The sequence below is a fragment of the Acomys minous genome (assembly GCF_964271855.1).
Source record: "Acomys minous genome assembly, chromosome: 6".
Taxonomy (NCBI): Eukaryota; Metazoa; Chordata; class Mammalia; order Rodentia; family Muridae; genus Acomys; species Acomys minous.
Window position 1 is genome coordinate 105,677,210 of NC_140487.1, and position 71,190 is coordinate 105,748,399.

The 71,190-nt window shown below is 44.9% G+C and overlaps 1 protein-coding gene across 3 annotated transcripts; it reads left to right on the plus strand.

The window, feature by feature from the left end:
- The first annotated feature begins 1,244 nt into the window (after positions 1 to 1,244).
- On the plus strand, positions 1,245 to 40,773 carry PTP4A2 (protein tyrosine phosphatase 4A2). Of its 3 annotated transcripts, none has more exons than XM_084787190.1 (6): positions 1,245 to 1,391; positions 29,203 to 29,895; positions 31,466 to 31,558; positions 36,267 to 36,397; positions 37,631 to 37,705; positions 38,478 to 40,773. In XM_084787190.1, the coding sequence occupies exons 2-6, from the start codon at positions 29,800 to 29,802 to the stop codon at positions 38,584 to 38,586; spliced, it is 504 nt and encodes a 167-aa protein (XP_084643316.1). In that variant the 5' UTR covers positions 1,245 to 1,391; positions 29,203 to 29,799; the 3' UTR covers positions 38,587 to 40,773. The 3 variants fall into 3 exon arrangements, with proteins under 3 accessions (XP_084643316.1, XP_084643315.1, XP_084643317.1); XM_084787189.1 differs by lacking the exon at positions 1,245 to 1,391 and adding an exon at positions 11,263 to 11,659; XM_084787191.1 differs by lacking the exon at positions 1,245 to 1,391 and adding an exon at positions 11,805 to 11,860.
- The last annotated feature ends 30,417 nt before the right edge of the window (positions 40,774 to 71,190 follow it).

Genomic DNA, 71,190 nt, shown 5'->3' on the forward strand with positions numbered 1-71,190 from the left:
ACCTGTTCACTACAGCTCAGCCATGTTATGTAGGCAGCGTTTACAAAGCACAAAGTAGACCCGGACACACTCATGTGGAAAACTGCTAGAGACATATTGTTAAGGAAAATGGTTCTATTTCTGTTACACTTCTGTGCGCAGGCAAACACACACACACACACACACACACACACACACACACACACACACACGAGAAGGGGCAGGAAGGAACTCTTTTTTTTTTTTTTTTTTTTTTTTTTTTGGTTTTTCGAGACAGGGTTTCTCTATGTAGCCTTGACTGTCCTGGACTCGCTTTGTAGACCAGGCTGGCCTCGAACTCACAGCGATCCGCCTGCCTCTGCCTCCCGAGTGCTGGGATTAAAGGCGTGCACCACCACCGCCTGGCTTCAGGAAGGAACTCTGGAGGGGTAATATAATCCAAACTGTTGATAGTGCATCTTTCTCCAGGACAGAACAGATTTCCAGGGCTCTTTTCCATTATCAAACATTCATCTCTTGGTAATGATATTATTTTTTGTTTGGTTTGGTTTGGTTTTTCTTTTCTTTCTTTCTTTCTTTTTTTTTTCCCCCTTTGGTTTTTCGAGATAGGGTCTCTGTGTGTAGCCTTGGCTGTCCTGGACTGGCTTTCTAGACCAGGCTGGCCTTGAACTCACAGTGATCCACTTGCCTCTGCCTCCTGAGTGCTGGGATTAAAGGTGTGCACCACCACGCCTGGTGGTAATGATAGTGATTTTACAAAAAATTGAAACAAGTCTCATCAGTGGGGCACATCTGTAGTCCTAAAAGACTGAGGCAGGAGGATCAACATTGGAGGCTAGCCCGAGTGACAGTGAGATCCTACCTCAACAAACACCCCCAAAAACATCAGTAGAAGAAGGGCTTTCCAACACTGGGACTAACTGCACCCCTTCCCTACCATGTGTTTCTTTCCTGTTAACCTTGTGTCAGGCCCTCAACACCTCTTGGTGATCGAGAGACCTCTTTTCTAGATCTGTGCCAAAAAAAAAAAGATTTTGTTGCTGTTGTTGTTTGCTGTCAAGTCAGTGCTGGGAAATGAACCCAGGTTCTCTGAAAGAGCAGCAAGCGATCTTAACTACTAATTCATCTTTGCAGCCTTGTTGTTATTTTTAATTATGAGTGCAACCCCTCCCCACAAAAAAAAAAAAAAAAAAGAAAGAAAGAAAAGAAAATGCAGCTGGGTGTGGTGGGGCACACCTTTAATCCCAGCAAGCAGGAGGCAGAGGCAGGCAGATTGCTGTGAGTTTGAGGCCAGCTTGGTCTACAAAGCAAGTCCAGGACAGCCAAGGATACACAGTGAAACCTTGTCTCAGGAAAAAAACGAAGAGAAAGAAAGAAAGGAAGAAAGAAAGAAAGAAAGAAAGAGAGAGAAGGTAAGTGGTTGGGGAGACCCAGCTTTTCTCTCTCATGGTGTTTGCGTTAGAAGAAAACATGGCTTGCCAGCTTTGGCTTTAAACCAAGAAAGAATGCTACAATTGTGCAGTTACCATGCGTATAAACTGAGGACTGGGGAGAGGACACGTTGGGGGTGGAGGGAGGGATGGACGGACAGCTTTATGATAGCATCTTAGGAAAAACAACAGGAGCTAAGCAGGACAGCTGACGTGGCCAGCAGTGGGCTCTGGAGAGTAAAGCTGGGCCCTGTGGGGGAGGGGATCTTCTCAGTTGCGCAGTCTGACCTTGATTGCCTTGTTTAACCTGGTGCTTTGAGGTCTCAGGGTGTAAGAACAGGAACATGATCCGGACAGGGAGCACCTATTAAAGATTTACGTGAGCACCGATAATCCCCCAAGCACTGTGGGAGAGGCCGCTCTAGTGAGGACAGTTTCCTCGGTTCAAGCTGAAGTCCAGACAGAGCCATAGGTAGATCCTAACTCCACAGTGGCTGAGGTGTGGGGCTGTGGAAAAATACGCACTGTGCTTGACTTCCCTTGGAAAAATACTTGTGGAGTTCAAATTCTCCTGTCGATTTCATGTATTAGTTGACTAAAAGGTAAGAATCAGGGGTGGGGAGGGACACCCCAAGATTGCTCACTAGTAATGGCACTTAGCTGCCTGGTGACCTGAGTTTGATCTGGGGCGGGGGGGGGGGGGGGCCCACATGTTGGAAGGGGAGAATCAACTTCTGCTGGTTGCCCTCTGACCTCTGCCACGCACTGGGTAGCGCTTGACCTATCCCCAACAAAAGAAATGCCAACTTTGGAAAAGTAAGAGTAAGATAAAGGGCTGGAGACATAGCTCAGTGGTCAAGAGCGCCTGCTGTTCTTCCAAAGGATCTGAGTTCGAGTCCCAGCACCTAGGGTCAGGAGGCTAACAACGGCCTGAAACTTCAACTCCAGGAGCATCTGAGCCTGAGGCTTTCTAGAGCACACACAAATTCTTTAAGGGAGAATAGGAATAATAGAATTAATACATCTATAAGGCCAGGTGTGCTGTTGGCACATGCCTTTCATTTCTGCACTTGGGAGACAGAAGCAGGTGGTTCTTTGTGATTTATAATCCAGACAAGGCTACGTAATGGGAACCCTGTTCCCTAACAAAAACAAACAAACAAAAAGCAAGCCAAGCATGGAAGAGTGGCGCACATCTTTAATCCCAAACATTCAAGAGGCAGAGGAAGGCAGATCTCTCTTGTAGGTTCAAATCCAGCCTGTTCTACATAGTGAGTTTTAGGACAGCCAGAGCTACATACTGAGACCCTGTCTCAAAAACAACAAACAAACAAACAAACAAACAAACAAAAAATCCCCCAATTAATGCATCCATCGAATGTTTAGAGTAACAGGGCCTTGGCACTCAGTTAAGTACTTAATAAGGCTCAGCTGTGAACTACTACTTCGGAATCCGTTGTGGGCGTAGGGTGTTGCTGATGCCAACAGTTCTCGCTCCAGTTATTAATAAATCTTTGACATTTTCCTGTTGCCGTACAGGGAAAGCGAGTCACGAAGCATCAATGAATGCTGTGTGTTGAACCCAAAGCGGGGAGACTACAGTTGGTTGTCGGGACCTTCTTGGGTAGATCAGGCCCTCTCTAGGCCTCAGTTGCCCCACCTGTAAGACGAAACGGAGCCTGAGCCTCACTTCTCAGGTTTCCCCCTCTCCTGTCAGTTCTTAAAGCCATTTTCTTCTCCAGCGGAAATCCAGTTACATCTGACCGCGGAGAGAGGTCGCGGTCTGCCCCATCGGGTGCAAAGCGGATTCCCTCAGAAGCTTTCATGCTCCTACTGGTCACCAAGACCGCCAATTCTGTCTCCCAGAATCCACAGCTTGTCTTTCCCCGGGGCTCCCCCAAACCCAAGCGTGCAGGGGTGGATGCTGCGAGCACGCCACCGGCTGTGCGTCTGACACCCGGGCCCCTAAGCTTCCTGTACCCGCGCATCTGCAGGGCGGGGGTGGGGGTGGGGGAGCCGGTTCCGCGGAGGACTGGAACCGCCGCCCTCCCCACTCCTTTTCACCCTAGTGAAGGAGGGTTGTAAAATTCCGGAAGAGAGATTAGAGGCAGGGGATGGGTGGGGCGGTGAATCAGTACATTTTTTTCCTCCCCCTGCCTCCTCCTCTTGGGTTATCGCTCTTGGGGAGGATTGGGCCATTTCTCATATAGCCTTTCTCTCTTAACTGCCTCTCTGGCAAGGTCCGGACGTATTGAGGCGGGAATTTCCCATGTCATCTGAACTTTACAGATCTAGCCTGGTTGGCTTAATTTGCAGCTCATGACCTATTTGGTTTCGGGCCGAAGAGTTTTAGCTGTGGTTTGCAACTTGGCCCTTCCTGTAAGTCTGTGTGTGTATTCACCAGTAACCCTAGCACGGTGTCAATTGCTCGTAGGTTCTTACAACCATACATTCAGTATTAGAGGCAGGGAAAATCTGGCCTCAGAAAGGATAGGTAACTTCCGACTGGTCACACAGTGGCTAAGCCTGGAATAACTTCAGCTTTGCTGGTTGCACGTATTTTCCACCACACCCTGTTACTTCCTTTACTTGAGGTCACAGAAAGGCAAAGCCTGTTTGTAAAAGAAGTGAAAAGGATGGACCACCCCCACAGTGCCAGATACTTTACGCTGTCCTTAGTTTCTAGGTTTTCCACAACTACAACGGAATTGACGTGACCACCATGCTCCAGTATAGACAAGGAAGCTTTAGCCGTTAAAATTTTTAAGATTCAAGAGCTAAAAATCTCTGTATATAGAGTTATAGTATGGAGTCTCTGCTCCTTTTGAAAGTGTAGGGGGTGCCTGGGCGTGGTGGCGCACGCCTTTAATCCCAGCACTCGGAAGGCAGAGGCAGGTGGATCGCTGTGAGTTTGAGGCCAGCCTGGTCTACAAAGTGAGTCTAGGACAGCCAAGGCTACACAGAGAAACCCTGTCTCAAAAAACCAAAAGAAAGAAAGAAAGAAACTGTAGGTGTAAGACAAGGTCTCAGACGGTAGCCCAGGCTGCCTTAGAACTCACTGTGTAGCCTGGGCTAGCTTCAAAGTTGTGGCAATTTGTAAAAAGACATTTTAAAAAACTTTTTTCTATGGTTTTGGAAACTGAACCCAGGGCCTTATGCATGCTAGGCAAGTGTTTTACTGTTGAGCTACATCCCCAATCCTGTTTAATATTTTTGAGTGATGGGAGTGTCACTATGTCTGGTCTCAAGGACTCTTCCAGAGTCAGTCACCAAATAGGTGAAACTACAGGCCCATAGTCGCTGACTGATAGAGCCCGTGACGTGTGTGTGTGTGTGTGTGTGTGTGTGTGTGTGTGTGTGTGTGTGTGTGTGTACGTTGGAAGTCACTATTGGATGTCTTCCCCCATTGCTCTTCATCTTATTTTTTGAGATAGGATCTCTCACCAAATCTGGAGCCCACTGATTTGGCTAGAGAAGTTGGCCAACAAGTCTAAGCAATTCTGTCTGTCCTTGAAGTGCTGGGATTTTACGTCTTTTAGCTGCCACCCCGTGGTGAGAGTACTTCTGATCCTGGAACTTGGTATGTAAACCACAATAGCCTCAAACTTGTGGTAATCCTTGTAAACCTGGTGCTCTGTGAGCCTGCCCTTCAGTAACTAAAAGGCAGCAGCTTATGTCATCACCTGATGATGCCATGTATGGCAGATTTCCACTGTTGCTACAAGTTGTGTATTGATACCCACCGGGCGTGGTGGCACACGCCTTTAATCCCAGCACTCGGGAGGCAGAGGCGGGCGGATCGCTGTGAGTTCGAGGCCAGCCTGGTCTACAAAGTGAGTCTAGGACAGCCAAGGCTACACAGAGAAACCCTGTCTCGAAAAACCAAAAAAAAAAAAAAAAAAAAAAAAAGGCCTCAGGTATGCCAGGTTTATCGTCTTGTTCATTGGCTCTGACTCCCAGTCTCTTTATCCATCTGTATGTCTCTCTCATGTCCCCACTCCTAGACAGCTTTTTGTTCTTTCCCGCTCCCTCTAATAAACCTCTTGTGCTAGGTCTGTTGTGCGGCGTGATCTCTTAGTGGTACACCTTGCCTCCAACTCACTGAGGTACCTCCCCCCCCCTCCGCCGCTTTATCCTAATAATCCTCTGGTGTGTTTTGAGTGCTAAGACTGCAAGTGAATGAAAAAAAGAAGAAATAGGCGGGCCATGGTTACACACACCTTTAATCCCAGCACTCGGAAGGCAGAGGCAGGGGAGGCAGAGGCAGGTGGATCGCTGTGAGTTTGAGGCCAGCCCGGACTACAAAGTGAGTCTAGGACAGCCAAGGCTACACAGAGAAACCCTGTCTCAAACCCACCAACCAACTAAACAAACAAACAAAAAAACAAAACACAAAAGAAAAAAAAAGGGAAAGGACATGACTGCCCCTGGTTTCAGCACTAGATGGTTTTTGTTTGTTTGTTTGTTTGTTTTGAGTCAGGGTTTCTCTGTGTAGCCTTGGCTGTCCTGGACTCGATTTGTAGACCAGGCTGGCCTCGAACTCACAGCGATCCTCCTGCCTCTGCCTCCCAAGTGCTGGGATTAAAGGGGTGTGCCACCACCATCTGGCATCAGCATAGATGAACGGAAAAAAAGCAAAGAGCCTGGTGTGGTGGTGCATGCCTTTAATCCCAGCACTTGGGAGGTAGAGGCAGGCGGATTGATATAAATTCAAGACCAGCCTGGTCTACAAAGCGAGTCCAGGACAGCCAAGGTTACACAGAGAAACCCTGTCTAGAAAAACCAAAAGAAAAGGAACAAAGGACAAGACATGACTGCTCTTAGGTGTGGTGGAGAAGAAAGTTTATAGTCAGAGGCAGAGACCTGTGGGAGAGTCCAAGTGAACAGGACCCTGAGCCAGGCTATGTGGGGAGAAAGGGCAGGGGAAGAACAGGCAACCAAGAACGGGGCCCTGGGCCAGGAGACTGGGCAAAGGTAGAAAAGGGTACTGGAGAGAAGGATAGACCAAAAAGCCAAAAAGGACCAGCATAGCAAAATGGTTGGATTATACAGGAGGGACAGCCCAGCCCTTGGGCTAGAGAAGTTTAGGTTAAGGGGGCAGCCAAGAGGGCTCTGTAACAGGTAGGGACTGAGGAATGCTGGGAGAACCTGGAGGCCAAAGTTCACTTTGATATGTTAATAGACACCACAGTTAGCCCTAACAACAGGCATGTGTCACCATACCTAGCTTGAGAGCCTATAATTTTGCTTTCTTTTCTTTTCTTTTCTTTCTTTTTTTTTTTTTTTTGAGACAAGGTTTCTCTGTGTAACAGTTCTGGCTGTCCTGGAACTTGCTCTGTAGACCAGGCTGGCCTCAAACTCACAGAGATCGGCCTGCCTCTGCCTCCCAAGTGCTGGGATTAAAGGCTGCCGCCGCCGCCGCCGCCGCCGCCGCCGCCGCCGCCGCCGCCGCCGCCGCCGCCTGGCCCTACCCTTTCATTTTATATGTGTCCTGGTGAGCATGGAGGCCAAAGGACAACCTTGAATGCCAATCCTTAAGAGTCACCCACCTTGTCGTGTGTGTGTGTGTGTGTGTGTGTGTGTGTGTGTGTGTGTGTGTGTTTAAGACAGGCTCTCTCTATGTAGCTTTGCCTGTCCTGGAACTCACTCCGTAGACCAGACTGGCCTCAACCTGGCCTGCTATTGTGATAAACATGGAGACCAAAGGGAACCCGGGGAGAAAAGTATTTCACCTTACAATTTATAATCCACCCTGAAGGAAAGTCAGGACAGGGACTCAAGACAAGAACCTAGAGGCAGGAGCTGAAGCAGAGGCCACGGAGGATGCTGCTGCGTGCTGGCTTCCGTGAAGAGACTCTGGCCTGCCAGAGCATGGCAAACCTGGCTCGGGCTGGCCTTGCCCTTCTCCCCCGTTCCCTCTGCCTTGCTAAAAAACTGTTAGCTTACATTCCTAAAGCTAGACACCAAGGTCTATGCCCTTAGTTGGCCACTTCCTCCTCCTGAGGCTGACTATCAAGGTCCAGCTATCCAGTAGTGAAGTCCAGATATCGAAAGTCCCCACTGGGTCAACTAGTTAAGATGCTCAATTACAATTAAACACCTCATCCTAATGCTGGGTTTCTCTTTTTACCTTTACAAACTGCCATTCACTGGTCACATGTGTCTCCTCTCTGTCCAGAGGCAGTCTTTGTGGTTGTCTCACTTCTCCCTCCCCCCACAAATATCCCTGACTTCTCTTCCTTGTTTTTGTTTTTGTTTGTTTTTGTTTTTTGAGATAGGGTTTCTCTGTGTATACTTGGCTGTCCTGGACTCACTTTGTAGACCAGGCTGGCCTTGAACTCACAGTGATCCGCCTGCGCTTCTCTCTCTCTCTCTCTCTCTCTCTCTCTCTTTCCCTCTCTCTCTGTTACCGTCCCATCCATGGTGTTGTCCCCCCCCACAAAGGTGTGCGTCAACACGCCTGGCTCTTCCTTGCTCCTTTTCCCTTCTCCTGCATCTTCTGTCTCCTGTCTTTGTCTCTTACTCCCCGCCCTTTGTCCCACTGGGGCAAATACATCTCCCCTGTGCTGAGAACTTGGCCTTGAGATGTCTTGAGCCCATACCAATGCCTTTCATTGCCCTCGTTGGCTCGCTTAGCTTGTTATGTCATACATCCTAGGACCATCCGTTCAGGGGCCGACACCACCCTTAGTGGTCCAGGTTCTCCCACAGCAATCACTAAACAAGAAAATGCCCCTAGAGACCTGCCTATGGGCCATGCTCACGGTGGCATCTTCTCAACCGATGTTCTGTCTTCCTAAATGACTCTGGCTTGTCTCAAGTCGACAAAACAGAAACAAAAATCAACCTCCCCCAAAACAACTACAAAAACAAAACAACAAAAACCCCAAACCACCACCACCAACAGAAAACAACAACAACAACAAAAAAAAACCTAACCAGGACACAAGGTTACATAGCAACGTTGTGGCCATCCAACTATGCCAAGTAAAAGACAACAGCCTCACAGAAGGGGCTGTATCCCAAGCTTAGCACCTCAGTTTCTCTGTCATATCTCTGTTACTTTGGTACTGCTGGGTAAGGCAGGCCCACACAAGCTTCTGCTTCCAAGGAGATCGGGCTCTGTAAAATGAGCCAGGAATACCGCCAGCTCTGCCTCACAGGGGTGTTGGGAGGATTAATAAGCTAATGGCACTTGGACTGCTTCAGCAATGGCCCTGGATAAACTCTGGGTACTTACGTGCGAAACTCGGCTGCCAAGGGTGGTTTGTGCTTAATAAGGCACCTGCAGCCCAGTTCCTGATCTGTTTATTTTTATGCTGAGGAGGAAGTAAAGCCACATTACTACAACCTTCTCTGGAAAAACAACTAGATTTGAGAGGCCAGTACACCTCTTTACTGGCCTATGGGGAAGGCAAAGTGCTGGTGACTCTGTGGTCTCTTAGAGGTGGGTGCCCAAGGTCTCCAAAGGCTCTCTCCAGCTTACTCTGAGGGACACCAGTTATTGACAGAAGTCAGAGACTAACAAGATTATTTGGGCCCCAGAGGCAGATAAACCTGGGCCAAGTTCCGCTTCTGCCATTTCATTTCTCCAAGCCTCTATTCTCTTTTAAAACGAGTTAATAATACCTTCTTCTTAGGGTTATTTAGAAACATAAATTTGGTAATTTATTCAAAAGCACCTTGCCCAGGGCTTGGAATAGAGTAGATGCTTTTAAAAATGGCTATTAGTGTAGTTTTATTGTTATCCTTATGTTGTTATGTTACTTACTGTTATTTTAGGGCCAGGCGGAGAGCCAGATGGAGGAAAGATACATCTGATCAGCTATCTACTAGTTTGCCCTAAGTAGAGCCGACAAGCAGAGACCAATCATGAGAACAGGCATTTTATAGTATGTTGCGTTGCCTTGATAGAGTGTGCACAGTAAGACCATAAAGGAAGCACCAGTAACCAGGAAATGCAGCAAAAGTTCTGCCAGGGAGTTACTTCTTCCTCTTCAGTCTGTCCTTCGAGAAAACACTGCCTGACGAGGCTGGTAGAACCACGTAGGCAGCCTTTGAGCTTTCACAGCCTCAGCCAGGGGCCTTGATTTTAATCTGCAGTCTCTTGTGCTCCCCAAGGCCTTTTAAACTCCTACGCCAGCAAGACTACACAGCCTTGCCCTAAAATACCCGGTCCGAGGCCACCTGCTGGCAGTAAACAACCTGAGTTCTGTGCTGTGGCTCCATGAGGCTGAATCATTAGATTTTTCTAATGGAAGGCTTCTGGTCAGGAGCAGTGCTCCTGGTCTGCCCTGTGGGGAAGGGCTAATGGCCACTGACCACTGTATTTCCTCACAGGGCAAGGGCAGGATGAACCGGCTGGGGAGAGACAGCTCAAGGGGCATTTTCATTGCCTTGTAAATGGATTCTGGGTGGGTGAGACTTCCAGAACGGATAGTGCGGAAGCTCTTTTCTCCTCACTCCCATCTTTGGGGAGTCTACCCACTTCCTAAGGCAGACTCCGGGAGAGGTGGGGGGGGGGGGGGGGAAGGGCTTTTTTCTGCTCCCTCTGGCAACAGCCCAAACCAGTCTCCCAACTCACTTCACTGATAATCACAATTTCCAAAACTCAGGATGCATGGGCTGGCGAACAACTTCTGGCCAGGTTCCAAAGGCAAAAGGCAAGTCTTTCCATTGGAGAATCTCTAACATAATCTTCAACATCGTTAAAGGGGGGCGGCGGCATACGATTGGCAATCTTTTTTTGTTTTGTTGTTTTGAGACAGTGTTTCTCTGTGTAGCAGAGCCCTGGCTGTGCTGGACTTGCTTTGCAGGCCAGGCTCACCTGGAACTCACAGAGATCCGCCTGCTGCTGCCTCCCAAGAGCTGGGATTAAAAGTGTGTGCCACCACTGCCAGGCAAGATTGGCAATCTTGACATCTACTCCACCCCCTCCCCCTTCTTTTTTGAGGTGCCAAGAATTGAAATTAGGACCTCACAAAGCAAGCGCTTTTACTACTGAGCTATATTCCCAGTTCCAGAGTTGCGTTTTTATTCCCTTGAACTCAGAGACCTGCCTGCCTCTGCCTCGCCCAAGTGCTCCGATTAAAGGCATATGTCACGACCGCCGGGCTTTTTTTTTCTTTAATCACACTCATTCTTCACACTTTATATTGGTACTAAAAAGAATCTGTGAAGTTGGTATTATTTCCGTTTAATAGTTGAGAATACTTAAGGAAGAAACTTGTTTCTTAATTCTGCATTAAGAATTCTGTCAAGGGAGAGGTTTGAGTATTGCTAGCCCACAAGGGGGCTGGGAGCAGGGCAGTAAGACCCTTCCCGGAGATGTGCACTACATCCGAGGCTTTCAGAAAGGACAGCCAAGTGCTAAGGTAATCGGTTACCCACTTCTTAGCTGGAAATCCCCGAGCTCAGCTCAGGTCTCGGTGCCGCCTAGTCCCAGTCCCAGCGGGATCTGGCTCGAGGCCGCGCCTCCTAGGATCGGGAATCCGCCCGCGACCTTGCGGGTCACTGGGCGGCCAGAGGCGCTAACTTAGACCCAGGTGCGGATGGGCGGGTCGTGGCATGGGTGGGCCCTTCCCTCGGCCACGTCGGTCACCCCACTACCCCCACCCCGCCCCGGTCACATGTATGCGCCTTCCGTCGCCCCCAGTGCCGAGCCGAGCAAACCACGCGGAGGCGGAGCGCGGGAGGCGCCCAGGGCAGTGGGTCAGCGCCCCGTAGGCAGTGGGCGGGGCCAACCGCCGCGAGCCGCCGGCAGCCAATCACCAGAACCGAGGGCGTGGCCACACCGCGCGCGCCGCGCCCCGCAGCGCCCCCTGAGGGGCGGCGGCGGGAGCTGGTCCGGCTGCGCGCGCAGCGGTGGTGGTGGCGGCGGCGCGATCAGCTAGGCTGTAACCGTCGTCCGTCCGGGAGCGGCTGTAGCGGCAGCGGCGGCCGGGCACGGCGCGAGGCGACGCCAGCAGGCAGCGGCGGTAGCGGGGGCAGCGGCGGCAGCGGGGGGACGCAGCGGCAGCGGCAGCAGCAGTAGCGGCAGCAGCAGCAGCAAGACGGACTCGTGGACACGCGCCGCCGCCGCCGCCGCCGCCGGGCCGGGCCGGGTGTCGCGCGCCGAGGCTGGGGGGGAGTCGTCGCCGCCGCCGCCGCCGCTCCCGCCGCCGCCGCCGCCGCCGAGGTGACTGAGGAGAGAGGCGCCTCCTCGCTCCCGCCTCCGCCGGCCTTCAATGCCCAGTCCTCAGCTCGCCAGCGTGAGTGCGCCCCTCCCGGGCGGCCCCGCGCGGCTTCCCGGGCCTCGGGCAGGGGAGGGCGGGAGGCGCCGCTGCCATTAGAGCAGGCCCGAGACACGTCCCCGGAAGGAGGGCCGGGCCGGGCCAGGGGCGGGGAGCGGGGAGCGGGGCTCGAGGTGGGGGAGCGAGCGAGCGAGCGAGCGTGGAAGAATGCGGGAGAAGGTGCGTGTGCGGGCAGCATGTGTCCTTGTGGGGGCGAAGGTGTGGCGAGAGCGAGTGGGGGTGAGGAGGAGCGTGGCGGGCGAGGAGGTGTGCAGGGGTGCGCCTGCGTTTGTCCGGCGCGTGAGCACAGGCATCCCGGAGGCCCCTTGGTCTTTGTGTTGGTAGTGAGAAGCGTGCGATCGGTGAGTTACGGTCAAGTAAGAGAAAAGGGTCTGAGTCTCCCGTGACGCCGCTCTCTGGCGCTTCTTTCCCCTTTCGCAAAAAAATGTATGTAAAATTTACGAATTTCCAGAGATGTCTTTGCCATTCTCCCCACCCCCATTTCCCAGAGCTAAGTATCCGAGCTTGACTCTTGCCCAGGATCCTGTTTTTTGTTTTTTGTTTTTTGCCGGTAAAGTATTCGGAAGTAAACTTTTTTTTTGGTGGGTAAATGCTTACTGTTCAGGTTAAGGGTATTTAATGAGGTAAAACCGCAGTATCTTTTTTTTTTTTTAAATCTGTGACTCTCTCTTACCCTTCTGCAGGAAAGCCCCTAAGGCACACAGTATAAATATCGATAAAAAAAAAAAGTGGCATAGTTGAGTTTCTGCCCTAGGCTTTGTCTCGGAGTGTAAAGTGACTAATCTAGGGTCGTTGTAGGCATTCAGAAGTGCTTCCTTTTGGAGTCGCTATTACTGGATTAATATATGGTATTTACTTGTTTCCGTGCTCTGTTACTGAGCAGTTTCAGACAGGAAGTGAGAGAAGTTAAGCCTCGTTAGTGTGCAAAAGGAAACTAAAGCTATAGGAGAACTCACAACGATCAGGGCTTTGTTTTCTGAGCCTGACATTTTTAGTTTCGGATTGAATGATCCGAAATAATTGTTAATGGACTTTTTCTATCTTGGGTTGGAGAAGTAATTCTCTTGTTTCATTTGTTTGTTTGTTTGTTTTTAACTAGTTTTTAGAAATTCCAGTAGATTCTTGTAGTTCTTGTATGCTCTCAAACTCTTTGTAACAGGTTGGCTTTGAACTCTTGATTCTCCTGTCTCAGTCGTCCAAGTGTTAAAATTGTAAGTGTGTAAGTAGGCTCAGTTGGGGATTCGAGATGAAGAATTGTTGATACAGATTTTATATTTAGTGATGTAATTGGAGAAGGTACTTGGAAATAAGCAAAGCTGAGCCTGGTGGCACAGGCTTGTGATCTCAGGTCCTTGGGGGTCAGAAGCCAGAGGGCGGGCGATTTCAAGGGCAGTTTATGAAACTTTGTGAGACCTTATCTTAAAATGATAAAAGGGGTCTGGGGATGCAGCTCAGTAATAGAGCACTTGCCTTGTATAGAGAAGCCTTAGGTTAAATACCCAGTGCTACTGCTACCAAAAAATATTGGGAATAAGGAAAGTTTTTTTTTTTTAAATAAAGAAGGTTCTTTTTGATAGTGGTTATAGAATTACAAAAAAAAAGTCAGTATGTTACTTGAAGTTTAGAAATTTTACATATATGTAATGCCTGATAAAGTATTTGTTAAAAGTGGAAAGAAAGCTTTGCTTTTTTGAGACAGGGCCTTACAGGGCCCAGAACTTACTCCTGGCATTTGTGCTATTACTCTTGCTACAGTTTCCCACGTGCTGGGAGGGCAGGAAGGCCGGCCTGCTAAGCTTAGGTGTTAGGTGGAAATTGATGGTTTGCTTAGTGTCCTTTTCCCTAGAAAGTATCACTTGAGGAGTGTGGTCATTCCCTGGAGGTGGGAGTAATTTGTAATGAGGGCCACTGTGCTACAGGTGGTTTTTAATACTCATTTACTTCTCACAGCCGCAATAAAGGTGGGAGATATCCCTTTGGCATTTTTTTGGCACATTGTTTGAGATGCTTCTGCTTGCCAGGCATAGGGATTTGGTGCTGTGCCCCTGGACTTCACAGCAAGATGAAGAGAACATGAGCAGCAGGCACTTTGTTCAGTAACCGTGTCCCAGGTCACACAGATACTAACAATTGGATTAAAAATTAAGGTCATCTAAAGCACCTGACTTTTCCAGGACACCAAACCATTCTCTCAGTCTGTCTTTGAAATTTCTCATTCTTACAGTGATCTAGCAGTTTCCACATGAGAGCTGTGGAAACTAATGGAAAAGACAAATGTCTTTGAGGCAAGAGGATGGTTGTAGGAGATGCTGACTTGAGGCTTTGGGGGGGGGGCACAGCTAAGCTAGGCTTTTATGTGGGAGGAGATTCTACCTTGAAACTGTCTTGGGGCCCCAGGGTGTGTGCTTTGAGACAGTTTTTATGAGGCACCTGGCATATGTCTGGGAGGAAAGTCTGATTAAAGAAATGTAGCAGACTTTTATGTTTGGGGATTTTGTGTGTGTTATGGGGGAGCATTTATTGGAGTTGAGGAGTCAACTGAAGTTGCCACTTTGTGAAGGTTTTTCTCTTGGGATGTGCAGATAATTAAGCGATTGCAAATCACATGTAAGAAAATTCACTTGAAAGTACTCTGTTATTTATAAGTTTGAACTCCAGACAGCAGTTTGTTACATTAGCATCCAAAAGCTGGCATTTCAGAACACCTTTACCAATGAAAACTAGTTCAGAACTGCTGAACTGAGTATTTTTTGACTCACCAGAAGGCAGACCACTCCTTCCATGAGTCAGTCAAGTAATGTTTAATTTGATTGAACCAAGCTTATGGGCAGAAGCCATTTACAATATCACTGAACTTTGGTGGCACCAGGGAAGGAAGAGTAAAGGAATGCTTCTGTTTTTGCACATGCTTTTGAATGTAAAAGTTCTATATATGTATTTAGATACTTTTTAGAAGTTGTGAACAGATTAGGTTGTAATTTTTTTTTTTTTAAGTTTGGTGCATCCCCCCCCCCCCCCCCATTGAACCCAGGGCCTCCTGTCACTCTACTGCAGAGCTGCACTCTCAGCCCTTTTACTACAGTTTGGACACAGTGTTAAAAGTCAGTAGGGATATACATTACAGTTCAACCTTTTATTGGAATTAGAGGTTGGAGACCAGTAAAGCCTCTGGAAGAAAACACTGATAAGGAAAGCCCCAGGGGAATAACACAGGTTCTCAACATTCACTCTGGAGATGGAAATTTAAGTTAGAGAAAATCCTAAGTTACACCTGGGTAGAAGTTCGGGGTTGTTAAGTAAGATTTGAGTGTGTAGATATCTGGACCCAGTTTAACGTGGTAAGGAGGTAGTGGCAGGGGTGTGGCCTGGGTGTCATTAAATACCTTAGATGTCAGTGCTCTTGCTTATAGCATTCCCTTGGGGGGGGGGCTTGTTTTAGAGACAGGGTTTCTCTGTGTAGCCCTGGCTGTCCTGGACTCCCTCGTAGACCAGGCTGGCCTCAAACTCACAGAGATCCATCTGCCTCTGCCTCTGCCTCCCCAAGTGCTGGGATTGCATCACCGGGCCCAGTTGATTACTTGTTTCTTGTTTATATGCTGTTGTTTTTTAAGATTTTATTTATTTATTGTATATGAGTGCTCTATCTGCATGTACTCCTGCAGGCCAGAAGAGGACACCAGATCTCCTTATAGATGGTTGTGAGCCACCAAGTGATTGCTGGGAATTGAACTCAGGACCTCTGGAAGAGTAGTCAGTTCTCTTAACTGCTGAGCCATCTCTTCAGCCAGTATGCTGTTTTTTTGCACTTAGGTTCAGTCTAGAGACTTAGTATTTTTTATTTTCTTGGCTTCTTTTTTTTTCCTTCAAGACAAGCTTTCTCTGTGTAAAGCCCTGGCTGTCCTAGAACTCAACTTTTTAGACAGGCTAGCCTCAAACTCACAGAGATCTGCCTATCTCATGCTGAGATTAAAGACATTCACCACCATGGACCAGTTTAGAAATTTAATTTTTAATCACAAGGCTGAGGATGTAAGTTCAAGGTTACTTTGAATTTTGAGGTTACCTTGAGCTACAATGAGGCTAAATCTCAACATTTTTTTTTCTAACTGTAAGTTTATTAGGGAATTTAAAGATGAGGCTTTAGTGTGCTTTTTTCTTTGCTAGTTGAGCCTGCTCTGAAACAGCACATTAGAGCGGTCTCCTTTAGAGAAGTGGTGTTTAATTCCTTTCATAGTATTTTTGGGTTGAAATTTCATTCTTCTCAGAGAATGTTAATTCTTTTGGCATAAGATGTACCTTTGACATATTTATTTTAGCAGTTCTGATAAAGTATATTTTTATTTCTGCGATGGTAAAAAATGTTGGCTCTAAGTAATGTGTCATTTGACAGAATTCAGAATCAGATCTGCTTTCTACTAGTTGTCTTGCAGTTTTAGGTAAGATGTGGAAATCCTTTTCCCTTCCTCGTTGTTTTACAGGAAGCTTGTGCCATCATTATATTTGTGTATTTAATTATGTACATGTTTGATATTTACTGCTTTTAGTAGTAGGATGAGTTGATGGGTTTTCTACTTTGCATTATGGTGAAAAGCCTATTACACGGGAACAGAGTAGCGGGTGAGCACAGAAGGATGTGAGTCATCAGCAAGACTTGTCAGCAGGTTGAGAAGGATGTGATAGAGGAACAATAGATTCTCAGCCTCACATGTGTGGCTACAAACATGGTTTTGTTCGGGGATTGGTTTAAGCTATGAAAATATGAGAAGCACTTCAAGTGTGAGTCACGTAAGTGCGTTGTACATATATGTGTTCTATGGTCTGTGGGACGCGAAGCCAATGCCTTAGTTATGTAAGGTAAGCTGTATCCTCAGCCCTGACTGCTTTTGGCAGGATCTTGCTACATGGCCCAGGACCCAAACTGTTTCAGTGCTCCTGTGACAGTTTCTGAGACCTGGAATTCATGTTCCACTGCGCCTGGCTAAGCTGCGTTCTGTGTTGTATTTCTAGTGAGATGGGATCTTTAGTTAAACTCCTTTCTGTTTCTGGGGAAAAAACAATTCAGTTGTGGGGTTAGTGATTATTTTTACTGTGGAATTTTTGTTTGTGTCAGACAGTTTCTACTGGATTCATTTTGTAGACCAGGCTGGCCTTGAACTGACAGATCTGTCTGCCTCTGCCTCCCAAGTGCTGGGATTAAAGGCGTGCGCCACCACGCCCAGCCATCTGCTCCGTTCTTTTTTTTCCCCCCCCTTTTTTCTTTTTTTTTAGTTTTTCAAGACAGGGTTTCTCTGTGCAGCCTTGGCTGTCCTGGACTCACTTTGTAGTCCAGGCTGGCCTCGAACTCACAGAGATCCGTCTGCCTCTGCCTCCCGAGTGCTGGGATTAAAGGCGTGCGCCACCACGCCCGGCCATCTGCTCCATCTTAAGACCACTATTCCACTTCAGAATTTCTGAGACTCTTCAGTGTGGTTTGCACTGGCCTGAAGCTCTCCATATGGTCAAGCTTGTCTCCAGTGTTAATCTGGTTAACCAAAGGCTAATCTTTCTCAAGTCACATTATCCTGTCCTTCCAGTTCCTGTCAGTTTCATACTTTTCCTCAAAGGTTTTTAGTTTTTATTATGTGTGTGCACCTGTGTACACGTGTGTTGTGTCAGTCAGAGGACAGTTTAATGAGACTTGCTTCTATCGGACTCTGTGGATCCCTAGCTCTGTGCTTGGCAGCTGGTACTTTTACTAGCTGAACCATTTTGCTGGCTCTCTTTTGAAGCCTTGATCTTTTCTTCTTTACACTCTTTCTCTAAAATATGTAGTGTTAACATGAAAACGTAATTCCCATCAAGTGTTTTTACCCAGATTGTTTTTGTGGGTAAGAGCTCTATCCTGAGTAGGGTATGTATGGTGCGCACAGATGCCTGGCCACAGATGGGGATCGGAGGGCTGCGTCTTAGTGCCGTTTGGAGGTGGCGGGCTATTACACATAGAGGACGCGTTTGGAAGAAGAGGACAAGAAAGATTTGGTTTTATGTTCTTAAATTATGGCTCATGTCAGACCAAGTTAGCGGCAACAGAAGACTCTTGGCATGACACCAGTGATTTCCTTAGCTTTACTTCACATTCATACAGTATACACCATTTATTTTCATTGTGAGTTTTTAAAAATTGGAAATATTTCTGTGTTTAGTGAAAATAAACTTCATGCCATTATTGGACAGTTAGTGATTAGATAATGTGTTTAAGAGACCTACACACACATATGACTAGGAAATGTGATTCATTAAAAACAAGCATGGTGTAACTTAACCAGTTTTCATTGAAACAGACAAAAATGTAACAGCAGAATGTTTTTTTGGCTCAAACAAAGGACTTACATGCTGAGAAGATGGGTTTGGAATGTTTTATCTTGTATCCTGAGCATAGAGAACACCCCCCTCTCTCCCTCTTAGGAGTGGACACTAGACAAAGTGGGTTGTGTCTGGTCTCTACCCCCCCCCCCCCCAAGTATATTTGACAGGAAAGGAAAGTGTTCAGTTGACCTATGCATAGCGGGGAAGTTCTGAAACACTGTATTATAGATGCTAAAAGGGGCCTTTGGGTTTTTGCTTTGCATGCTGCTCCTGTGCTGTGGGTTATTTTGAAAGGTGATTCAAATAACCTTTTCCAAATGTCTGTTTTGCAACCTCAGGGAACTTGCAGCTGCCACCGTCATTTCAACTGTCCTGATGCACCCTAGGAAACATTTCAAAGTGGTGTTGACAAGCAGTAGCCAGGTGTCGTTTGGGGTTTTGCTTCTGGATTTGCTTTATTAAAACTATTACAGTTGAAAGTTGGAGTTTTGGTGGGTTGGTTAGTTGGTTTGGTTTAGACTTTTGTTTCTGGGAATTGAACCCAAGGCCTTGAGCACACTGGAAAGCACTCTACCATAGAATAATACCCTAAGCTCTCAAGTGTTCTGTTGATGATATAAGCAATTCAGTAAGCAGGTTTTGGATTAATATGTGTGTGGTGAAGTTGGAAACTGAGTTAAAATAATTAAGATTTAAATTGTTTTTCAAGAAAACTGCTTAGTCTAGTGAGATTAAAGAAAGAAAGATAGAACAAGAAAAACAAATGCTATGACTTAATATTTTGGCAAAGTAACTTAATAGGAACAGTTCTTACTGCATAAGAAGGTACCACAGTTGTTTAGAGGAAGGACAGTACTTTATAATAAAAGAGGCTTGCATATCTTCAAGTGCTATTAACTAGTCTTTAGCATAAAGCCCAAATGAAATGAAAAGTATGGACCAGTAGAATCAATTTAACAGCTGTTTTGTTTGTTTTATTCTTTTGTTTTGTTTTGTTTTTTGAGACAGAGTTTCTCTGTAACTGTAGATGTCCTAGAACTCACTGGGTAGATCAAGCTGGCTTTGAACTCAGAGCTCTGCCTGCTTCTGCTTTCCTTCTGTGCACCACTGCCTGGCCCAGGTGTTTATTTATTTATTTTTTGTTTTTTCGAGACAGGGTTTCTCTGTGTAGCTTTGGTTATCCTGGACTTGCTTTGTAGACCAAGCTAGCTTTGAACTCACAGTGATCCACCTGCTTCTGCCTCTCAAGTGCTGGGATTAAAGGTGTGTGCCACTACACCCGCCTGGGTGTTTCCTTTTTAAGATTAACTGAAAACAATTAGATCAGCACTCAATGTTAGGATTACACCATTAGGCCCTTTTATGTTATTAGCCAACATAATAATAATTATTTTTCTAGAAAAAAAATGCAAATTGACCACAATACTAGGAATTCTGTTGCTTTTCTTGTTGCTTTCTTTAAAAATGCTGATTATTATTTTAAATTGTTTGTGTGGACCGGGCATGGTGGCACACGCCTTTAATCCCAGCACTCAGGAGGCAGAGGCAGGCCAATCGCTGAGTTCAAGGCCAACTTGGTCTACAAAGCGAGTCTAGGACAGCCAAGGCTACACAGAGAAACCTTGTCTCAAAATAAAAAATTGTTTGTGTGTGTGTTCATGCTCGTGCATGAGTGCAGGTGGCTGCAAAGACCACAGATGTGGTTTCCCTGAAGCTGGTGGAATCACAGGTGGCTGTGAACTACCTGGTTTGTGTACTGGGAGCTGGACTTCAAGAGCAGTAAAAGCTCTTAACCACTGAGCCCACCCATCTGTCTTTCCAGCCCGTTTTGTGTTTTGAGAGTCTGTAGTACAGGCTGGCCTGGAACTAGCTGTAACCCAGGCTGGCTTTCCAGTTTATGAGGGCCCTACTGCCTTTGCTTGCTGAGTGTTGGGATTACAGGCATGTGTCACCAGGCCCAGATAAATTTGATTATTTATGAAAGGAAAAATGACATTTTAGGACAAGAGCTTCATCTAGAGAAAGTGTTAATCTTTAGGGGAAAAATACAATGTGTTGTTGAAAAGTGGCTTGAAAGTACCTACAACACATGTCTTAAAAGCTATTTGTAGAGGAAGATTACTAAAAAAGGGAAATCTCTAATCAACAGGATACAAGTTTGAAAACCATTTCCTTTGATTTGGGTGGAAACAGGGACCACTGGGTGTGAGTGAGCAGCTGTCAGTGTCTCAGAAGCAGGTGTGCTTGTTGCCTAATTGCTTTCCTTTCCTTTTTGAGTGGCAGGCCATGTGTCTTTGCTGATTCTGAAATGTTAAGACATTTCCTACCATCAAGGTCATAGCTTCTTTTTATAGAACGGATTATTGATTTCTGTACTGGAACTTCATTCTCAAGTTCCCTTCTAAAAGGAGGAAGTTCAGGAGTGGGAATAACCAAGGAGCAATGCTGAAGCTCTTGAGACTTGTTTTCTCTAGCCGGGTAAAGAAACTAGCCTGCTTTTTATTTGATTTACAGATATTTTAGCACATAGTTTATTAAAATGCAGTGAATACTTTACTGTCTAGGATCAGAGTCCGTGGAAGGAGGGAAAATAATATGGGTCTTTTAAGTTTCAGAAAGCTAGTGTACCCAGTTTTTGTTTGATACATGTGGCCTTAGAGGATAACATAAGGTAGATGACCCCAGGCTAGACAGTGTAGGGTCTCAGCAGTGCTCAGATAGGCTCATGTCAGGGGAACGAACAAGTTCAGCTTGAGACTAGTTAACTAAATGAGAAATGTTTAATTGGTAAAAATGAGCTCTCTTCAGGGCACATGCCTTCCAAAGCTTTCTCAAGTGCTCAAAGAACAGTACAGTTCTTCACTTGGTGGTCTCCCTGTTTTGATGATGTTAGGATGATTTATTTCAGTCTCCAGTCTGAGTAAATGCCTATGAATTTTACAGTTACTCCTGGCCTTGACTTCTACCTGCAATGTCCAGTCTGGACACAGCCTTCTGGGTTCTACTTCAGAATATCTGAAAACTGACCTTTTTTTAAATCTTCTGGATTGTTACTGTCTTGGTCTCAGCCACCTTATCTCCTAAATTATACCAACAGGCCCCCTCACCCATCTTTTTGCTTCCACCCATATCAGTTTTTTCCAGTCTATCTTTATAAAGCAGCTGCAGTGATCTCCTTGAAACATAAATTGTCATTCTTGAGTGAAACGCTCACTGGCTTCATGTGAGAGTCGGCAGCTCTCTAAGTGAACGCCAAAACCTTATGAAGCCTGTATGGTTCTAACTTCTGACTCTGCATTACTTTGTCCTCTAGTCCAGTAGCATTGGCCCTCCTGCTTTTCCTGGAACACCCAAAGCACGTCCTTAGTTTATAATTGTAATTACAGCTTATCTGCCTGTCTAAAATGTTCTTTGAGTATCTATTTGGTTCACACCCTCTGGGCTTGGTTAAAACATCACTTTTCTAGCAAGTTCTTTCTGATGGGCTTCCTCTCCCCCCAACCCCCCTTTGGTTTTTTGAGACAAGGTTTCTCTGTGTTAGCCTTGGCTGTCCTGGACTCATTGTAGACCAGGCTGGCCTTGAACTCACAGAGGTCCACCTGCCTCTGCCTCCCTAGTGCTGGGATTGAAGGTGTGCGCCACACGCCCGGTTTCTGATGGACCTTTTTTTAAAAAATTAGAATCCTGGTGTCTTCTGGAATTGCACATTGTTTTGCTTTGCATTTTTCTCCAAGATGTGGCGTTTATTTATCTTTTGTTTTTTCCCAATAAAATATAACATTCATCCCAACCGGAAATTTTTGCCTTAAGGATATATGACATGTAGTATATGTCCAATAGATATTTAAAGTAATATTCTTTTGTTTTGTTTTTGTTTTTTTGAGACAGAGTCTCTCTGTGTTAGCCTTGGCTGTCCTGGACTCGCTTTGTAGACCAGGCTGGCCTCGAACTCAGTGATCCACCTGCCTCTGCCTCCCGAGTGCTGGGATTAAAGGTGTGCGCCACCATGCCCGGCCTTTAATGTAATATTCTTAAGTAGACATATACAAAGAAATTTTGGCTCATTTGGGTAAATTCAGATTAGGCCAGTTGTATTTATTTTAAGGGGGAATGCAGATGTATTTGTTCTGGGAAAATGTTGCAAGGTTTGGCTGTGTATACAGTGTATGTATATTTGGCTTTATGTTGCCTGATCACAGAGACTAATCAGATTCAGAGTTGCATGGCTTCCTGTAGAATATCTGTGAGTATTCTAATGTACTGTTTTAATTTTCTGAATATTGGCATAGGTCATCACATTAGAAGGCTTATATGACTTAATTTGGAGCTGAAAGAGATAGGAAGCTTGACTCATCAAGTGGATTGATATTCGTAAGATTGGATCAGATTAAATAGGACCAATCTCTCATGTCTTTGAATTGCTGTAGTCACATTTGAACAGCACTAGTTCCTGAGGCATGACATGAAGTTTGCTGAGTCTTTAACAAATATGAAAACTGTCTTTCTGGAACTGTTGCAGGCTTGCCCGGGACAGAGGGACTCGCCCTCTGGAGGCCTTTTCTAATAGCGTTGTTTGGAACGTAAATTTAAGTCATTACAGGTTTTTTTTTATCACCCTAGAATTAAAAAAAAAAAAAAAGATACTATATATAACATTACGTGGAATAGTGAATACTATTCAAAAGGTGTATGGTAAAGTAAGGAAATTATGCTTCTGTTCTTCAGTGCTACAGCCCACTTGTCTGCCTCTGGAAAACCTTACCCTCTTTGTAACATTTCAGATAATCCATGGGTGTGAAAGCACTCACTTTCCGCCCCCTATTTTTTTTTTCCCCCCCTGAGACAAGATTTCTCTATATAGCCTTGGCTGTCTTGGATTCACTTTGTAGACCAGGCTGGTCTTGAACTCATAGGCACCATCATTTATCCTGCCGTGCAGCTTTCAAAGTTTCTTTGCTCAACAGTGTCTTTCATCCATCTTTACCTATTTGTTTATTATATAGATTGGTTTTTTTGTTTTTGTTTTTCGAGGCAGGGTTTCTCTGTGTAGCCTTTGCTGTCCTGGGCTTGTTTATAGACCAGGCTGGCCTCAAACTCCCAGAGATCCACCTGCCTCTGCCTCCTTGAGTGCTGGGATTACAGTCATGTGCCATTGTGCCTGGCTATAATTTCTTAAAAATGTATGTATTTGTCTGTGGAGGTATATGCTGAGTAAGAGGGTGCCCTTGGAGGCTAGCTGTAATGTGAGCTGCCTGTCACACTTGGAACTGAGTGGTAGTCTTCTGAAAGAGAAACAAATGCTCTTAACCACTCAAATGTAACCTTAAAAAAAACAAAATAAAACTCTGAGCTGGGCGTGGTGGCGCAAGCCTTTAATTCCAGCATTTGGGAGGTGGAGGCAGGCAGATCTCTTGAGTTCGAGGCCAGCCTGCTCTACAAAGTCCAGGACAGCCAGGGCTGCAAGAGAAACCCTGTCTCCAGGGGGGAAAAAGACTCTGTTGCTGGATGGTGACAGTGGTGGTGTACACCTTTGATCCCGGCACTCAGGAGGCAGAAACGGGCGGATCTCTGTGAGTTTGAGGCCAGCCTGGTTTACAGAGTGAGTTCCAGGGCAGCCAGGGCTACACAGAGAAATCCCGACTCAAAAAGCCAAAAAGAAAAAGAAGGGAAGCCGGGCGTGGTGGCGCACGCCTTTAATCCCAGCACTCGGGAGGCAGAGACAGGCGGATCGCTGTGAATTCGAGGCCAGCCTGGTCTACAAAGGGAGTCCAGGACAGCCAAGGCTACACAGAGAAACCCTGTCTTAAAATCCACCCCCTCCCCCCAAAAAAAAGAAGGGAAAAAAAAAGTTAGGTTCCATAAAAGGTAGAATATTAGCCGGATGTGGTTTCACATACCTTTAATCCCAGCATTTGGGAGGCAGAGGCAGGTGGATGGCTGTGCTTTCAAGGCCAGCCCGATCTACAAAGTAAGTGGACAGCCAAGGCTACACAGAGAGACCCTGTTTGGGAAAAACAAAACAAAAGATAGAATATTTTGTGCATAATCATTTGCTGTTGTTTGTCAAATATAATGTATTATGTTGCTGGTAAGTTTTTTGACAGAGTCTTAAACTCCCTCAGCAAGTAGCCTTGAGGCCTTCTGCCTCCACCTCCTGAGCCGCCAAACGCAACTCCGCTTTTAAAAGTCAAATGTTGGGTTTTGGGTGTGCTGAGAATGTGTTCTGCCACTGACCCTACTTTCCCAGACCAATAATGTTTTCTTTCTTTTTTAAGTAGGCAGAGCAGAATTAATGCTAGACAGAGGGAAGTTTAGAAAAGTATTTCCCCCTGTTTGGGAAATAAATGCAGTATTTATGCTACAATACAGGACTCTGCAACGTTTGAACATTCTAGTGGTGGTAGGTTATAGCGGAGATTCTGATTTTGTTTTTAAAACAGGTTTGCTTTGCATTCAATGTCACCTGCAGTTAATAATAGTTTAGCTGAAATGACAGGCACAAACTTCTGCTGTTGATGTGTAGTTGGGCTCTTGGGAGAAGGGTGGGACAGAGGCTCGCTTTTATCATGCATCTGTTAATTTTGATAGAACGTACTGTTTCTTTTGGCAGAAATTCTGTTGGAGCTCTTCAGTATTAAGAATTGAAAATCTAATAAGAAGTTATCATTATCCCTGGAAATGGGCCTTCTAGAATGAAGTGGGATAAAGCTTGTTTTGTTTGCTTAGCAGACAAGCACTGGAGACTAGGTAGAAAATTTAATGCTAGGACTGTAAGCTTTTAAGTCTGGCTGCTACTACAATGCAGGCCTTTTAGTGCTTCTACTCATCTGATACGCTTTAGCTGTGATAGCATTGAACGAAAAGATCCAGGTACAGGGTAGAATTGCCTTGTGTTTTGCTGTGCATCTATGCAAACCATTGTTTTGAATAGTTTCTTTTTCTTTCTTTCTTTCTCTCCTTTTTTTTTTTGAGACAGGGTTTCTCTGTGTAGCCTTAGTTGGCCTGACTATCTTTGTAGACCAGGCTGGCCTTGAACTCACAGAGATCCACCTGCCTCTGCCTCTGGAGTGCTGGGATTAAAGTTGTGTGCTACCATGCCTGGCTTGAATAGTTTCTTTAATTCTCTTTTCCTCATAGAAGTCATCCGTTGCAGATACTTGAAAAGTTAGACATGCACACAAAAAGAATGGACTTGAAGAATATAAGGGTACATCTAAAATTGAAAGAAAAAAAGCAACCAAGGAACCAGGAGATGTAGTCTTTTATGTGTGATTTGTTCCTAAATAATAGCATTGGTCTTAACACATTTTAAACTACTTGAACACGATCTTTTAGGTTTTTGCTTTTTGTTTTTTTGAGACAGGGTTTCTTTTTTTCTTTTTTCTTTTGTTTTGTTTTTCGAGACGGGGGTTTTCTGTGTAGCCTTGGCTGTCCTGGAACTCTTTGTAGACCAGGCTTTCCTCGAACTCACAGTGATCCACCTGCTTCTTGCTCCTGAATGCTGGGATTAAAGGCTAAAGGGGTGGGTCACCACACCCAGCGACCTTTTAATTTTAAAAAGGTCAGAATAGTTTAATCTCTGCATTTTCCCTAGCTCTGAAGCTCCTTGACTACACAAGGAGTGTTCTGTAAAATGTCTTGTGTAACCTCAGGTACCTGTGCTTGAGGTTACAGTTACAATTGAGAATTATAAGAGTAGTCATAATTTGAGACAGGTCTCCAGCCCTGATTGTCCTGGAACTCCTTCTGTAGAACAGGCTGCTTTTGAATTCACAGAGATCTGCCTACCTTTGCCTCCCAAGGCATAGGCCACCACCAGTTCAGCTCTTTAACTTTTTTGGCTTTTTGAGACAGGGTTTCTCTGTGTAGCTTTGGCTGTCCTGGACTAACTTTGTAGACCAGGCTGGCCTCGAACTCACAGCGATCCCCCTGCCTCTGCCTCCCGAGTGCTGGGATTAAAGGCGTGCGCCACCACGCCTGGCTCTCTTTAACTTTTTTTTGAGATAGAGTTTCACTCGGTAGCCCTAGCTAGCCAGGAATTTGCTTTGTAGAGCAGGCTGGCCTTGAACTCTTAATGATTTGGTGCCTCTGCCTCCTGTGCTACGCTTTTAAAGATGGGCACCACCAGGATTGGGCCATATTTTAGGAATGTTTTTGTGTCCGTGGTAATATCATATTCCATTTATAAGTTTTTTAGTTTGTGTTTTGAGATAGTTTGTGTTATCTTTGTAACCTTTGCTGCCCTGGACCCTGTGTAGACCAGGCTGGACTCAAATTCACAGCAATTCATCTGCCTCTGTCTCCCTGAGTGCTGGGATTAAAGGTATGCACCACCATGCCTTGCATATTCCATTATAAAATGAGAAAGTTTGAAAGTTTGTAGGTCCAGGTTTTCTGTATTTCGTTTTCTTCCCTAGATGATTTACCACCGATATATCTTTCATATTCATTCCTACCTGGTCACATACAGCCTTCATAGTTATTCTTCCTTTCAGTGCTGGGGATGGAACCTGAGGCCTTGTGGATGCTGGATGGGCCTTATATAACTAAAGTACACCTAGCACAAATATTCCTATTGTTACAATTTAACATGTTTTTTGAGACAAGGTCTAACAATGTAGCCCTAGCTGGCCTAGAACTTGGATTCTTATGCTTCTTCTGCTTCCCAAGTGCTGGGGTTCATAGCACTTGGGAAACAGAAGCAGAAAGGTCGTGTGCTGCTGTATCCAGCCTTTTAAATTATTATTATTATTTTTAATTTTTGCAGTGTTGGGCTATCAGACTCAAGGTTTTATGTCTGTTAGGCAAGCATGGGCTATATTTTCAGCCCTGAAACTTCAAGTAAGTTTTTAGTTATTGGTGACTTAATAGAAGAGGCAAGAAAAAGAACTTTTAGACCATGTCCCTCTTTCCAGAGACACTTAGGGTTTTATTGACACAGTCTGACTGAACAAGTTTGTAACAACATTTTAAATTGTTTCAAAGCACCAGGCTTAAAATAATATTATAGATGCTGCCACTTCTGATTTACCTTGTGAATAGTAATATTTGGAGAGGAGGATGCTGTGGGAATCTCTGACCTTCAGATAGCTCTTACTTTTTTGTTTTGTTTTTTCTCCTTGGCTGTCCTGGAACTCACTCTGTAGACCATGTTAGCCTCAAACTCAGAGATCCACTTGCCTCTGCTTCTGGAGTGCTGGAATTAAAGATGTGTGCTACCGCACCGCCGTGGCCACCACCCCCACCCTCACCCCCACCTGGTTTTTTTTTTAATGGGTTGTGCTTAACATGTATGTATGCAAGAGCCTTTGAAGGCCAGAAAAGGGAGTTGGATTCTGTGGAACTGGAGCCACTCTGTGTATGTGATGTGACGTTATCCATTCAGGCAAAAATAACCTGCATACCTAAAAATTAATAAATTAAAAAATATTTTTAAAGGTTTACTTTTATTATTACTTTTAGTCTAACTTGTGTATATGTGTGCTGGCTATGCACACCTGAGCTCAGGTGCCCTTAGAAGCCACAGGTTTTAGATCTCTCTGGAGCTGGAGTCACAGAATTGTGAGCTACCTAATGTGGATGTTCAAGTTGGGTCCTTTGCAAGAGCAGATTATCCTTTCAACCACTGAGCCATCTCTTCAAACCTAAACTTGTTATGCTTCTTAGATAGAGTCTTAGAATGAGGCCCTGGATGACCTGGGACTCTGTAGACTAAGCTGGGCTCAAATGTACAGAAATCACCTGCCTTTGCTTCCTAAGAAGTGGAATTAAAGGCTTAATGCCACCAAATCCAAATTTCTGGGAAAAATTATTTTCCTTAAATTATTTTTGATAGAGGATCTCACTATGTAGCTGTAACTAAGCTTGGCCTAAAAATTGGCATTCCTCTGTCTCTGCATCCTGAGTGATGAGATTACAGCCATTCCTTGCTGATTTGTACTCTTGGGGCAGTGATATGAAAAATAGTAAAAAGAATAAACTGGACTAGAGTTTGTACGAGTTGAGTCAGTAGACAATTGTGATACATTAAAAAACAAAAACCACATGGCCAACAGAGGACTTTAGACTGAAGGCCAATTAATTCACTATGTGACTTGAGGCAAATATAAATAACATTTATTCACCCTGTGTGTGTGTGCGTGTGGGTGGGTGGGTGTGGGTGGGTGAGTGTGGGTGTATGTGTAGGTGTAGACCAGACTTGCCTTGAACTTGCTGTGTAGCCAGGAACGATCTCAAATACCTGATCTTCCTGCTTCTACCTTTCAGGTGCTAGGAGTACTGGATATGTGCCACACCCCCATTTATGAGCTGCTGCCAATCAAACTAAGCTTACAAATGTTAGGCAAGCACTCTGCCAACCGAGCTATATTTCCAGCCCTGAAATTAACAATTTATTATATGTACAGTATTCTGCCTGCACACCAGAAGAGGACACCAGATCTCATTAGAGATGGTTATAAGCCACCATGTAGTTGCTGGGAATTGAACTCATGTCCTTTGGAAGAACAGTCAGTGCTCTTAACCTCTGAGCCATCTCTCCAGCTCCCAGTTTATAAAATTGTAAATAAATCAAATCTTTGAAGTAGAATTTTGTTACTTGTCCTCAGTCTGTTTACAGATAGAAACCCTATTTTAAACAAAGACTATATGTGAAAGATTGAACTATTGAAAGCTGAACGGTTAAAACAGTCCGTGGAAGGAATTTTCTTCAAGTACCCTTACTTTTTGATTCAAGACAGTCTCAAGACACTGATGGAAGAGTTAGAGATAATTGTAAGACTGGTGTTTAAGATCTTGTTATGAGGGGACTGGAGAGATGGTTCAGTGGATAAAAGCACTGTCTATTCTTCCAGAGGTCCTGAGTTCAATTCCCAGCAACCACATGCTCACAATTATCTGTACTGGGATCTGATGCCCTCTTATGGCATACTGGTGTACATGCAGATAGAGCACTCATACATTTAAAAAAAAAAAAAAAAAAAAAAAAAAAGATCTTGTTATGTATGCCCCCTTAGCCTAATCTTACCAGGTGTTAGTCATTTAGCATTTGTGACATTTGACCAAGCTTAGGCGGTCAGAGAACACATTCTTTCTTTAGGCTTGATATCTACTCTGTTCTTAATCTCACTTCATTTTACCTATCTTTTTCTCCCCAGGTTTTTCGTTGGAATATACGTTGCACATTTATGGCGATTCTGAGCGTGAGGGCAGACTTCTGCCAGGCTCAGCACAGCGTTTTCGCTGACAAGTGAGCTTGTGGGTTACATGTGCCATAATTAACATTGCCTTGAAGACTCTGGACACCGAAACTGGCCTGAGAAGTAGTAGGCTTTTTTTTTTAATTGCAAGCATATTTCTTTTAATGACTCCAGTAAAATTAAGCATCAAGTAAACAAAAGTGGAAAATAACCTACACTTTTAACTTGTCTCACTAGTGCCTAAATGTAGTTTAAAGGCTGCTTAAGTTCGTGTGTAGTTGGAATTTTTTGGAAGCTGAAGGTATCCATCTGCAGACATTGAGGCCCAAGTTGAATTTGGGTTCCAGTGGATTCTTAATACTCTGCCTGTGTTGAAGAGAGAAGCTTCATAAGGAACAAACAAGTTGGATAGAGAAAATAGTGATCAATAATAGGCATTTTAGTGGTCTTTTTAATGTTTTCTGCTGCGAAACATTTCAAGATTTATTGATTTCCCTCTCCCCCCATTTCCCCACCACATTCACACACGCACGCTCACACTTTTTATTTGCCATAATGAACCGTCCAGCCCCTGTAGAGATCTCTTATGAGAACATGCGTTTCCTGATAACTCACAACCCCACCAATGCTACTCTCAACAAGTTCACAGAGGTAAGATTGTAGCACAGTCTACTTTTGGGATTCATTTATAGCTAAAATCCTATTAAAATTAACAAATGCTTTTATAATCTAACTATGAATGTTTCTTTTCAGTTTACATTGGATTGAATTGTTACAGTTGAATTTTTAAAAGAATATTTATGGAATTTGGGGATACTATAGGTTATCTAGTACCTTTAATCTATATATTCTATGTTATAAGCAGTACTTTTGTCATTTGCAGTAATAAAGATCAACATTTATTGACCACAGTATGTACTCATCCTTGCAGTAGGCACTGAGCACTATTTGTGGTTTTTGTTTGTTTGTTTTGTTGTTGTTTTGAGACAGGGTTTCTCTGTGTAGCCTTGGCTGTCCTAGACTGACTTTGTAGACCAGGCTGGCCTCGAACTTACAGCATTCTGTCTGCCTCTGCCTCTCCAGTGCTGGGATTAAAGGTGTGTGCCACCAGGGTCTGGCTGTGTACTAGCTTTTTAAAAATGACTTTCTTTCTAATTTCAAAATTAAACTTAGTTTTTTAAAAAAGCAATAGATTTTTATTAACACAAAAATTAAAATAGGCAGCCAGTGGTGGTAAACACTTTTAATCCCAGCTTTCAGGAGGCAGAGGCAGGCATATCTCTGAATTTGAGCCCAGCCTTGTCTACAGAGCTAGCTAGTTCTAGGACAGCCAGGGCTACCCAAAGAAATCCTGTCTTTAAAAAAATAAATAAATCAAACCAAATCAACATACAGAAAAGTAAAACAAGAGACAGGCATTAATCCAACAATTGGCAGTTAGAGACAGGCAGGCAGATTCTGTAAAATAAAGGCAAGTCTGGTCTACAAAAATAGTTTCAGGACAGCCAGTGCTGTTGCACATTGAAACCCTGTCTTAAAGCTGGGCATGGTGGTGCACTCCTTTAATCCCAGCACTCTGGAGGAAGAGGCAGGTATCTGAAAAGCGAGTCCAGGACAGCCAAAGCTACAAAGAGAAACCAACCCCGTCTCCAAAAAAAAGAAGAATTCCTGTCATGAAAAACAAGCAACAAAAGCAAAATAAAACATTGATTTAAATACCTTAGGCTCCTAGATTTCTTCCCTGTGTATATTTATAAATATGCACATGTACGATTATAGTGCATATTTAATGTCTTTAGTGTTGCTTTCGTAGCTGTCATAGTATTCACTGTGTAGGTATGCCATCACTCCTTTAATCATCTTTTTTTGGGAGGGGGGATACTGATAAACATTTCTACCTTTTACTGTTCTGTCTATGGTGTGTAAGATGCTGTGTAAGCTGTCCTGTCTGTCTTTAATTACCTCTTTCTATGAAGTCCCAAGAATAGAATTTCTATATATGAACTTTTTAAAAAAAAGTTTTTGTCCTATGCTACTAAATTGCCCTTTGGAAAGATGGGTCTTTATTCCCACAAGGAGTGTGTGTCTTATGTTTTTGCAGTGAGATTGGTTTTGAGCTTTGCCTAAGAATGATACTGCATAGTTTAATTGTAATGGTATATTTCTCATCCAGGTTTCAGATTCCAAAAGCAAGTTCCCTGATAACCTTTTGTCTTTACAGGAACTTAAGAAGTACGGAGTGACAACTTTGGTTCGCGTTTGTGATGCTACATATGATAAAGCTCCTGTTGAAAAAGAAGGGATCCACGTTCTAGTGAGTGTCAAGGGTTTTTATTTGTTTCTAAGAATACACTGACACTTTCAAACACATATTTATGAAGCTTGGTTCTCAACTGTCAAGTTAGTAGGCAATTTTAATAGCAATCTTCTAGAATTTCTTTGGATTAATATGGGAGGAGCATTATTTATTGTGTCCTTGGAGTCTACAGTTGCAGTGTGGTTTCAACAGATGATGAAAGGCAAAATTGAGTGCATACTTATTTCTAAAACATGGAAATTGGGGGTTAGAGGGAATGAATGTCTCAGACAGTGGCGTGCTTGCTGTCAAGGCATGAGTACCTGAGGTAGACCCCAGCACACTGCAGGGTGGAGGCAGGCAGAGCGCTGTGAGTTCAAGGCCAGCCTGATCTACAAAGAGAGTCCAGGACAGCCAAGGCTACACAGAGAAACCCTATCTCAAAAAACAAAAAAAAGAGATTCTGTTTCAAAAATTTTTTTGAAAACCGGGGGATGGGGTGGGGTGGGGTTGGGCATTGCAGTGCTCAAGAAAGAGGAGGCTCTATGATTTCAGGGTCATTTCTGTCTACATAGTGAGTTCCAGGCTGGCCAAGGCTACAACAGTGAGGCCCTATTTCAAGACTCCCCTTCAGAAATAAAGTGGACAGTAGCTGAATAGGGACAACACCTGAGGTTGTTCTCAGACCCCCACATACTTGTAAACACAATGGGAAAATGTCAGTTTTGGTTTTGGTTTTTGTTTTTTTTTGAGACAGGGTTTCTCTGTTTAGCCTTGGCTGTCCTGCACTCACTGTGTAGACCAGGCTAGCCTCGAACTTAAGAGCGGTCCGCCTGCCTCTGCCTCCTGAGTGCTGGGATTACAGTTTTACACCACTGTGCCCAGCAAAAAATGTCATTTTTATGTTTGGGAGATTAATGCAATATTAGCTTTTGTTTCTATGCTACTAATTTGAATATAATAAGTTTCCGTTAGAAATATCTTCTGCAATTTTGTAAATACTAATCTATAAGTTACTTCATATTTTGTGGATAATTTGTGGAGGACAAAAAAAACCTAAGGGCTGAGAGAAGACGTCTTGGTACAGAGTAGTTGTAACACTGTGTAGATTTCTGAAGAGTTCTAGTAGGGCTAGCTCTAGTTCAGTTCAGTTTGAATACAAAGCCAGCATGCTAATTGCTTTCTTTACAGAAGAGACTGAGTTAAAACTCCACCCCTAGCCCCACTCCAAATCTAATCATTTAGCTCACAAAGAGCAGCTCTTAGAAATGAAACAACTTTTAAGTCTTTTGTGCTTTAAGGTCTTATGTGGCTTTGTGAGGGTAGTGTAGTAGGAAGAGCACTGGAGACTGTAAGTAACTGTGAGTTCAGGCCAGCCTGCTCTACAAAGTGAGTCCAGTGTAGTCAAGGCTACACAGAGAAACCCTGTCTAAAAACAAAACAAACAAAAAGTTTGTCTTTCTGTTTTGTTTTAAATAGCAGTGTCCAGATAAAATTAAGTGGCTAACTTAAACTTGAAGAAAATGAGACAGTTAACCTTTCTCACACAGATTTACACAGTAAAGAGGTTTGGAAAGTGTTATTCTGAGAGGATATTCCTCAGATAAAGACCTTTCCATACTTTAATGCTCTTGCAAGTCACGGGTGCATTGAGACAGGCCAGCTGATGGTGATGTCAGCAACATTAGTGTAGGTTCTGATAGTTCTAAATTATTTAATGCTTCTTTTTAAGACTGTTGCTGCATTGGTTTATGGCTACAATCTCAGCATTTGGGAAACTGAGGCAGGAAGAGAGGGAGCCAACTTGAGTTATATTTAAAAAACAAAAGAGCTGGGTCCTTGGGAGCAGAAGTAGCCAACCTGGTCTACATAAGGAGGGAATTCCAGACCAGCCAGGGCTATATATTGAGATTCTGCCAACAAAACAAAACAAACAACACAGAAAAAAACTGCTTATCAGTAAGGGTGATATGTTAACTACACTGTTTCATCCTTGTCAGTTTAAGGAAGTGTGAGAGGAAGTAAGCTCTCTACTAGGGTGCTTGTTTACAGTTCAGCTGTAGTGACAGGTGTTAGTAACATTGGCAAGCCCTTTAATTATGACAATTCAAACATAATTGGCTGTTGTGGCCAATGGGTTACTTAGAGTGTTCCACCGGTGCCAATAAGGGTTGCAGATCACTTCAGCACTCTGTTGCTTTTCTAGTATTTTTTTTTTTTTTAAGATTTATTTATTATGTATACAGTATGCATCAGATCACATTATAGATGGTTGTGAGCCACCATGTGGTTGCTGGGAATTGAACTCAGGACCTCCGGAAGAGCAGTCAGTACTCTTAACCACTGGGCCATCTCTCCAGCCCCGCTTTTCTAGTATTCTTAACCAGCCTCAGTACAATAATCTCTCAAGCTTTAGAAAAATTTCTCATTTAAGAGTGTGAGAGAGTGCATAGACTGACGACTTCCTGTTTGTGTCAGGTTATTAGGAAGTCTTGCCTAGATAGCAAGGAAGATTAGAAACAGTGATGTGCTGTAGAGTAAATGCAAATAGAGCTGAAAGAAAACTAAGATTGATCTAGAAGAGAAAGGGAGGCTGGATGTGTTAGTGGGTAGTGGTGCATACTTTTAATCCCAGCAGTGGGGAGGCAGGGAGAATCTCTTGATCTCAGTGAGACCCTGTCAAGTCACTAAAAAAAGGGGAGGGGGGCTTAGCAGATATTTCAGCACAAGCCTGTAATCCGAGAACTTGGGAGGTGGAAGCAGAGATTCAGAAGTTCAAGATCACCTTCAACTTCAAGGCCAGCCTAGGCCGCATGAAACCATAAAAAAGAAAAGAGGCTACTTAACAGTCTCAGGAGCCTGTCATCGATACTGTCCTTACTAAATGAGATATGTGTAATTTGGGCAGAGGTTAAATTCCCCCCTTCTAATTTCATGCAGGCAAAGAGGATAACATTTTTTTTATTTTTGGATGATTTCAGAAAGCTCTTTTTTATTATTTATTTATTTATTTATTTTGAGACAGGATTTCTCTTATGTAGCAGCCCTGGTTGTTGTGGAACACACTTTATAGACCAGGCTGGCCTTGAACTCAAAAAGATTGACGGCCTCTGCCTCCCAAATGCTGAGGTTAAAGGTGTATACCACCACTCCCTGATAGAAAGCATTTAAGATATAATGCTGTCACCAGGCGTGGTTGCACACGCCTTTAATCCCAGCACTCGGGAGGCAGAGGCAGGTGGATCGCTGTGAGTTCGAGGCCAGCCTGGTCTACAAAAGGAGTCCAGGGCAGCCAAGGCTACACAGAGAAACTCTGTCGGGGGGGGGGGGGGGAGGGGGGGTATATGCTGTTGTCTTAGGGTTTTTATTGCTGTAAAGAGACATCATGGCTGTGGCAACTTTAATAAAGAAAAGCATTTAATTGGGTCTATCTTAGTTTCAGAAGTTTAGTCTGTTGTCATGGTGGGAGCATGCATGGCAGCATGCAGGCAGACATGGTGCTGCTGGAGGAGCTGAGAGCTCTACAGCTTGATCCACATGAAGCAGAAGGAGATTGTGTCACAGTGGCCAGACTTGAGTTTATAAAAACCTCAAAGCCAGAGCTGGGTGTGGTGGTACACACCTTTAATCCTAGCACTTTGGAGGCACAGGCAGAGGATCTCTGTGAGTTCGAGGCCAGCCTGGTCTACAGAGCGAGTCCGGGATAGCCGAGATAACACAGAAGAAACTCTGTTTTGAAAAGCTTAAAAAATAAAAATAAAAAGACTTCAAAGCCTGCCTCCACAGTGACACACTTCTTCCTAAGCCACACACCTGAACAAGGGCACACCTCCTAGTAGTGCCACTGCCTGTGGCCAAGTATTCAAACACGTGACTCTGTGGGGGCAATGCCTATTCAAATCACCACAATAGCCAGGGGAAAGAGTTCTTACTGTGCTTATGACGAGACCATGAGACTCTGTCTGGCACATGTTACCAGGTGGACGTAAAGCATGTTAGCAGAGGTTGTCCTCTCACTCGGTCTCAGCGTTAATAGTTGTCTCTATTCTATCTAGTTGCTACTCTAACCATACAATGTCTGGATCTGTGACACAAAGATTGTGGGTTAAGATAGGGCTAGGAGTGTGTGGTCAGTGGTAGAATGCTTGCTCAGTGTTCATAAATCCCTAGGTTCAGTTCAAAATATTTGTGTGCGTATGTGTCTTTCTGTCTTTAGATGTGTGTGACATTTATTATATTTCATTTGAGAAGACTTATTTGACAATTCAGATTTTGGTATTGGATACTTTTTCAGCAGTGATCAGGATTGTGTTAGTATAGGTGTGTGAACTGGGCAGTGGTAGTGCACGCCTTTAATCCAAGTGTTTGGGAAGCAGAGTCAGGAGAATCTCTGAGTTCGAGGCCAGCCTGCTCTCCAGAGTGAGTTCCAGGATGGCCAGGGCTACACAGAGAGACCCTGCCTGGGTGGTGGTGGGGAGATGGGGGAGGAGAGAATAGCTGGGAGTAGTTGCTTGGTGGTAGCTGACGCCTCTAATCCCAGCACGTGGGCGTCAGAGGCAGGCAAATCTTTCTGTCTTTTGGGATAAAACAAAAAAGGAATAGGTGTAAGTGATGTAGTTAATTCAGTTAAGCTTGCCTACCCTGGCTACTATTTTCAGCTCCTTTGTATTAGGAAGTTAGTCCCTGAGAACATACCAGTTTAATGTAAGAAGTCATTTCTTTTCAGGATTGGCCATTTGATGATGGAGCTCCGCCCCCTAATCAGATAGTAGATGATTGGCTAAATCTGTTAAAAACCAAATTTCGTGAAGAGCCAGGTTGCTGTGTTGCAGTGCATTGTGTTGCAGGATTGGGAAGGTAAGAAGTCTTTTTCTGATTTCATTGTTATATCTAAGTAAGCCAACTAAAAATTTCACCAAGTAAAAATGATACTAAGTCACTGGAAAGGAAATGAGGAAATGCCAGTATAATAAGCTCTCGTAAGAGCCGTTTGTATTGGGGTTGTTTCTGATTCTAATGCCATACTGCATGTAGTGAGGGTCCCTGCCCCCGTTTCAAGAAATAGAGATTGAGGTCATTAAGTGGGCAACAAAATTAAAATCATTTCAGAGATTAAATTACCTGTATGTGGTTGGGTTTGGATTCAAAGGGAAGTTAATAGGTAGAAGATTACTTTAAACTCTTAGAGGCGTGTGGGCAGTAAGACTTGACTGATTTAAAAGCTGTTTTCACTGAGCATTGCTTATGATAGTGTTTTTATGCTTTGATCAACAGCAGGTTAAATGCCAATTTATGGTGTGCACTGTAACTCAGAATATTACTGTGAGATGCCATTGCGTCAAGGTGGTGGTGACGAGCCATTACCTCTACTTAGTACTTTAGTATAGCAAGGTTTCTTCATGAGGTTGGAAGTTTCACTTCTTCTCTAGAAGGCTAGTGGTGGTATGAGGCCTGCTGGGCTGCTTCATTTCTAGTACCTGTCTCAGTTAAGTAGTCAGAGGTAGTGCTCTATTAATAAGTTTTTAAACACTTTCTCTTGCTAGGTGGTGGCGCACACCTTTAATCCCAGCACTGGGAAGGCAGAGGCAGGCGGATCTCTGTGAGTTCCAGACCAGCCTGGTCTACAGAGTGAGTTCCAGGCCAGCCAGGGCTACACAGAGAAACCCTGCCTTGAAAAAACAAAACACAAGAATAGAGAAGCCAAGTATAGTGTGCGTGAGGCAGAGGCAAGGACTGCTAGTAAGTATGAGGCAGCTTGCTCTATCTAGTGAGACCTTGTCTCAGAAGAAAACATTAGCTACCGAGTTGGAGGGGGAACGCTTGAGAACATTCTCTCCATTCATTCATTAGTTTGTTTATTTATTTTGGAGCCAGGGTCTCTCCATTTTGTAGTCTTCATTGTCCTAGAACTATGTAGACCAGGCTGACTTTCAACTCACAGAAATTCACCTGCATCCAAATGCTGGGATTAAAGGCTTGTGCTACCACACCCACCACAAGCTCAAGTTTTAGTGTGTAAGCTTTCAGTTAAAAAATGTCTTTCGATTCTAAAGGCTTGTGGGTACTTAGATGGATGGCCTCTCTCTGCAGGGCTCCTGTGCTGGTTGCACTTGCACTGATTGAATGCGGAATGAAGTACGAAGATGCTGTTCAGTTTATAAGACAGTGAGTATGAAGTTGTGTGTTCAGAAACTCCAAGTGGGGCTGTTCATGAGGAGGAGGTTGTAGAAAGGCATCATTTGGGATCTGCAAGAACTGGCTGGTTTGGGCTTAAAATACTGTTTGAAGATAGAAAGATTAAGGCAAGTGACAAAGACTTAATACCATGGGTTTGTGGATTGTTCTTCTAATTGAGATATCAAATTTAGGCATGACAGTACATGGCTGGATGTCCTCTTGCCAGTCCTCTCTGTGTATTCTTGGCTGTCCGAGACTCACTTTGTAGGCCAGGCTGGCCTCGAAGTCGCAGCAATCCCCCTGCCTCTGCCTCCTGGATGCTGGGATTAAAGGTGTGTGCCACCACACCTGGCTTTATTTTTATTTTTTAAAGCATCCTAAATACTTGTTTCTCATTCTGATCTGATGACTCTGTTAATCTAATAGGGTTAGATTAGTAGGTGTTCAAAACTCTGCTGCTCTCTGATAAATTACATTGACAGGCAGAGGCAGGCGGACCTCTGCATTTGAGGACAACCTGGCTTATACAGGGATTTCCAGTATAGCAAGGTGACACAAAGAAACTCTGTCCTGAGGACCCCCCTTCAAAATCACAGATGTGGGCCATAGCACCTAGCTTTGTTTCAACGTGTTAAAACAGTGTGGGGAGCGTGCAGGTTCCCAGCTGGGAGAGCCCGCAGGAAGGCATTGTGCTACACAGCACAGGTCATAGGCGCACAGCTCCTTGCTGCATGACAGTGGACTCTTCTTGTACTTTCAGAAAAAGAAGGGGAGCATTCAATTCCAAACAGCTGCTCTACTTGGAGAAATACCGACCTAAGATGCGATTACGCTTCAGAGATACCAATGGGCACTGCTGTGTTCAGTAGAAGTAGAGGAAGGCTGGCTGGATCGTGGCGTTAGAGGGAACTCTTTGGTACCTGGAAATGTGAATCTGGAATCTTACCTGTGTCATCAAAGTTGTGATGGATTCAGTACTCCTCAACTCCTAATGATTGAGCAGAAAGCAAACGATAAAGAAATCCCTCTATAACACGAATAAAATGTTTAAGAAAAGAAAAAAGAAAGGAAAAGGGATTAATTTAGTGAAAGATGATTTTGCTCCTAGTTTTGGAGTTTTGATTTCTGCCAGGATTGAATTATTTTAAAATCTCCTGTGTTTTTAAGCTTTTTCAAAATAGATGTCTGAGGAAAACCAGCAGAATATTAACCAGTGTGGAGCCAGTTGATGGGGAGCACACACTTCCATTATGCTTGGCACATAGGTCTCCTTTTGGTGGGATTTGGGGGAAATCGGTTTCCCCATCTTCTCTTTCTTCCTGCCTCCCTCCCTTCTGATACACGTAGACAGACTAGAGAGAAGCCCTTTGCTGTAGGTGTGCGTGTGTCTGGCAGCCTTAAGCCCACATGGGCACTTTTAGGAAAAAAACAAAAAACAAAAAAAACAAAACAAAAAACCCAAAAAAACAAAAAAGAGAAAACAAAGAAAAGGCAGTGGCGCATATATTATATAATGCAGGTGGTTTTCAGTCTATTGATGATGGGTGTTCATGTTAGTTTCTTCCTCACAGTCCTGATCTAAGATTGTGGTGTGAAAGCTAGTCAGGAGCCGTTTGGTAAATGGTGAGGAAGTGACATCCTAAAGAGGAGTCTGTCTCCTGTAATTTAGCTGAGAGAATCCTTTTCTCCCAACAGTGAAACAAGTGGGCATCAGAGACTATTGAAGAGAAGAGACTTAACATGCTTCCACAGCTGTAGAATTGTAGGCTGTGGGTTTGCTATCTAACGATGTCATGGAAAAGCGGTATCTTAAAATTGTAGGACTGATTTCAGAGGAGCAGCAGAACATTCAGTGTTTTGGTCTTGAGAATTGCCTGTGGTGGTTCCCAAATCACCCTCTGTATGTACAGTTCAGTGTAACCACCGATCACCTTGTTATTGGTAGATTCTTCTGAGATTAAAAAAGGAATCAAGGTCAGAACCAGCAATGTGTAGCAAGTGTGTGCCTGGGCTGTAACAGGGTGGAAGAGTAATGGCAGGCAGCCCAGTGAGTAGCAAAGGGGGCTGTATGCTCATGGCATCATGTGGTAGCAGTTTGTGGGTTCTCTGCTCAGTGTTGATACAGAAAAGCTGTTTCCTTATTAGCAGAAGGCAGTTGATCAGGCTATGATGACAAAGCAAGTGGAGGGGCATCTCCTGGGACTCTGGCCCTAAATGTTCCATACTTGACAGTCCCCTGCTACTCAAGCCTTGAGTGCAGGCCTGCAGTCATCTTGTCCCCCTGGAAATGTGTTCCGCGGAGCCATGAGCTTCCCGTTCTGCTAGTGTCAGCTGGGCCAGTAGGATGGATGACCTCTCACTGATGATGCTTCAGACATTGGCGGCTTTATGAGTTGCGTGTTTACTGTTGCTGGAATTGTTCTGATTTTGACAAAATGGAAATATGTAGAATCCTTCCTGCCTTTTCCCAAAAAATGGAAAATAATGCTTTTGACATTGTTTCTAGAATTTTAAAGTAAAAAATGATGATACAATCCAAAATTCTCTTACTTCAAAACATGACGATAGATTGCTTTAACATAGACTCGGATCGAAACACCTTACCCTCTAGGTGTAGATTGACTGTTGACTCCAGGGGTTCTGATCAGTAACAGCAAAACCTTTCCACTTGACATGCTCAAAATTGGGGGTGGGGTGTGCGTACATTTGTGTGTCAGCCCAAGAGCTCCTGTGAGGGGATATGCATGCAGGTGTCCATCAATATCAGTGCCTGCCTGAGATAGAATTACATTCCTGTTCTGTGTGAGGAGAAAGGTGTATAAAGCAACATAAAACAGCCCTCATTTTGTTTTAAATAAGACTAATGTTAATTGTTCTCAGAACTGGACCTTTTCCCTCAAAATTAAAGCTATTCTTTTTCTTTTGGATTTATTAAAGTCTTGCTGACTGAAGCCGGTTGACATGTGAGAGAGATGCTGGACTGATGGAAGGCGTGCAGCCTGATCTAAAACCAAACCCTGAACCCTTTTAAAAACAATAAAACATATTTTACATGCTCTTTGTGCATTTATTCCCCACCCTGAAACTGAGTATTTTATGTTTGCTCTCCTTTCTCTGCTTGGTATTTTCAAGGCAGTGAAATCACAGTTATTCAGTAAGGTTGTACCTGACCATAGTTATGTACAATTATCACATTTTCTGGTTCAGTTCTTGGGCACAACAGTATAGGCATTCAGCATCTCATTTCAAGGAATTTGTTTTTGTCTAGGCTTTACAATCTTTCTTTAAACATTTCCCTCTTGGCTTTTCCAAGACAGGGTTTTTCTGTATAGCCCTGGCTGTCCTGGAACTCGCTCTGTAGGCTTGCTGGCCTCAAACTCAGAGACTGCCTGCCTCTGTGTCCTGAGTGCTGGGGTTAAGGGTATGCACCACCACCCGCCCAGCTCTTTAAACTCTTAAAGAATTAACTGCTTTATCATAGAATTTCTCTTTAGTCACTGGTAAGCCAGATACATTTATGTACTAAGGTAGGGCCTTAGTCTAAAGGAAACAAAGTTACAGTGGGCAGAAGCTGGATGTGATGGTGAATAGCTTAATCTCAACGCTCCAGCTGGGGAGACAGGGTCTGGCAGTTCAAGGCTGCCCTGGGCTTTATGGCAAGACCCTGTCTTGGCAAACAGTTAAAACAGATGGCTTTGTGCCGTGCTACTTAAAAGCTGTTAGTTCCACTGCTCAGTGTTTAACTTGTATCTGTATTAGTCCCCTTAGAATCTTTGGTTGGTTGTGGTAATTACTCTGGGCTCTACAGGAGATTGCCATGCCTTGTCTTTTCATTCTTGCTAAACTTTTTAAGGCCAGTACTGCACTTTCTCTGATGGCCTTTCTTTCGTGGCCTTATCTAGATCCTAGGCTTGCCACATCTGTCTTTTTGGCTCTTTCTCCTTGGAGGTTCTTAAATCTTTAGTGCCTTTCCCACCCACACTTTAGTTCTGATTGGTTTTTAAACCTAGAAACAAGGAACCGGGAGACAGCTCAGCAGGTGAAAGGCAAGTATGTATAAAGGCTGAGTTCATCCCTGGACCCCATATAGAGAGCTGGATACCATGGATATTTGTTATCCCAGCACTTCTGTGGCGTGATGGAACGCAGAGGCAGAACTGTCTGGTTCCTCCCAGGTTAGCTAGCTTGTGATAGTACCAGATTGTCTCAACAGTCACACCGAACCAACAACTGAAAACTGTTCTCTGGCCATCACAGTGTGCCCTGGCCGATGTGCGAGCACTCAGCAAAACTTTAAAAGATTGACAGGTTCCTGACCCATCTCTGGTAGACAACAACATACTGACCCATTTAAAGGGTCCCATTCTGTAAACACTATAATTGCTAGGATTTTAAAATGTGCCTGTAACTGGGCGGTGGTGGCGCACGCCTTTAATCCCAGCACTTGGGAGGCAGAGGCAGGCAGATTGCTGTGAGTTCAAGGCCAGCCTGGCCTACAAAAGTGAGTCTAGGACAGTCGAGGCTACACAGAGAAACCATGTCTTTAAAAAAAAAAAAGCCTGTATATGTGTCTGCTTGAATATTTCTGGGAGTGTCCATGGAAGCCAAAAGAGAATTGGATCCCTGGAACTGAGGCTGAAGGGAACCTGGGTCCTCTGCAGAAACTTAAGCACCAAGTGTTAACCCAGCTGCTTCACTTTTTTTTTAATTAAGACAAGCATTTCCATGTATTTAATTCCACCCCTTGATTAAAGAGTTCTAGTGTAAGTTTCTCTCTGATGCCCTTTTATTAACTTCTTTCTAGAGTGTTCCCACAAACCTATAAATGTGACATTTCTTGGATACTAAGAATCTGAGAGCTGGGTTTGGTACATGCCTTTAATTGCAGCATTATTTGGGTGGCAGAGGCAGATGGACCTCTTCAGTTGAGTACCACCCTGGTGTGTGAAGTGAGTTTCAGAACAGCCATGGCTGTGTAGAGAGATCCTGTCTTTAGATTTTTTTGAGGGGGACTGGGCGTGGTTGGCACATGTCTTTAATTTCAGAACTTGGGAAGGAGAGACAGACAGATCTCCGTGAGTTCGAGGCCAGTCTGGTCTACAAAATGAGCCCAGGGCAGCCAGGACTACAAGAGAAACCCTGTTTTAAAAAAACCAAAGGGGAAAAATTGAGCTGACGAAATGGCAAGTTACAGGCAAGTGCCACCAGGCACTTTTGATCCGTGGGGTCTGTGCTGTGGTACACCTGAGTGTACACATACAAAAGACAGAAACCTGTTTGATTTCACTTATGCTTCACTTCCTCGGCCACACCCCTCACCCCACACTGGGTGTTGAGCACTATTGACAAGCTTCCTCCTTAACTCTTTACAGTTAAGCCAAAATTATGCTCTCCTTTGAGCCTGTTCCAGCAGAGATGATTTTGGGGTTTCGAGTGTTTATTTTTGAGACCGGGTCTCTTTAGGCTGGTCTGTAACTTAACAAAAGCCAGACTGGACTCATCCTGGGGTTTTGTCCTGCTCTTTTTAAGTGCTGAGGCATGCACTACCCTCCCTGGCTCCCAGTGAGGGTTTTCATTTCACTGGGATTGTCACTATTAAAGATCACCAGAAGCAAGAAAAAGAAATCCAGCACTCTAGGAGGCAGAGTCGGGAAGATCTCTGAGGCCATCATGGTCTACAAAGCGAGTCCAGGACAGCCACGGCTACACAGAGAAACCCTATCTTGAAAAACAGAGAAAAAAAAGTTACCAGAAGCTCTGTCTTAGCATTGTACTTTGTTCAGTGGTGGGTTCTCATAGCTTTGGGCATGTCTACATAATGGAATTGATGGCATTTTGAAATTCTTCATTGAGCTGGTTGGTGGCCCACGCCCTGAATCCCAGCAGAGGCAGAGGCTGGTCTACGGAGTGAGTTCCAGGATAGCCAAGGACACGCACACACATAAAATCCTAACTGGTCCTTCAAAGAGGTACACATCATAAGTCCCTGGGCCCTGTGAATGTGAACATGGTGTGGTGAGAGAGATATGTTGATTAGAGGTGTTGAAATTGGCATTTCCTAGGTGACCTGACGTAAGTGTAAGTCCTTCCGAGATCCTTTCTCAGCGTGAAGTGGCCACAGCCAGCATTGTTGGGAGTACCTAGGCCCCACAGATGACAAGGAAAGATTCTCTCACCTCCAAGAAGGAACAGATGCTGCAACACCTGGGATTTATTTCCATATGGATCTAAAGAACTATAGCATGGGAACTTCTGTTTTGTAAAAAGATTTTACTCTAGCTCAGGTTTGCCTGTAAGGCCTGCACTGGTGCTGAGAACACTGGGATTACAGGTGTGTGCCACCACACTTTAGTTTTTAAAAATTCCACTGTGATGGGGTCTGACTGTATAGCTAGCTCTGGGTGTTCTGGAACTCACTTGGTAGACAAATCAGGCCCTTAACTTACAGAGATTCACCTGCTGCCCCCTCCTGAGTGCTGGGATTAAAGGCGTGTACCACCACACATGGCTTTAAACCTTAATTTTAAAATTACACTTAATTTGTGTGTGCAGCGCTTGTGTGCACCCTGGAGCATTTACATGGAGATTGTATGTTATAAAGAACGAGAATCCCAATAGTTCGATTTTACCGGTGAAGACTTTGGACCCCATATGCTGGGGTGAAAACTTTCTAGCTCAGAGGCAGAGAAAGCACCCAGCTCATCTTCCTACTCAGCTCATGTCCTAGAAGGAAATGGCAAAAGCTAAAAGCTAAAACCCCAAGGCCAAAAGCTTGCTAGCTCAGCTGACAGCCCAGGAGGAGAAAGCCAAAAGCCCCAGAGCCAAAGAGTTCAAGAGCTCCTCCTCCTCCACCCACCCTTCAACGCAAAGCCCCTGCGTTCTACTTACTCCCTGTCAGCTGGTTTCTTGCTCCGCCTCTTGACCTAGGGTAGACTTTATTAAATCCTTCATAGAGAAAGCTTTTGGATGAAAGATGTGTGCTAGGGCTGAGCCACACCATAGTTTTCGGATTCGGCTGGATAATGTTGAAGTCTGACTTTTTGGATAGCCCTTTCGAGCTAGGTCTATGAAGGCAGACTTCCTTTTCTTAGCAGGATTCTCACTCACCCCAGATTTTGTAAGGAAAAATACTGGCCTGACCCTTTCCTGATCAAGAACTTTAAGAAACACGGGAAATTCCTATCTAGAAGTTTCCCCTCACACATAGGATAATTAAGTACTGCTTTCTCCTCCTTGTGACATCCCCCCATGTTATTGAATGTAAATGAGTTATTGTACCATTTTATGTAGATTAAGTATCCTGGTACCCTTAGCCCCAGCCTGGGGGGTTTATCGGAGGGGGAAGGGTGGAAGTCCTCATGCTTTCTCACATGCTCCTTCGCTCTCTTGCTTGCTATTCCTCCACCACGACCATTTGAGACTCCATTTATTGGGGAGGGGGTCATCACTGGATGCCCAGTGGGCAGGCAGCTGCTGGGGCCTGCTCCACCACTGCCACTAGCTTGGTGCTGATCCCTGGTGAAGCAGCACTGGACCTGCATCTCACCAGGCCTGACTGCCAGCAGGTTTCAGCCATCGGCCTGTTGTTTCCCTCTGCCGTGCTCAGCACAGCAGTTCAAACAGGGAGCTGCAACACTTGGTATTATCACAGGTCTGTGGAGCCCCTGAGTCTCCGCTGCATTCTGAGACCTGAATCCCATTCTAAAAAGAGCCAAGCTGTGACACCTTGCAGAAAACTCATTTTCCGTCTCCCTGGGAGAGGCAGGGAACCTGACCTAGCACCCTGGGCTTTGGACCTCACCTTAAAGTGCCCTAGCTCCCCCTGTCCCCCCTCCCCCAAGCAAGACACATTCTCATCCAGAGGCAAGCAGTGCCTGGACCAGTGTACCGGATGTGGGACCCAGGCCACTCATCCACTGGATATTGATAATCACCTGTTTACAATAAACAAAATTCTTGGGTTAAAGGTGTGTGTTAGGGCTGAACCACACCAAAAGAAAAAAAAAAAGACAGTTTGGTTTTTTACAGTTCACAATCTCCAGGTTCACAATGGGATCAAATATCCTGCAACATTTCCCCCTTTTTGTCTAAGTAAAAGACTTCTCTATGCCAGGCGTGGTGGCGCATGCCTTTAATCCCAGCACTCGGGAGGCAGAGGCAGGTGGATTGCTGTGAGTTCGAGGCCAGCCTGGTCTACAAAAGGAAGCTAGGCCAGGACAGCCAAGGTTACACAAAGAAACCCTGTCTCGAAAAACCCAAAAAAAAAAAAAAAAAAAAAAAAAAAGACTTCTCTAACATCAATAAGCTATATACTATCTGGTAAAAAAACACCCATAATTTCCAGTCCGTTAGTATTTGGCAACCTTGGAGAGAGCATTCTACTATCTTTCCTATCTTGGTGAGTCCACAGTTCTCTGCCTAAATCACTTTGTATCATAACTTGCATTTCCAATCAAAAGCCATCTTTTTAGAACAAAAACATCTTAAATCCTAAACAATTTAAGCTTAATTTTAAGACTATAACTATTTAGTCGACAACCCCAACGGAGACCCAGGAAGGATAAATACACAGGAAATGCAGAGTAAGCAGCTTCCAAAGCTAGAAATGACAGAGACAGCTGGCTGCCTGGACAGTCACCCAAAATATCTCTATAACGTTAGCATGTCATCTTCAGTCTCTTGGCTCAGAATATCTGACAGATGTTTTTGTGAAGTAGGTATTATGAAGGACTCACCTACCTTGTCCTTGCAAAGCTTGGCAGTAGACTCTCCTGCGTCCAGTTTGTCCAGTAGTTTGTCTGCAGTAGCAGTGGGAATATTTTCTTGTCAAGTGGCTGGCTTGCCATATGAAGCCATCTCCTAAAGGAGAATTTTCTTATATTTATCATCCTTGAAGTCGAATAGGAGTGCAGCCAGGAGCTGACATGCTTTATTATCAAAAAAGTATTATTAAAAACATATTTAAATGCCATATTCTATAGATCTCTGAGGTTTTTTGATGACCATCTATCTCGAGTATATCTGAATTGCTTATTTTTGGCTATATACGACTGATTAACTTAGAAACACCTGTGATTAACTAAACTAGTACCTAACAAAACCACAAGTTTGATTTGACTATTGGTTTGCATTTCTTAATTATCCTAAACAGTTCATGATAGTAGCTTTCAAAAGGACTACAACTTCACACTGCATTTTTAAAAATTACTTTAAAGAGCTGATACATGGGCTGGAGAGATGGCTCAGAGGTTAAGAGTACTGTCTGCTCTTCCAAAGGTCCTGAGTTCAATTCCTAGCAACCACATCAACATGGCTCACAAACATCTATACTGAGATCTGGTGCCCTCTTCTGGTGTTCAGGTGAAACTCTGTATACATAATAAATAAATAAACCTTTTTTAAAAAGTTGATAACATAGTGTTGTAACCAAAATAGAAACTTATTTTTGTGTCAGTATACTTTAACCAAGCAAGAGAAAGACCTGTATGAAAAAACTTCAAGTCTCTAAAGAAAGAAACTGAAGAAGATATCAGAAGATGGAAAGATCTCCCGTGCTTGTGGATCAGGAGCATCAACATAGTAAAAATGGCCATCTTACCCAAAGCAATCTACAGGTTTGAAGTTCCCATCAAAATACCTACACAAGTCTTCACAGACCTTGAAAGTTTAATATTAACTTCATATGGGGGGAGGGGAAACCAGAATAGCTAAAACAATCCTGTACAATAAAAGATCTGGAGGAATCTCCATCCCTGATCTCAAGCTGTACTATAGAGCAACAGTAATAATAATAATAATAATAAAATAACAGCATAGAAATAGGTATAGAAATAGGCTGGTTAATCAATGGAATCGAACTGAAGACCCAGAAATAAACCCACACACCTATAGACACATGATTTTCGACAAAGAAGCCAAACCCACACAATGGAAAAAAAGATAGCATCTTCAACAAATGGTGCTGGTCCAACAAATGGTGGAGGTCTACGGGTAGAGAAATGCAAGCAGATCCGTATTTATCACCCTGCACAAAACTAAAGTCCAAGTGGATTAAAGACATTAACATAAAGCCAGACACACTAAATCTGTTAGAATAAAAAGTGGGGAAGAGCCTAGAACTCATTAGCACAGGAGACAACTTCCTTAACAGAACACCAACAGCTCAGGTTCTAAGATCAACCATTAATAAATGAGACCTCATGAAACGGAGAAGCTTCTGGAAGGCAAAGGATTCTGTCAACAGAACAAAGCGACAGCTTACAGACTGGGAAAAAATCTTCACCAACCTACATCCAACAAAGGGCAAATATCCAGAATATATAAGAAACTCAAGAAATTTAACATCACCAAACCACCCATTTAAGAAATGGGGTTCACCCTGTCTGGAAGAAAGAAAGAAAGAAAGAAAGAAAGAAAGAAAGAAAGAGAAAGAAAGAAAGAAAGAAAGAAGTGGGGTTCAGAGCTAAACAGAGTTCTCAACAGAGGAATATGGAATGGCTGAGTAACACTTAAAGAAATGCTGAGCATCCTTAGCCATCAGGGAGTGCAAATCTAAATGACTCTGAGATTCCATCTTACACCTATCAGAATGGCTAAGATCAAAAACTCAAGTGACAACACATGCTGGTGAGGGAACACTCCTCCATTGCTGGTGGGAGTGCAAGCTTGTTCAACCACTTTGGAAATCAATCTGGCACTTTCTCAGAAAACTGGGAATAGTGTCACCTCAAGGCCCAGCTATACCACTCCTGGGCACCTACCCAAAAGATGCTCCACCATACAACAAGGACATTTGTTCAACTATGTTCATAGCAACTTTATTCGTAATGACCAGAATCTGAAAACAATCTAGATGTCCCTCAGCCAAAGAATGGATAAAGAAACTGTGGTATATTTACACACTGGAATACTATTCAGCTATCAAAAACAAGGAAAATTTGAAATTTGCAGGCCAATGGATGGACCTAGAAAAGATCATCCTGAGTGAGGTAACCCAGATCCAGAAAGACACACATGGTATATACTCATAAGTGGATATCAGCCCGACATAGTTGTCCTTTGCCACACTCCACCTAGTGGAGGATTGGGACAGATACTGGGACGTGGAGCTGGACTCTGGATGAAGTGCTACAAATTGTATGGAAGGGTTGGAGGACTGGGAGCAGGGGCAGAGGCAGTGGGGGCTTGTCTGGAGCTCCACAAGGAGACCGTCAAGGCTGGCGGCTCTGGACCCCGGGGTGTGTGTGTGTGTGCTGCACAAACCAATGCACCAACCAAGGACATTGCAAGCAGAGAACATAGACCCCCTGTTTAGATGAAGCCAATGGACAGCTCATTCTCTACGTGGGGAAGGGGGTGGGGAGAACGGGGTGGGTGGGGCTGCCTCTGCCTTGAACTCTGGTGCCTGTGATTTGATCACTACCCCTTGGGGGAGAAGCCCTGTGGGAACACAGAGGAAGGGGATGTAGGCTATCCAGAAGAGACCTGATAGGCTATGGTCAGACAGTGGGGGAGGAAGATCCCAGCAGTCAGAGGTCTAGGGGAGGGGAGTCGGGCAGAAGAGGGAGGGGGGTGGGAACAGGAAGATAAGAATGAGGGGATTACAATCGGGATGTAATGTGAATAAAGTGTAATAAAATAAAAACCCAAAAGAAAAAGAGGGGGGGTGCAGAAGGAAATTTGGGGAAGGTAATTTTTTTCAGATTAGGGATCAATGCTGTGCAAACAGGAAGAAAACATGGAGAGGATAGTAATTAGTGACCACAAATGGAGCTGGGTGGGATGGCTAGGAGAGTGAGGACGCTGCAGGAGCCCTCCACATGCCTGAGATAATGAAGACGGCATCAACATTTTCCAAGCTTGGAGCCCTGCTTGGTGCGTGTCCGCACAGCACTGCAGATCCTGAGTATAGTAAGGAAGATGAGCAAACTTAGTGAGGCTCAGAAGGGGGATCGTGAGGTAATTATGGCAGGCGCCTCAGTCAACGGACAGTGTATGTCTCAAAGGGATAGGCTTAGCTATGTGATCCATTCAAAAGATCCATGTCTAGGCACCACCAATATCTGTCATCAGCCCTCCCCTCCCCCTCCCCCTGTCCCCCCCCCTCCTCCAGACAAGATCAAGGCCGGCCTTCACCTTGAATTCCTGATCTTCCTGCCTCCACCTCCCGAGTGCTGGTGGGACAAGTCTGTAGCACTGGTTTTGTTTCTGAGACGGGACTGTGCCAAGTTTAGTCTAGAACTGCCAATCCTCCTGCCTCAGCCTCCAAAGTGCTGGGATCACGGGATCAGAACCACATCCAGCACAGACAAGTCATCCGAGTCAGAACCTCTTAAGTGCAGGTTGCTGCTTTTTGCAGAGCAGAGCAAAGCCGAGCCGCTGAAGGTCAGCGATGGGCGGTTACGACGGGGTCAGGTCTTTGGGCAAACGGTTGCGTTAAGAGCCTTCCTGAGTTAGAGGCTGTATTGGTAAAGTGCGACGGATTCGTACTGTGCGTGTGCTTTGTGTCAGCCAGGTGCATGGGAGTGAAGTGAAGAGGGCGGAAGCAAAGGGACCCTCATGGCTAGTGATGGGCTGCTGTGGTCCAGGACAGGAGTGAAGAGGGCGGAAGCAAAGGGACCCTCATGGCTACTGATGGGCTGCTGTGGTCCAGGACAGGAGTGAAGAGGGCGGAAGCAAAGGGACCCTCATGGCTAGTGATGGGCTGCTGTGGTCCAGGACAGGAGTGAAGAGGGCGGAAGCAAAGGGACCCTCATGGCTACTGATGGGCTGCTGTGGTCCAGGACAGGAGTTTCAGGCCTTAACTAAGGGAGCCAGAGAGGACTAACATAGACTTCCCTTTTGCACCATGGTGTGTGTGTGTGTGTGTGTGTGTGTGTGTGTGTGTGTGTGTGTGTGTGTGTGTAGCAGAATATTCCCAGCCAAGTTCAAGGAATTAGCTAGGGCATTTGGCCATGGAAAGGGGGCGATAAGCGTCTCTCATCCCCATCCCCGCCTGTCTCTCCTCCTCCCAACACGTCACACAGACTGAAAGCCTGCAGAGCCTTGCAGCTCTGCCATCTGGCCTGTAAGAGGCCGTGGCAGGTGTAGTGCGCTGTGGCACTGGTTAAGCCGCTTGTGTGTCTCCTTGGGTGTTTTGTTTTGTTTGTTTGGTTGGTTGGTTTTTCCACACAGGGTCTCTCCGTGTAGCTTTGGCTGTCCTAGACTTGCTTTGTAGACCAGGCTGGCCTCGAACTCACACTCCTTGGTTGTTTTGAAGGAAGGGAATCAGAAAGATGGAGGAACAAGGGGCTAACTCTATCAGTATCCGTCTAGTTCTCTCGTGCTCCAGGTTTTCCGTGTCTTCATAGGCTTCACCTCCAGTCCCATTTATAAACGATAACTTACAAAGTAAAGAAACAGTGAGTAGCCAGGTGGTGGTGGTGTGTGCCTTTAATCCCAGCACACGGGAGGCAGAGGCAGGCGGATCCCTGTGAGTTCGAGGCCAGCCTGCTCTACAAATTGAGTCCAGGACAGCCAAGGCTAACACAGAGAGACCCTGTCTTGAAAAACAAAACAAACAAACAAACCCGTCTCTAAAATGGGTCCTTTACTGCCCAGCTGGACTGCTTTGTAGACTGGGAAGATATTTGCTGGTGATTTCTTAGGCAGAGGACATTTGCAAAGGAGTCCTTCTTAATTGAGTTGTATCTTTATATTAAGTGCAGGGTCAGGAGAAGGCCTGGCCTGTTCCTGCCCCTGCCCCTGCATCTGCATGCACATAGCAATGCTGACTTGTCACTGCCTTTAGCTTGTGCAAACTGTGTGTAATGGGCCTTGCCAGTAACAAAGCAGGACATTTGAGGTGAGTGGTTTATAGTTTATAATTGGCTTCTTATTACTGTTGGCTGCCTTTCCTGCACACACAGTATTACTCCAGGATTGGTATTTGATTTAAGAAATTTTCAGATTGATTTTATCTTCAGTGCATTAATGCGTGGCCTCAATTCCTGCAGAGGGATCAGATAAAACCAGCCTGGATGTGTTTTAGGAATCATAACTGGATCTGAGCTGCCAGTGGCCCAGCTTTCAGTCAGCATAGATAAATCCCTTTTCTGGGAGGGGGGGGAACCAAAACATTTTCTAAGTCCTTCGACTTAGGGCATCTCAAGTTTAGGCCCCATGCAACTGGAAAAAATTTCCCAAATCATGCTAGAACACATAAATGGGAATTTGCTGACGTGACTAGATCTAATCACCGCTTTCATTTTGGAACCCAGTGCATCAATATTCAAGGAATAATGTGGAAATCAGCCTACTTTTCAAGGGTGCCCAATTGTGATCCCATCAAAATCAGGAAACGTGAGCCCAGTAATGAAAGTGGTATTAATGCGACTGACCGCATGGAATGCTGGGGTTGTTCTTTCTGCAATTTCATGAGGATTAGCATAGGTAAATGTTTTTAGTTTTTTAGTTTTTTTTTTTTTTTAATCTCTAGAAGTGCAGAATAGATCGCAGCTGTATGGAAATACCTATTAATCATCTTCTAATGCTTTTATGCAAATGCTTATATTTGACTTTCATTTAGAGTTGCTATTAACACCTGGAACTCTGAGATTGATAACAGGTAAAAATTTAATGAATGCATAAATTAAACATTTGAGTCATGTTTAGGTTAATTTATAGGCTCTTTGTCCCTTGCTCCATGTCCTCCTGACATCTAAAACTCACGGGGTAAGACAGGAAATAGGCAAGGAGAGAGAGCTTTGAGCGTGTCGTTATCTTTTTGTTGTTGTTATTAAGGGTTATGTATCTTTATGCGTATGCATGTTTTCCCTGGGGTATTGTCTGTGTACCATGTGCATACCTGGTGTGTGAGAAGCCAGAAGAGGACACCAAGGGCGCCAGGTCCACCAGAACAGGGACTTACAAATGGCTGTGAGCCACCACGTGAGTGCTAAGAACCAAGCCCTGGTGCTCTGTAAGAGAGCAGGTGCTCTTGACCTCAGATCTGTCACTCTAGTGTCCCCATCCATCCCCACCCCCCCCCACCCCGCTCCCCCCCCCTCCAGGAAGACAGGGTTTTACTGAGGCCCCCTGGCTGGCCTTGAACTTGATATATAGAGCAGGTTGGCCTTGAAACTACTGCAGAGACCCACCTGCCTCTGCCTTCATTCTTTGCAAATAAATAGGCTACACCAGACGCAGGTGTAGCAAGAATGTCCTAAGAACGTAGATCCTTTAGATTATTTTTATATTACTTTAGTGTTGGGTTTTTTTCTTTTTTCTTTTTCTTCTTTCCTGCCTTGTCGTTGTTGTGAGTCAGGGTCTTGGTTTTGCATGCCTGGCTGCTGTCAAATTCCAGCCACACTGGCCTTCAACCTGTCCTCTTGCCTCTGCCTCCCAAGTGCTATCTCATGTGGATTTTTAAAATATAAAGTAAAGAAAATATTTATATATGTGTCTGCGTGTATGAATAGTGCTGTAGGGAGCCAGAGGTGGGTGTTGGGGACCTTGGAGCTGGAGTTCAGGCAGTTGTGAGCCAACGCCGGTGCTGGGAACCAAACCCAGGGCGTCTGCAAGAGCAGCCAGTGCTCTTCACGGCTGAGCCATACCTAGTCCATATCTTGCTTTTTTAGGTCTTCGAAATGATTTTTTTTCCCTTTCCTGTACATCGTAAAAGGCCCCCCCCCTTTTTTTGGTATGTTTGTTTTGTTTTTTTCTCTCTTTTTCCTTATTTTCTGATAAGGTCTCAGAGGCCCAAAACTTACTCTAGAGCCCACCCAGACTGATCTTAAACTTACAGCAATCCTTCTGCCTCAGCCTCCCTGATGCTGGGATTATAGGTGTGAGTCACTGTACTCAGCAATCCTCTACCTTAGCTGGGTGTGGTGGCTCAAGATTTTAGTCCCTGCTCTTGGGAGGCAGAACCAGGCAGGTCTCTATGAGCTCAAGGGCCAGCCTGGTCTATAGGGCAAGCTCTAAACCAGCCAGGACTACATACTGAAACCCTATCTCAAGCAAACAAATACAAACAAGGGGCCAGAGAGATGATTTAGAGGTGAGGAGCACTGGCTGCCCTTCCAAACGTCTTGAGTTCAATTCCCTCCCAGCAACCCCATGATGGCTCACAACTATCTATAATATGATCTGGTGCCCTCTTCTGGCCAACAGACATTATATGCAGGCAGAACACTAAACATAATAAACAAACAAACAAATCTTTAAAAAAAAAAAACCACACACACACACACACAAGCAAAAAACTGTTCTGCCACCCAGTGGCCGCCATTACTGACAGGAAGGGTTTTCTTTATCCCTCATGTATGATTGTGATGACATAATTATGTATCTTGCTTTTCGCTTAGTCACAGCGATGCGTATGGCTTCACCCTAAGGTGGCCGTGTGTTTTGCTCTGTGCTCAGCACCTCTTGAGTGGGAGGCAATAGTTTCCAGTTTATGTACTAGGACATGAAAGCTCAGGTTGCGTGGTGACTTGCCTGCTGTCGCGTGCCTGGAAAGTGGCAGAGCCAAGGTTCTCACCTTTCTAACTCACTGACAGCAATCAAGTAGGGGCATAGTGGTACGAGTCTGTAATCTCAGCCCTCAGGAAGCTCAGGCAGGAGACTCATGAGTTCCAGGCCAGCCTGAGCTGTTTGGTGAAATCCTGACTCAAACAAAAACCCAAAACAGACACATTGCCTGTGCTGCCTGATGCACCCACTCTCCTTGCATTCAAAAGAGCGGAAACAAGAATGAATTGAATCCAGATCACACTTATTCTGCAACCTAAAAAAAATGGAGGCTGCTCATTCTCCCATGACCCCTGCACTAAAGGGCAGTGGGAACCAAGGGGTCAGCTCACCATGGCCATGTTCAGACTAATTTTTTTTTTTCCATCTTGAGTAAGCCTGGTTTGAGACAGTGTCCTTTAAGCTGCTATTCCCAGCTCCATCATCTCTAGCTTCTGCTTCTCTCTCCATCACTTAGTGCGTAGAGTCCTTCAGTCTTTAAATTCCCACCAGAAACCATTGTTTTATCCTGAGTTCCATGCCACTTGTGGCCCCCTCAGCACTGAAAGCCTTGTTCCACTCCAGTGATGGGTCTCATGGGTGTGAGACTGCTGTGCCTCTTACAGAGTCAGGAGGCTTCTCAGTGTCTAAAGGGAAAACAGGTGCGTGGATGGATCCACACATCCACACCTGTGCATACATAGTCACATGCAAGCTTGGTGTAAGGTTTACTGATACCGTGAGAATGCTTTATAAAAATAGATTGTACAGTATTCCAGGTAAGCACTTGACCCCGCAGAATCCTCATGTTCCAGCCTGTCTGTGGCCGCAACTGACAAAGCCAACACAAATATCGAGCAAAACAGTGAAGACAATATCAGAATGACATTCATGGGGCCTGGAGAGATGGCTCAGTGGTTAAAGAGCATTGGCTGCTTTCCCAAAGGTCCTGAGTTCAAGTCCCAGCAACTGCATGGTGGCTCACAGCCATCTGTAATGTGATCTGCTGCCCTCTCCTGGCCCTGCAGATACTCATCCGGACAGGGCCCTCTTAGATCTCTCAAGGATAAAATGGCTGTTGCTCATTGGACATGTGTGAGGCCTCCGTGGGACTAGATGACAGTCTTTAAATAGTTAACACTTCTGGTGTTGCTGCATTGTTTTGGGCCTTTCCAACACAACTGGGACACGATGCACTTCTAAATTGAACCTGCACCCCTAACCTTTTTCCGTTCCTTTAGTGAGTCAGGGTAGCCGGTACTTGGCAGCTTCCGCGGCTTGCGTACTGCAGTTGATGTCACTGAGGATAGAGTTGGCCAGGGAGCTTTACTATAGTGTCTCCATCATACAGATGTATACAGTGAGGTAAGTGTAAGAACACGGGTGAGGAGAGCCAGGTGTGGTGGCGCACACCTTTAATCCCAGGCAGGCAGAGACAAACAGATCTCTGTGAGTTCGAGACCATCTCGGTCTACAGAGCGAGTCCAGGACAGCCATGATAACACAGAGAAACCCTGGCTCAAAAAACAAATAAAAACAAAACAATAACGACAATAACAACAAAAAGAAACAACAATGTTGAGGGCTGGAGAGATGGCTCAGTGAACAAAGGTGTTTGCCACCAAGCCTGTCCACCAAGCCTGTCCACCAAGCCTGCCACCAAGCCTGTCTACTAGAATTCCTGATTTTGATCCCTGGGAACCACATAGTCAAAGGAGAAAACTGAATCCCTAGGTTGTCCCCTGACTGTCACACATGCCTCATGGTATGCATGCCAATCCCACCCCCAATAAATAAATGTTTTAAAAATTAGAACATAGAATAGCAAAATAATTAGAAACCTGCATTCAAGAACTTACAAATTTGTGTTTTATGTAGTTTAATTGTTTTTACAACTTCTTTCTTCTCCTTCTTCCTCTTCCTCCTCCTCCTCCTCCTCCTCCTCCTCCTCCTCTTCTTCTTCTTCTTCTTCTTCTTTTTCATCTTCTTTTTAACCTTGACTGTCCTAAACTTGCTTTGTAGACCAGGCTGGCCTTGAACTCACAGAGATCCATCTACCTTTGTCTCTCAAGTGCTGGGATGAAAGGTGTGTGCCACTACTGCCCAGCTCTACTTACCTTTTTTTTTTTTTTTTAAAGATAGGGTCTTCTGTAACCCTGGCTGGCCTGGAACTCAGACTTCTGGCCGTCTCTGTCTCCCGAGCGCTGGGGCTAAGGGTGTGTACACAATACTTGACCATACAAACCGGGCTGTATCTAACCAGCTGGAAAAGTCTGAAATGGAATGACCAGTGGTGGGAGCTGGACCCCTCATCCCACGCTGAGCCATCTCTGTTACTATCTCACCACAGCCTTCCCAGCTCCCCAGCTCCCCCCCCCCCACCAACCCCCCTCAGCTGAAGCAACATGCTTACCCTTTGGCTCGTTTTCTGTTCATTCCTCAAACCACCCTGACCTGACTTTTGCATTTTCCCTGATAGAATGTTCAGGAAGGTAAACGCCCCCTTTTCCTTCACTTATCCCCAGAGTCCAGAGTTCCCCTGGGACTCTTTTTAAAGGTCTTTTTTTTCTCTTCCTGTGCACTCAGCGCCTGTGATTACATCGAAACCCCTGGAGCTAAGTGTATTGATGGCTCCCAACCCCTCAAAGTCTGACCCACACCCCTCTAATGTTCCACGCCGTTTGTCTCGCACTCTGTTCAGCAGTTCACTGCCTCGTCCACCCAAACAGCACCACAAGAATATGCTCACGGCTTCGGCTTCTCCTCTCACTGAGTCATCTGATGAGACACCGGCAGCTATCCTTGCCTCCTTCCGGCTTCGTTTCCCTCTCTTTCTACTCTGCCATCAAACGCAGACTGACAGACACATCCATCCGTGTGTCCATTGAACTTTTCAAAATATCTAGTCTAACAGTTACACAGTGTGTTGGGTAGGGGCATTAGAGCTTGGAGTCAAACCTGCACACGTAATTTTTTTTTTTTTTTTGTCTCTGTCATTTTAGCAGTGCTGTAAGCTTGGGGCACTTGCTCAACAACTGTTTCAGTTTTCCTAAACAAAGGAGGAATTACGGAATCTCCCTTACAGGCAATCTCAAGGAACATCGAACGCGTCAAAACACTGGAAACAGCCTTCCGCAGAGTAAGACTCCCCAAGCCTGAGCTGTTGGTGTTTGCTGCGTCCATATCTATGCATCGTCTGTAAACGGCAGGGTATTGCTTCCCTAAGGCTGCCACGGCAACATGCCGTAAACGAGGTGGTATCAGAGGGAAAATTTATCTCTTACAGTTCTGGAGGCTAGAAGCCAGAAATCAAGCTGTCAGCAGGCCTGTGCTCCCACTAAAACCTCCAGGGAATCTATTCCGACCTCACTCTAGCTACTGGTTGTTTATTGAAACTCTTGGCTACTTGAGCACAATTCCGACCTCAGTCTTTGCAATAACAAGTGTTCTCCCCGTGTGCTTCTGTCTTCACACGCTTGTTGAAAAAGGGCAACACTGACTGACATTGGCTTAAGTCCTGCACTCCAACAGTGCGGCCTCTGTAGTTACATCTGTTGCAACCTTGTTTCTAAGTAAGGCCGGGTTTGGGGGCCGCTAAGGCTTAGAGGACTTCAACACAGGAATTCTGAGGGGTCACACCTACTGTAATTGAAATGTTTATGCCCCTCCAGCATTCCTGTGTGGAAATCCCAGTGCTCCTCCCAAGGGACAGTAGCAGGTGGGATCTTTTGGAACCAGGTCATTGGGATTAGTCTCCCTAATGAAGGAATACCCTAGACACTGTGAGGACACAGGACAAAGGCACTGGAAACAGGAAAAGGGCCTGGTCTGACACTGCACCTGCCAGGTCTGACACTGCACCTGCCAGGTCTGACACTGCACCTGCCAGGTCTGACACTGCACCTGCCTGGTCTGACACTGCACCTGGCTGGTCTGACACTGCACCTGCCTGGTCTGACACTGCACCTGGCTGGTCTGACACTGCACCTGTCAGTACCTTGATCATGGACTTTTGCAATTTATGGTATTTTATTATACTGGCTCAAATGGCCTGACACACAATCTAACCCAGCACAAGCAGGAACTATATAACACAGGGATCATGTATAATTGCTAACCTTATGCCAATGTCCCACTATTGTAAATAATACTGCAATGAATATCTTTTTTTTTTAAAGCTAGAGCAGTTTCTTTTTCTTTTTTTTTTTTTAAGATTTATTTATTTATCATATATACACAGTGTTTTGCCTGCATGTACACCAGAAGAGGGCACCAGATCTTGTTATAGATGGTTGTGAGCCACCATGTGGTTGCTGGGAATTGAACTCTGGCCCTTTGGAAGAGCAGATAGTTCTCTTAACCTCTGAGCCATCTCTCCAGCCCCTGCAATGAATATCTTTATGTTTAAACGTTTTTAAAACTTCAGGTTGTTGGGCTGGAGAGATGACTCAGTGGTTAAGAGCACTGACTGCTCTCCCAGAGGTCCTGAGTTCAATTCCCAGCAACCACATGGTGGCTCACAACCATCTATACTGAGATCTGGTTCACATGCAAGAAGAACACTGTATACATAATAAAAAAAATCTTTTTTTTAAAAAAAATTCAGGTTGTTTAGTCACTCAACAACAAAAGATAACCCAATCTGAAAATGGGCAAAATAGTTTAATAGACATTTATTTATTTAGTGTAGCCCTGGCTGTCCTAGAACTCACTATGAATTAGGTTGGCCTTGAACTTGTAGAGATCCACCTGTTTCTGTCCCCTGAGTGCTGGGATTAAAGGTATGAATTACCACCTGCCCTTGAATAGATGTTTCTCCAAAGAAGCTATATAGAAGCACATGGAAGGATGCACATTGCCATCCGGGAAATGCAAATGAAAACAGTGAGATACCACTGCAGAGAGAAAGAGCTTACTTAGCATCCATAGGGTACTAAGGTCTATCTCCAGAACAGCAAATAAAGAAAGAATTGTGTCTTTTCACAGTAAGATGACCACCTCATAGCCGTTAGGATGAGTGGATATAACTAAGAACTGAACAGTATTGCCAAGAGTGTAAAGAGGAAGATTGGAACATTCTGGAGTGGCAAAGTAACTTTTATTTGCCTGAGTAGTAAGCATCTCAGAGGCTTACTACTGAATAAGCTCACCCTTTCTAGTCCTTTCTGAATTTTGGCTGGCTGGTTCACTTCAACTGGTTCTAGCTCAAACTCTTCTCCAAGCTGACTGATTCAAGCCGGCTTCTCTCAGCTTCTTACTGAATCACTCCGCTTGGCCTGAAACTAACTCTAGCGATGTATTTTAATCGTCAGGCTCCCCAATTCTCTGGTTCATCTGGTTTCATCTGTATGTGGCTTGTTCTGTCTGCACCCTGTCTCTGTAAATCTGTCCTGGTAAAAACTGCCTCTCAACTCCATGAACTGAGCGGCTGCCAACTGAAATGCCTGCCACAAATTCGACTCCACTGCACCCGCTTCTCAATTGCACTGACCCTTAACTCATCTAAACTTAACTCACTGAACTCGTGTGCCTCTGGCCCCCTCCCCCCCCCCCCCCCCGTGTGTGTGTGTGTGTGTGTGTGTGTGTGTGTGTGTGTCTGTCTGTCTGTCTGTCTGTCTGTCTGTCTGTCTCTGTCTCTCTCTGAGACAGGGTTTCTCTGTGTAGCCTTGGCTGTCTTTTTTTTTTTTTTTTTAAAGATTTATTTATTTTCTGTATATCTTATGTAGACATGCAGGCCAGAAGAGGGCATCAGATCACATTAGCGATGGGTGTGAGCCACCATGTGGTTGCTGGGAATTGAACTTAGGACCTCTGAAAGAGTAGACAGTGCTCTTAACTGCTGAGCCATCTCTCCAGCCCCACCTTGGCTGTCTTGGACTTGCTTTGTAGACCAGGCTGGCCTCGAACTCACAGATTCCTGCCTGCCTCTGCCTCCTGGAGTGCTGGGATTAAAGGCGTGCACCACCACACCCAGATCCTTGGATCTTTATTAAGTAGCTTCTCTTGAGGGTTGGGCATATCCTTTCTCTGGCTCGTTTCTGTAAAATCTTTTGCAGGCATAAGGCTATTATGTAGTTTTAAACTCTGATTTCTATACCCCTCATGTCTGTTTGCAAGCTTTGTTCTGAAATTTTACTGTCTAAATGTTGAATAAACTCTGCTCCCAATTGTCTCCCTGATAGGTCAATAAAGCAGCTTACAGCCAATGGGTGAGGAGGGGAGAGAATAGGGCTGGACTTCCTGCCAGCCAGGGGAGGAGGAGTTAAAAGAAGAAATAGGGGATTTAGCCACAGGTAGAGGTCCAAGGATGATCAGGAGGTAAGAGCTACAGCTGAGAAACCTACAAAGTGCAAGTATCCCTGGGATGTTTGCTGGGAGTAAGACAAAATAACAAAAAGGGTTAAGAATAGACTTAAACTGCTCAGATTGTGTTGTGAAGCCGTGTATTATAAAAGAGTCTCAATTATTTGTGTGATGACTGGGTTAAGAAGTAAGCTAAGGGGTACAAACACAGTTTTGTAAAAATAACTCCAGCCATCTTTCTTTCTTTCTTTCTTTCTTTTTTTTTAAATTTTTTCAAGATTTATTTATTATGCATACAGTGTTCTGCCTGCATGTGTACCTGCACACTAGAAGGCAGGCCAGAAGAGGGCACCAGATCTCATTATAGATGGTTGTGAGCCACCATGCAGTTGCTGGGAATTGAACTCAGGACCTTTGGAAGAGCAGCCAATGCTCTTAGCCTCTGAGCCATCTCTCCAGTCCCCTCCAGCCATCTTTCATTCTTTTATTCATCACTTTGTCTGTCCCTCAATTAGACATCACTTTCAAACACAGCCGCTTCCTACTACAAACTAAACTTACCTTCATTGTTTGGGATCAAAGGTGTGTGCTAATGGTGTGTCTGCATTCCGGCTGGATCACATAGACCTGGAAGGTCTTTGGATGTGATCCCTTGCCAGTGTAGCCATGTTGCTGGATTAAAATTCCTCTACACTGGAAGGAAGGTAAGATGGTGGTGCTTGAGAGACATTTGGGGAGTTTTATTTTTATTTATTTATTTATGTATTTATTTAAATAGGGTTTTCCTATTTTATAGCTCTGTCTGTCCTGGAACTCACTCTGTAGACCAGGCTGGCCTCAAACTCATAGCTATCTGACTGCCTCTACCTCCCGAGTGTTGGGATCAAAGGTGTATGACACCATACCTAGTGGGAGTTTATTTATTTATTTATTTATTTATTTTTTCTTTTTCTTTCTTTCTTTCTTTTTCTTTTTTTCTTTTTTTTTTGAGATAGAGTTTCTCTGTGTTAGCCTTCGCTTTGTAGACCAGGCTGGCCTCGGCCTCATAGTGATCCTCCTGCCTCTGCCTCCTGAGTGCTGGGATTAAAGGCAGGCGCCACCACACCCGGCGAGTTTCTTAAATTATACATATACTTTTCCTAGCAGCTCCATTCCTACATATTCACCCAAAAGAATTGAAAACAAATGTTCCAACAAAAACCTTGCACACGAATGCCACAGTAGCGCCCTGCACAGTAACCGAAGGCCAGAAATGACCACTTTATGGGTGAACAATCAGCGCTGTGATACATCTACACAGCCAAATATTACCCAGCCATGAAAGGAAACACCATCTAATACCACACCACGGTGTGGCTAAATCTTCAAAACACTGTGTTAGCGAAAGAAATCAGACACAAAAGAGCACAGTGTATTGTTTCATTTGTATGAGCTATTTCGAGTAGCTACTAGGGACAGAAAATAAGAGTGAGTGATTGCCAGAGAGTGGGGAAGAGGAAGACAAGAAGCACGCGTAGTGTTTATTTTGTGGTTAAATGATTTGGGGTAGGTCGATAAGTGTGTAACATTGTGAGTGTGCTAAGCCTCATCAGAGTGTGCATTTAAATGTTGGGTTTTATGTGGCAGGGAACATCCCTCCATAAAAAATTAAGGCCAATAAAAGAAAGGGATGACTGTTAGATGCTACAATGCAGATGAGCCTTGAAAACATGCTGAGGTAAGGGAAACCAGTCTCAGGTCAGGTGGGATTCCGTTTATGTGAAACGGCCAAAAGAGAAATCAGAGACGGCAGATGTTTGCCAGAGGCTGAGGGCAGTGGGGCCGGGGAGGGACTGTTTGAGGATTTCCTTTTGGGCTGATGAAATAGTCTGGAAAGAGTAGCCGTGGTTATGCAATGTGGTGGGTGCAACCAAGCACCGTTGGACTGCATGCTTTAAATGGTTAAAAGTGCTGCTTTATCGTTTATATTTTACCACATATAAAAGTATTTCCTTCAGGAAGATTTCCTGAGGTGACAGGAGAGCAAGTCGACATGCTTTGGCCTATGTTGCTGAGTTCCCACTGGGGAAGAATAGCTCCTCCCTTTCTTCCTACCCTGTGTCCTCATTAGAGTCTGGCATTGTGACTAAAGACAGAACAAAGTAACCTGCTGAGTATCACCTGCTTCTCCTGAGGGGAGGCTGCTCTTTGTGGTGGAAGTTTTGGTTTCTTTAAAAACTCAGTTATGTTATGTAAACTTTTTTTTTTTTTTGGTTTTTTGAGACAAGGTTTCTCTATGTTATCTTGGCTATCCTGGACTCGCTTTGTAGACCAGGCTGGCCTCGAACTCACAGCGATCCACCTGCCTCTGCCTCCTGAGTGCTGGGATTAAAGGCGTGCGCCTGGCTCAAACATGGTTTTGTTTTAATCCCAGGTGTGGGATATGGAGGCTGTTCCAGTCTGTCCACAGCTAATAACTGCCTCCTGAGAGGGCACAGGGTCTTTGTCAACAGGAAACTACCTTGTGGGGAGGCATGGTCTTTGCCAATGGGAAAAATATGAGAGCAGAGAGAGAGAGAGAGACAGAGACAGACACAGACAGAGAGAAAGAGAGACAGAGGGAGAGAGGGAGGGAGGGAGAGAGAGAGAGAGAGAGACAGAGACAGACAGAGAGAGAGAGAGAGAGAGAGAGAGACAGAGAGAGACAGAGACAGAGACAGAGACAGAGAGACAGAGAGAGAGACAGAGAGAGGAAGAACACTTGGAGGAGACAGTCGAAGGAAGAAGAGAAAGCTGTTGCTGTGTTTGCTGTTGCTGGCTGAATATCCTGGTGCTGGAGATTGGTATTGGCCCAAAGATTCCCTACAGCCCTGAACAGCAGGAAGTAGCCAAAGAGAACTATGCCCCTTTCCCCCCACTAACCTTCTTTCTCTCTTGCCTGGTGTTGGGGTGCTGCAAGGGATTGGGGTGGAGAAGGGAGAGAGAGGCTTGAGAACCCCAAAGAAAGTAGGTTTTAAAAAGATCAAAGTCAGCTGGACTTGGGGGCCACCCCTTAAATCTAAGCACTTGGGAGGCTGAGGTAGGTGGATCTCTGTGAGTTCAAGGCCAGCCTAGTCTACAAAGAGAGTTCCAGGATAGTCAGGACTGCTGCATACACAGAGAAACCCTGTCTCAAAAAAAAAAAAAAAAAAACACCAAACAAACAAAAGCAACAACAAATTCAAAGCCTACCCAGGCCTTCCCTGTTGATACAAATGCAAAAAGCTCAGAGAGACCTGGAGAAGTTTCTGAATGCTGCATGGTGCCTTCAAGGTCCACTGATACCCAGGTACAATCTTGGATCCTGAAGGGAGGCTCATTGGTAAAACCTGGAGGTCTTCAGACAACTCAATTGTTGGTGTGAACTCTTGGGTTTGAGTTTCTGCTCTGCTGGTTGTGAACCATCTTGATGACCCTGAACATTGCTGTTTCTTTGCCTATGAAACAGGGTTAGTGTCATTGTCTACGCAGGCTGGCTTTAGGGTTAAATGAGTAGATAGGTCATAAATGGAAGATTATCATCCTACAAATTTAAAAGAGAAATAAAAATAGTAAAACAGTCTTTTTTTAAATCATTTGTGCTCAGGTGCACATGTGCATGTGGAGGCTAGAGGCAAACCTTGCTTGCCATTCTCAGGGTGTCATCCATCTTGTTGTTGTTGTTTTTGTTTGTTTGTTTTTGTTTTTTTTTTGAGACAGAGTTTCTCTGTGTAGCCCTGGCTGTCCTGGACTTGCTTTGTAGACCAGGCTGGCCTTGAACTCACAGCGATCCGCCTGCCTCTGCCTCCTGAGTACTGGGAATTAAAGGCATGCGCCACCATGCCCGGCTTCCATCTTGGTTTTTTGTTCATTTGTTCATTTTGAGTCAGGGTTTTTCACTGGTCTGGAACTCACCAAAAACCTAGGCTGGCCAGCCAGTGAGCCCCCGGGATTCTTCTGTCTCTGCCTCCCCAGTGCTGGAGTTTCAAGCACGCACTGCTATGCCTGATATTTATGTGAGTACCTTAAATCATGGGGCCTCCTGTGTGGCAAGCACCTCACCCGTTGAGATTTCTCTCCAGCCCCTGTTGGTTTGTGTGTGTGTGTGTGTGTGTGTGTGTGTGTGTGTGTGTGTGTGTGACAGAATATTGCTATGGAGCCCAAGCTGGCCTTGAGCTTGAGACTGTGTCTCAGCCTTACTAGTGCTGGGGTTCGAACAGTCCCCCACAAAGCTCAGCTGTAAAGCAAGTGCTCTTGGCTGCTGATTTAGCTTTTCTGCCCTGAAGGTTTATTATATATATGAAAACATATATATAATGTTTCCTCCTATGACTTATTTTCAATTCCACATAGTTTTTTTTTTTAATTACTGATGTGGAGCCAGTAAGATGACTGACTCAGTAGGTAAAAGTTTTCACTGTGCAAGCATGACAACCTGATTTTGATCAGTGGAACCCATGCGGCCACTGTGGCACATTTGCACCCACCCATACAAAGTTCAAAAAAGAGGAAGAAGAAGAAGAAGAAGAAGAAGAAGAAGAAGAAGAAGAAGAAGAAGAAGAAGAAGAAAGAAGAAGTAGAAGAAAAAGAAAAACAGGGGAGAAATGGCTCAGTGATCAAGAGCATTGGCCACTATTCCAGAGGACCAGAGTTTGGTTCCCAACACTTTCATGGTGGCTCAAAACTTTAACTCTGTTCCAGAGGATCCCACATCCTCTTTTGTCCTCTGTGGGTGCTGCATGCATATGCACAGACATACATGCAGGCAAAACAGTCATTCAGGGGCTGGAGAGATGATGGCACCAATTAAGAGTACCTGTTGTAGGGCAGACGTGGTGGCGCACACCTTTAATCCCAGCACTTGGGAGGCAGAGATAGGTGGATCACTGTGAGTTCGAGGCCAGCCTGGTCTACAAAGTGAGTGCAGGACAGCCAAGGCTACACTCTCCTGCAGCCTTGGTTCACCTTTCACAAGATTGTCTCTTCCCTTTTATTGGACACTTCAAAGCTCTGCTCCTGCCCTTTATCTTGTTTCTGCTATGCTTTTTCCTAATAGCCTATGTTTCTCCTTTTTTTTCCCCCTCCAATGTATAGAAAAGTACTTTCCTATACATGTAGAATCCATAAGTTCTGTTCCCTCCAAAAACTAGAAAGGTTAAAAAGCAGGAACATTTTATCCAGAGGCCAGGATCCTCCCACCGCCCTGACTGGTGGGGACCAGATAACCCTGATGTAGAATAAAGCAGGTCAGCATGCACGCTCAGATCTGTATAAAGTCTGAAAATAAAGCCATCAATGTGGCTACCTGTATCAATAGCTGTTCCCCCCCCCCTTCCCCCCTACCGCCCAATGTTATTCCGTTGGGTGGAACTTTGTCCACTTGTCTATTGATTCATACATGAGGTGCTTCTAGTTTGGGGTTATTAAAAACAGCTGACACACCAGACATGGTGGTGCATGCTTTTAATCCCAGCACTTGGGAGGCAGAGGCAGGTGGATCTCTGAGTTTGAGTCCAGCTTGGTCTACAAAGTAAATTCAAGGACAGTCAGGGTTACACAGAGAAACCGTGTCTTAAAAACAAAACAAAACAAAAACCCAAAAACTAAAAAACAAAAACCCAACACACACACAAACCTGGCACAAATCTTCATGTTCCCAAGTTTTTGTTTTTGAGACAGGGTATCTCTGTAGCCTTGGCTGTCCTGGACTCACTCTGTAGACCAGGCTGGCCTCGAACTCACAGTCGTCTGCCTGCCTCTGCCTCCCAGTGCTGAGATCAAAGGTGTGCGCCACCAGGCTGGCCTCTGGTTTTGTTTTTTGAGACAGGGTCTCTCTGTGTAGCCCTGGCTGTCCTGGAACTTATCCGGTAGACCAGGCTGACCTTGAACTCAAAGATCTGCCTGCCTCTGTCTCCCAAGTGCTGGGATGAAAGGCGTGCGCCACCACCGTCCGGCTAGGCTCATATGGTTCTACAGACACATATTTCCTTTTCTCTTGGCTAGGAATGTAGGAGTTGGACCATGTGTTACTGCTACCTTATAATAAGTGATAGATCTCTGTTGTCATTTACTTAAGCCAAAGTCCCCAGCAGAACCAAGACTCAGTTCCCTTTGTCCTGACTGCACCCCCCCTCCAACCCCAAGCTGGTGGTCCCTTCTCCCCTGGAGCACGTCAACCATTGGAGAAGCGGTGTTGATGCACAGAAGCACACTGACCTCTCACTTTCCAAAGTGGAAAACGATGGCATCTTTGCAAGTGTGCTCTTGCTGCCTCTGGCCCTGCATGCTAATGTGGGAGGGCTCGTCTGGCTTAACATTATGATTAAAATATGCCTGTGGCTGGACAAGGCCGGGGGACTGCCTTGTGGAAGGGAAAGCTTTAGATTGTCACTTCTCAACCTGTGGGTCGCAACCCCTTTTGGGGGGGGTCACATATTAATATCCTGCATAGCAGATACGTACATTACGATCCATAACAGTAAAATTACTGTTGTGAATTAGCAACAAAAATAATTGTATGGTTGGCGATCGCCACCACATGAGGAACTGTATTAAAGGGTCACAGCATTAGGAAGGGTTGAGAGCCTGAGGAACAGAGAGCCATGGGGTCATTCTGTGGAGATGTGCAGAGACAGAGGCCTGAGCAGTCGGAGCAGCTCCAGGCAGCACAAGGCATGGGCAGCAGGTGGCTCACAATTCAAATGTTAGGCTAGGTGTACAATACTGAGAGGGGGGTTGTTCTCTTAGTCATTTCCCTAGTCACCTGATGTCCCCACAAGCTCCTCCCACAAGTTTTTGCATACCCTTTCAGATATTTGCATATAAAAGATTTGCATATATAAATCCAAGGGTGTCTATCTTTTTTTTTTTGTTTTTTGGTTTTTTGTTTGTTTGTTTTTCAAGACAGGGTTTCTCTGCGTAGTCTTGGCTGTTCTGGACTCAGTTTGTGGACCAGGCTGGCCTCGAACTCACAACGATCCGCCTGCCTCTGCCTCCTGAGTGCTGGGATTAAAGGCCTGCGCCACCACGCCCGGCTGGGAAAGTGACTTTTATTCCTGTGTTTTTACATCTGGGGAGCTCTAACTTTTCATGAACAAGTGAATGCCTGTTCCAGGCTGCTTTTTGTCTTTTCTCTTTCTGAGTGTCCTGTGAGAAACCAAATCCTTCTTCCATACTGCAGAGAGAGACACCGTAATGGAAGAAGGGAACTTGTCCTCCGTCAGATGGGATTTGGGAGTCAGGTGTCAGGCTCCTTGATCTTTGTTATAATACACCAGCCTAAGCCGGGTGGTGGTGGCGCACGCCTTTAATCCCAGCACTCTGGAGGCAGAGGCAGGCGGATCATTGTGAGTTCCAGGCCAGCCCGGTCTACAAAGGGAGTCCAGAACAGCCAAGGCTACACAGAGAAACTTTGTCTTGAAACAAACAAACAAGCAAACAAACAAAAGAGAACAACAACAACCAAAGCCAACCTGCCTCTGTCTTGGGCTTGAAAGTCATCTTATGTAAAGTAAAGACAAACTAGGCTCCTTCCTGTTTATGATTAAATCTGTTTAAGGATTGTGTTGCACCACGCCTATAAGCTTAACTACAAACAGTTCTGTGCTGCCTGTCCTAGGAATTGGCAATCATGCCTTTGTTTCAAAAAGTTATTATGGAGTCAGGTGTGGTGGTGCATGCTTTCAATCCCAGCATTTGGGAGGTAGATGCAGGTGGATCTCTGTGAGTTCTAGGCCAGCCTGGTCTACAAAGTGAGTCTAGGACAGCCAAGGCTACACAGAGAAACCCTGTCTTGAAAAACCAAAGCAAACAAACAAACAAACAAACAAAACCCAAAAAGTTATTATGGCCAGCTGCTGTTATGACCACCTTGTTATGATCGCCTGTTATTATGATCGCCTGTTATTATGATTGCCTGTTGTTATGATCACCTGTTGTTATGGCCACCTTGTTGTGACCACTTTGCGACCATGTCTTTCTTTTAGGAAACTTGTTTAAGCTTATGTTTTGCTTCTGTAACCCCACTTATCTGCCTACCAAATCCCCCATTTGGAACCCCCCTACTCCTAAGCTATAAAACCCCACATCTGGGACTCACTCTGTAGACTAAGCTGGCCTTGAACTCAGAGAGATACATCTGCAGGGAAGGCAGAACTGTGAAAGTGTGAGTGTGAGCCCGCTTAGCCCGTTAGGAAGCAGAGAGCTTGGGCTGGAAGCAGTGCCAGGCTACAGTGATCAACCATCACAAACAGCGCCACCAGGTGGAGACCAGGTGTTCAAACACATGAACCTGTGGGGGAAGTTTTGCACTCAAACCATCAGCATATTGAGTGGTAGTGGGGACCTCAGTGCATGGCAGGTGTAGAGGCCACCCATGGGCCTGTGTAATGAATGTGTTAGTTATCTTTATGCCACTCACTGTGACAGATTTAACAAAAACAACTTAAGGGGTAGCAGGGCTAACTTAGGCTCCCAGTTTCAGGGCTTTCTATTTATCAAGGTGGAGACACAGCTGAGGAACTCATTTCATGGCTCAGTGGGACAGCCCAGTGACAGAGGCTGTACACACTGCTTCTGGCCAGAAAAGAGTGGAGCTGAAACCAGGGACCTGATTCAACCGTCAAAGGCTTGCCCCTGGTGGCTTATAATGGCCAGCTAGACCCCTTTTCCCAAAGGTTCCATATCCTCTCAAAATAGCTCTACCAGATGGAGGATAAGCACACAAAAATGAGTCTGTGGGGGGCATTTTAGACTCACACTATGGCAGTGACCTTTAATTAAAGCTGGGTAGAACATCAGTGTTCATAGCGACACTATTTACAAAAGCCAGAGGGCTGGAAACAATCCCAGAGTTCACTCATCAGTAAATGAGGATGCAAATCTCTCTCCCTCTCTCCCTCTCACAAGAGAGAATATTAGTCAGCCTTTAAAAAGGAAGGAAAAAGGGTTGGGGATTTAGCTCAGTGGTAGAGTGCTTGCCTAGCAAGTGCAAGGCCCGGGTTTGTTCCTCAGCTCTGAAATAAAAAGGACAAAATTAAAAAGGAAGAAATGGGCCATGGAGATGGCTCTGTAGGTAAAGCACGCATTGTCAAGCCTGACCACCTGAGTGCTATCCTTGGAACCCACACGGTGGAAGGAGAGAAGTGATTCCCACAGGTTCCCTCGCAATTCCACCTGCACCTTTTGGTACCCCAACATCCTGAATACATAGATACACACACATACACACACACACACACACACACACACACACACACACACACACAGAAAGTCACACACACATATAGATAGACACACACACAGAGACATACACATAGAAACATACACACATAGACACACAGAGACACACATATACACACAGAGAGACACAAACACATAGACACATACAGACACAAACAGATAGACACATACACACAGATTTTTAAAACAATCTTATTTTAGATTTATTGTATTCATATGACTGTTATACCTATAAGGATGTCTGTGCACCACATGCATGCCCAGTGCCTTAGGGAGTAGTGAGCTTCCATGTGTGTGCTGGGACTTGAATCCTGGTCCTTGGAAAGGACAAGTGCTCTTAACCAATGAGCCAACTCTCCAACCCCTCCCCCCATAGGACAATTCTTTTCATACCTTGGGTGAGCCTTGAAGACAGTAGATTCTCCTAAGCGAAAGAGGCCAGCTTGAAAAGGCCAATGTCCAGGGCTGGAGAGATGGCTCAGTAGTCGAGAGCACTTGTTGCTCTTGTGAAGGACTCGGGTGCAGTTCCCAGCATCCACACGGTGGCTGACAGCCATCTGTCACTCACTGGGGTACAGTTCCCAGCATCCACACGGTGGCTGACAGCCATCTGTCACTCACTGGGGTGCAGTTCCCAGCATCCACATGGTGGCTGACAGCCATCTGTCACTCACTGGGGTACAGTTCCCAGCATCCACACGGTGGCTGACAGCCATCTGTCACTCCAGTTCCAGAGGATTGAACAGGTACACACATACATGCACACAGGCAAAACATTCATGTGCGTAAAGTAAAAATAAGCCTTAAAATATATTTTTTAGCCAGGCATGGTGGCGCACGCCTTTAATCCCAGCACTTGGGAGGCAGAGGCAGGCAGATGGCTGTGAGTTCGAGGCCAGCCTGGTCTAGCACAGCTAAGGTTAGGTTCTCTGTGTTTTGAAAAACCAAATATATATTTACATATATATATATATATACACATATACATATATATATATTTTATTTTTTTTTTAAAGAAAAGACAAATGCCACTTAAACAAGGCACCTAGGACAGCTGCTTCTCCCAAAACATCGGAATGGGGCTAGCCAGGAGCTGAGGAAGAGGAGGCGTGTGGGTGTGGGCACTGTGCACTGAGTGCAGAGCTGCAGTTTGAGAAAAGGAAAAGGTTTTAGAGATAGAGGGTGGTGATGGTCACGTGACATCGTGGAGCGACTCCATGCCACTGGACTGCACACTTAACAAATCATTAAAGCAGCACGTTTTATACCCGTGTGTATTTCAGCTCAATGACAAAAGCCAGGGAAAGCTTCATTTGCACCGGAAAAGAAATCACCTCACTTCTTGCCATGTTGCAGGAGCTCTTCCTTGTCCTGGACCATGGATTTTATGGTTCCCTTTATTACTCTTTTTTATTTCATGGTCATTATTTTTTAAAAATTAA

Excerpts from the sequence above, each read along its gene's own strand:
- PTP4A2 (XM_084787190.1), top strand. The coding sequence starts at position 29,800 with ATGAACCGTCCAGCCCCTGTAGAGATCTCTTATGAGAACATGCGTTTC. Across the intron at positions 31,559-36,266 it reads AAGAAGGGATCCACGTTCTA|GATTGGCCATTTGATGATGG; the intron begins GTGAGTGTCAAG and ends ATTTCTTTTCAG. Across the intron at positions 36,398-37,630 it reads TGTGTTGCAGGATTGGGAAG|GGCTCCTGTGCTGGTTGCAC; the intron begins GTAAGAAGTCTT and ends CTCTCTCTGCAG.